Here is a 72,089-nt window from a genome sequence, read left to right as displayed (position 1 = left end):
TCTATCGGGTTACCAGCCCTAAAGGTCTGTATGTGCGGCTGCTGCCAGTGATGACTCAGAAACTGCTGTGTGGTCCCAAGGCCATCCGTGCGAAATTCCTGTGCAAGCAGTGTGTGCTGTGACATCTTTTCGTGCCATGCTCCTTCGTGTCAATCGTGTTCGGTTCCGTAGCCTCTGGAAGTCTGGAGTGAGAGCGGGGGAGGCCTGTGGTGTAGCCTGATCTGGTGGTGCTATGACAGAAACATACCCGTTATGTTTTACAAAATGGATGCTCTCACGGTAATAAGGTAACATCCTTTTTATCCATTTCCCAAGCCCTTCCTCCATCTTGTTTGTAAGCAGATGGGATTGTACATATGGATCAAATCACTAGTTAACTTTTAATCTGCAAAGTGCATTACCCATTCCAAACCCTCTCCAATAAATAAAATTTAACTTAAAACATGAGTGTAAGAAAGCAGCATGCTCAAGTAAGAAGAATGCTTTTTTGGAAGCAAAATAGCTACAGCCATCTCTGAATATATTAGTTCTTACTCAATAAACTCCCACAATTCTGTGTGAAAGTTGCAATTGGTAACCGATACTTTAATTTCAACCAAGATTTTCCACTTTAGCAAGAAGCTCTGCATGTTTTCCAAGCTGTATTACTAAAAGCTTATATTTCAGTGAAAATCTCAGCAGTAATTAAAATGCATAGCTCATTTTGGGTTCATTTTGAATGAGTGAGATTTTTCAACCAACCTGAAGGAAAATAAACCAATTAGGAAGACATGTGGGTAAATGGCATCTCAGGAGCTGGCAAGTAGGAATGTGGATCCTTAGCATTGCCATGGCTTCCGGTAGTTCTCAGAAAGCGCTATTGTCAGGTAGGCAACACTTACCCCCTTAAATGGATTAGTGTCTCTCAACCTAGGGTAAGTCTTACTGTCAACTGTGCCAATTAAAATAAATACAAATGCCCAAGTCCCATCACAGGTGCCTTGTTTTAATTGATGTGTTATTGGGGTCTAGACATTGACATTATTAAAAGTTTTACAGGTGACTGATGTATTGTTAGGATTCAGAACACCTAACTAGATGTACTTATTATGATCAAATTTCCATTTTCCCCATTATGCAGTAAGCAACAAATTATATCTTCTATTTCCCTAGAGTCTGGAAATTATGTCGCCATAATTATGTCACCAGGTAATTTATATGTTGCATGTGGGCTTCTAGAGCATATTGATAGAATAATATAAAATATTTTCATAATGTCTCTCTAAAAATGTCATAGAAATGTTAACATCCTCAAGTATCCTTGAACACTAATGGATGCTTTCTTTCTTAAACTTTCCTCCTCAAGGATCTTGTATTGGATTCTACAATTCAGAATACAAAAAAAAACAAAAACAAAAACCACAAATAAAAAAAATCAGAAAGGGAGAGGCATAAAGTAATTTTCATCAAGTAGATGGTTTTATTGTATAATTAAATTTTTATAACAAGCTTTGGAGTTTAGGGATGGAGCAGGAACCGAGGGAGTAATGAGCAGGAAGGGGAGATGCAGTGGCCTCGCAGAGTGTTCAGAGCTAGTGGAACATGGGAGAAAGCCATTCTGTTGAATAAATAAATAAATTAGTGGATGGATGAATGAACCATAGGCCTGGAGACTTGGACTGACAGGAAAATGTTAGATTATAGAGCTCTGAGATGTCGAGCTAGACCTGTGCCTCCAGGTTGATGTGAGCCAGTGGAAGTGGAACTGGGAAATGTGAAGTTAGAAGGGATGTCGCCTTAATGATGGGTATCTCTATGCATCACAGTGATGGACTGGAAAGGAAGGGTGGGAGACAGGTGCTGAAGTCCTTGGGGAAAATTAAGGAATGTCCCATGTAATGGAACAGAGATGTCTAGAGACATTAATATGGAGCATGACAACGACTTCAAAAGGAGTGGCATTGACCAGTGGCCCAAAGAGGCACATTGCACAGAGGAGGAAGTACCAGAAGCATCACCGTGTAATAGAATAAAAACAGGTTGTTAACTGTAAAGGGCAAGCCATGTATGCTATGTGGGCACTTGCTAAGAAGCTCATATTTGAACTAATGAAGTGAAATAGGTTTATTTCTTTTAACACTGATAAGATTATTCTTTAATTAAGAATAATAAAGATGGCAGCTATTTTAATTAGTGATCTTATGAACTATCAAGCAAAGCAGAGACAGACCAATAAGTAGGTTGACAGCTGTCAGGTGGGGGGGATTGAGGGGCTGGCTTGGGGGAAGGGCAGTAGGATTAAGAAAAATGGGGTGGAAGAAAAAACTCATGGACATGGACAACAGTGTAGGGATTGCTGGGAGGTTGGAGGGAGGTAGAGAAGGGTATAGGGGGGATAAATGGTGATGGAAGGAGACTTGATGGGGTGGTGACCTCACAATACAGTGTGCAGATGATGTGTTATGGAATTGTGCACCTGAAACCTGTATAATTGTTTTGCCCCAATAAATTCAATAAAAAAGTAAAACAAAGAATTTAAAATTAAAAAAAAAATAATTAGAGAAAAATGTAGTTTTCTCTTTTGTATGACATGAATAAAGTCCATCTTTCATAGAAACCTGGAATGACAGCTTTCACAAACCAAAAGTTTCAAGGGAAGGGTGGTTTACACTCAGGAGGGTCATGATGAGAACAGTGGTACGAGGCAGGTGCGAATACAAGATCATGTATGAAGATTGGTCATACTGCCTTTGTAAATAATTCTGGACGTCAAACCTCAGATACAGGGTCATAGGCAAGAGCAACATTTATATTTGTAAGAAGTAAAGCTGTAAACCAGCGTACTTATTATAAACCAGCTTCCTTAAGTAATGCCATTTCCGTTGTTCAAGCAGAGGTCGTCCTCTGGGCTGATAAAGGGAGAGGGCCAAGGAAAGTGCAGCAATTGCATTTTTATAGTCTAATACACTCCTCACTTCCACTTTGACTTTTTTTTTTTCATGCCAAGAGAATCACACTGACATCCATTCACTGAAAACAGAAACCTTTTATTCAGCTGCCTCGCCAGACTCCCAGCTCCTTCTACATCCCCGCAGGCCTGTGCTCATAAGTGCCCTGCTGTTTCACTCCCTGCAGGGGAACCCCTGTCCTACGGAAACTGGATTTCTGTCCAAGCTCTTTGTACCCATCTGTGAAAGTGGGAAAATTATTCTTTCCTTATTCAGGTATAGTAAGAATTAAAGGAGAGAATAGATGCTAGTATTGCTGATCCTACTAGGTTATACTTATTAAGCAAATACTATTGCCAGAAAAGAGTGATAGGTTTGGGAAATAAGTCCCGTGCTCTTCATTCCAAAACCTTCTCTAACTGGACTCAGGCAGACCAGTTGCTTCTAAACCTGCTGGCTAATGATCAATCGCTCGCCTGCACTGTCGGTGTTCAGTGTATGATGGGGTGGAGGCGTGTCACTGCGTAAGCATTGTCTCCGTGAGGTTGTTCACTGTGGCTGTTCTCTGGGCTGTGGCCCAGAATATTATTACTTTTTATTAATGTTGTAGCCATGCCATCGAACATGGGCCCTCCATCCCCAAATTGGTTTGAATAGCAAGACTAATGATACCACATACACACCAAAATGTATGAAAAACTTTATGTAAATAATTACATAATGAGGCTCTATGGAGAGAGCAGGGCAGCCCTGCAGAGCTTGTCTGAATACGGTTTTAAACTAAAATGAAAGGAGACAGCTTGGGGTTTGCGATGGTTGGGGCGTGGGCCTGGGCTGAACGTTGCCACATGGGAGGGGGTTTGTGTGACTTAAATGCTCACCAGTGCTGCATGAGGCTGCACCGAGCCTGCTGTATCCGGTTGGCCAGATGTGGGGCACAAAGGGAAGAGGAGGATGCGAGGCTTTAAGGGTGTTAGCAAACATTCATTGCAACAAGATGCTCACTTTCTGACTAAATCCGTTCCATCCCTTTCCACTACAATCTGACTGTAGCCTATGACTGCGTTTCTGCAGAGCTCCTGCATCTGAGAGTATAATTCCGTAGAAACACTTCATTGTCTAGATTAGCCCTTGGGTCATAGGTCTCCTTGGCATGTATATTTCCATTTGCAACTCAATGGAAGCATTAGCAAAGCTTGTGTTCTCATGGAAGTTTTCAGTGGTGTTTGAGCAGGAGAGAGACGAAATAAAAAGAGCATTAAAAGGTTATGTTTATGACAAGATTCAGGAAAGGAGCGTCTAGTGCTTAGGAGACCGGGTAGAGATCTACTGACAACTTCTGCAAGCCTTGGATGAGTCATATGCTGGTATATTAGGAAGAAAAAGTTTAATGAGCGAGGCCAAGTGACCAAGAGTAACTCTGGTTAGAGTTCACTTCTCTTCAGAAAAACTAGATTTCCTTTTCCCACAGTGATTTAGACTGTGCATTCAAAGTCGTTCTCTCTGAAATGACCAAATAAATATTAAAATAGGAAGCACACTCTGTCAATCCTGTGTGGTGTGGAAGCTTGGCATCCCTGCGGCAGGAATTTGGCAGATTTCCTACAAAATATATTGCTGGTGAGACTGGATAGTAAGAAACAAAGGAACAAAAATGAACTGTCTATAATTAGCACATGTAAAGGGCCGTTTCACCCAGGGTATGCAGGAATGGAAGGAACAGAAGAATATGGTAAATTCTTTCTTTTAGCCCATCTTAGCCCTTTGATGAGAGATGGCAGTAGAAGAAATGTAGAGATGGCAGGATCTAGAAGAAAAAGGTAAATTGTGGAACAGTTGGTGAGGGGGAAATTTCAAAGGCTTTGAGAAGTATGTTATTAGCATTCAAAGTCTTTGGTTCCTTAATTCCTCTCAAACTTTTATTGATGTGAATGAATGTCTAGAAAGGTAGGGATACTGAGAGTGTAGGACCTTAAGGATGATGCCATATGAGTGAGAATCCATGACATTTATTGAAAATGTATGTGAATTCACTGTCCTAATTTTTATTTTATTTCTTCTTTAATTTTCTCTCACCATTGTTTATCCTCCCTATACCCCCTCTCCTTTTGGTGGAAAGCCTGTGTTTTTGCCAGGATATGCATGAATTCCTAGAAGCACAGCCTCATGTGGTCACCTCCAGTCCTGCTTTCCTGTGTCTGTGAATTCTGAACCACGCATCTCTTTCTCTATGCTACAACCCAAAGGAAGAATGTGGAATAATTCCTTGATTTCCTTATAACACATTCACTATGGGACCTTACAGGTAGCAGATTTTAGCAAAGCTTCAATGGAACAGAAAGGGATTAGATGGCAGAAATTGACACCCATGCTTTTAAACATTTTCCTGTTCTAAAATTTTCAGGTGCTGATGCTTCTTGTGAAGTTTCTTTGTAGTACTTGTCCCCTCTCTCTCCATCCTTCTCAGCTGACTTCTCTCACTTCTTTGCTCTCCCACACAGCAAAAAGCCATTTTTTTTTTAGCTAAGCAACTTAGTTATTTACTTGTTTTGACACACTCTATGGACCTCACCTTTTACATTCACAGTATAATTTCAAGGTATTTTGCTAATAAAATGGCTAATAACTTGAGAGGTGTTTATGATCCTCTTAGGAGCAGAAACAACTGAAAGCACCTGTGGTGGGGGTGGGGTGGGCTAGAAGAGGCCAATGGGGGGGAAAGGAGGACATATATAATACTTTCAACAATAAAGATTAAAGTAATAAGTAAATAAAAGAGCATATTTTAAAGATATCTGGCGCAGATTCAAGTCCTTTTAAACAATAGATAGGCTTAGTAGAGGCTCTATCATAGTAAAATCTCTAGACATATCAACATTCTCCTTCTCACTCTGATTTACACTAAAATCTATAAAGTATAACCTGCAAAATCTTTGACTCAATCCATTTCAAATCAGAATTACATATAGATTTCATATTATAAAGAACAGAGGTAAAACCATATTTACTCTACTTACCCCAAGAAACCTAAGAAAAAATGCATTTTCAGTGATATTTGAGAAAACATATGACTTAAGGAATGAAGGGGAAACTCTAAGATGAGGAAATGTAGGTTTATGAAAAGTAGGTTTATGATGAGAACATTGTTAGAAAAATGTGTATTTTTTTCCTGCATAACTTTGGATTAAAGAGGAAATCAAAATTGAAATTCAAAACTAGGTACAAAAATAATAATTCTATAATAACATTTTAGGCATATGGTCAAAGTTGACTAAGGCAAAATCATAGGTTCCAAGTTTGACTGATGATTAAAATATATCAATAGAAGTGATTAAATCAAGAGAAGCAATTTGGGAAGTGGTGTGGTGGAGCATGCTAGGTGTTGCCTAATATTCACTCTCTCCTTTTTTCCAATAATAATAAACCCCTTATTGTTGCAGAGCATAGGTTGCCTAGAGTAAAGTCTACTTATTGCTAACATCTTTGCAGCTAAATGTGACTAGATAGCAGAGGTGGTTCGTGCAGCTTCCAAGAATTTTTTTAAAGGGCATTTTTTATCTTCCTTTCCTGTTCCTTTTAATTGGCTGACATGCAGCCATCATAGCTGGAATTGCAGCAGGCATCTTATCCTGTGAAGTTTTGGGATTGGAAGTCATGCATAGCAGAGGAACAAAGGAGAAGGAAAACAAATTCCTGACCTGGTGCCTTGCCAATCAGTTCTGCAGCCGCAACCTCTGTCAAAAAGAAACAGAGCCAGACTTTTGTTAAAGCAAACAAGACAGATATTATTCAGGTACTGCAGTAAAAGAGGGAGACTTCGATGACAATTGAAATCAAATCCAATCTGGGAAGAAATGACTGGAGTTTTAAGGGGAAAATGAGGAATTAGAGAGAAGGAATGAGGGGTCTTGAACAGAATCAGGAGAGCAGAGAAATTACAGAAGTTGGGGGAGGTTGATTTTTGAGAACTGTTAGGTAAGGTAGGTGTTGGGTCTGTATTTTTGCAGGCTTAGTTGGAACAAACAGTAAGTTCTTTCAGCAGCCTGCAACTTTCCCAGCAGGAACTTAACAGATCTGGCTCAGTCCAGGAACACAGCCGTGAGCTGCTTAAAATCATGCTAGTCTTTGTTCAGGTGTCTAGTGTGGGGGTTTTGTGCTGAGAGTTTGTAGTTCTCATAGGCCAAGAAGAGGGCTCAGGGGAGTGTCATTAAAGTTTCGCCAAAGAGAGAGTGTTACCTCAGACTTTGAATATGAAAATGAAATTAATTTCAAAGTTATTTAATGCTATCTTGTGTTTGTCGAGCTTAAGTATTACTAACTGTAATGAATACAGATTCTTTTCTTTGAAATAGATTATAGTAAACATTGATGATGGAATATATAATAGCAGAGGTCAGGTAGAGAGTTAGTATTTGATGCCAAAGCTTAGAAAACAAATCAGGACAGGAAGACTAACCTGGATGATACTGACAAATCTATGAAGTTGAGTTTCTTAGCAAAGGACAAGAATAAGTGGGGGAAAGAAAACAGCCAAAGATAAACCTAGAGGCATGCCTACTTTTGGTCACATGTCTTAAATTAGTTTTCTAAGATTGGTGATGGGTTTACATTGCTTTATTTAATTATTTATTTTGTATTTATTTATTTTTCTCCTCCGCTTTACTTAGATATAATTGACAATTAAAAAATATATATGTTTAATTTATATAACTTGATAATTTGATATATATAGTGAAGTAATCACAATAAGCTAATTCTATCTATCATCTTATAGTATTCATTTTACTTTTTTTGTGGTGAGAACACTTATAATTTACCCTCTTAGCAAATTTCAATTATACAATACAGTAATGTTAACTACAGTACATTAGATCAATATCTCCCCATGCCCAATTTTGTCCCCATAGCCCTGGTAACCACCATTCTATTCACTTCTACAATCTTTTAATCTCTCAGAAGAGAACTGGTTTATGTGCAAAAGATGTAGAGAATGTCTCATAAACACATTTAAGTGGGAGAATACTATCTTATTTTCTTCTCAAACCAGTGCTTCCTACTTAACAGGTGAAAAGCTCACTTCTTGTTTTTCATTTCCCCCACCCGTTGTTAACTAACTTGAAGATTCTTCAAAGACTCTACTTGCTGTGAAACACTATATTTCCTGGTTCTTTTCATTTCTAAGTGCTTCTAATTACTGTTTTCCATCAATATCATCCACTTGTGCTTATGTGTAAAGTGATCATCCAAAAGGGAAAGTAGTTTTTATTGCAATATAAAAACCCTCATCATTTGGAAAACCTTTGTATTAACATCCTGGGATACTCAAAGGTGAAGCTTTATTTTAACATTACATTGTGTATTCCTCTCAAATATCATATTAAATTTATCTTTTATGGGCATTATTGTAGTCGATGAATTTAACAATATTCAGTTAACCTAAGATTAGCAGTACAGGAAGAAAAAAAACCCTGAATTCAATTTTTAATTGAAACGTATGTCTTCATATGAATTTTCCCCCAAGAGAGTGAAGGAATAATAAGAGTATATATTGAGGATTCTTGGAATAAAACTAACAAATAAACAACAACTCTACAGCAATAGGGTTAACACCTTTTCTAACATCCTTGACTCTTGATACTGTTAATTTCTACAGTGTTCAAAGCCTATCCTCTACTTCAGACAATTAAAACATGACCAACTTGTTGAATGTAAAGAATGGAATTATCAGCCTTTTGAGCAAAATTTGGGATTCTTCTCTATGACTGTCCCCTTACTTGCTTTGTTATGGGTTCACTCAGCGAGATAGACCACCAACTCAGAATTTAAATTGAAGAGCCTTTATTAAGCTGGCCAGCTGACTACAGTTACAGCACCCTGCCGAAGCAGAGGCTGAACTGCAGTGCCAACTTCCATGGCCAGCGACTACAGTTACAGCACCCTGCCAGAGCAGAGGCCGAACTGCAGTGCCGACTACAGGAGTTACATTTTATTATTCAATTCTGTGGAGGCCCAGAGAAAAATGTGTCTTTCAAATTCTGGGCCCCCTAATATGGAAGAAACTCTCTTTATTTATACTTTTTCCAGTCCTTTGTCTCCCAAATTTGGAATGAGACTTCCGGGCCTTCTGAGAAAGAAGGCTTGCATTCTGGGAAGGGGCCATGAGACCATATCTCAAGGCCTGGACTGATGTCAGTACCTTCCTATCTATGTGTTTTAGGAATAGACAGCACAGCATGACCCGTCTGGCCAAAGCGCCAGATATGCAGCCCAGCACAGCTTCATGAAGTCTCTAAAGAGATATACTAAGGAATAAAATAATTTTTTTGACATGAAGTTTAGGAAAGAGATATTGCCCATATGGTTATTGGGCTATTGTCAATAATCCTAAATGTTTCTATTCAGTTTAGTTCAGTCCATTGCAATTGAACCCAACCCAATCCAATCCAATATAATTAAACTCATAGCTTTTGGATATTAACAATATGTTAAAACTATGCTAGACTCTAGAAATACAGATAAGACCCCTGTGTCTGAGTACATTAAAAAGGAACATAAATAAATTCATGGAAGCAAATTGTTGCAATTAATACTGGATATAGGGCAACATGGCAACAAACACAGCAAGCAATTGGCAGGTTTATAGAGAGAATGTGACTTAGGGAAGATACACTGAAGAAATGATGCCTGAGTAAAATTGGATACTTAAAATTATTAATAAGACAGGAGGTGGTAAATCGGGGCAAATATGTGGGAGTATAAAAGAGCATGTTACATTACTATTTTTTACAATTAACAGTTTGTCTACTTTAAAATAAATTACTTTTAAGAGTAAAAAACTAACATGTGGCATTTATAAAAGCTATAAGTATTGAGTATAGCTTAACAGAGAGATAATATGTGGAAGACAGTAGGTGAAGATGTTAAAAAAAGGAGAGAAAAGTCAGATTATTTATTCCATGATAAAGAATTTACCCTAACATAAATACAATTGAGGATTTTGAGTAGGAAAATAACAGTTGAGATTTCTGATTTTAAAATACGCTCCTGATATCGTTGGAGAATTAGGTATTAGGAGAGTGGAAGAGATGAAGTCATGTGGAAAGAGTAGTTAAGAGGTTCGAGCTGCTATCATTGGCTGCATGTAAAGCCCAGAGTGGAGACTGATATTAGTGTAAAGGTGCTCAAAGAATAAAGTTCTGAATTCATGTTATGTCAATAGGAATGGAGAAGGAGAAAAAGATTTGAGACACATTAAAGAGGCAGATTAAGAGAATTGATGGCTGATGGGATGTGGAAAATGAGAGAGGCAATGTCTGGGATGATAATGCTTTGTATTGGAAAAAACACAACATTCATTTCATTATAGAATGCAGTAGAGTGAGCATTGGCCTTTGGAGAATAAAAAATATAGAAATGTAAGAAACTCATGGGCACCATGATTTACTCATATGAGTTCCTTGCAGTATCCTAATTCCATTAAAAAAAGTTAGAGAATTATTGTATCAGGTAATTTATGATGGATTATATTGTGCCATGTGTTCTCTGAATTTTTACAAGAACATATGAAAAATCATGGGATTGTTTAACATAGTTGATCATGGTTTCTAATACATACCTTATGGTTGACATAAACAAATAAATTTTCTTGCAAGAGATTTAACTTTGACATTTATTAGCTTTTAAACACAAATATAAACTCAAAGCATTATATTCATGGTACATGAATTTGCTTTTTTAATGAGATATTATTAAGTGCTTGGCACATGTAAATGACTGGTGGCATTCTAAATATAAGCATAGTAATGAGGACTTGTGGAAAGATTTATAGATGTTTATATTGATGCACCAGTGTTAGAGAGTTTTTCAATGGAATCTAGCAACATATGTTTCTTAAGTCAGCTTCCTTTAACAGATTGGGAAATGGAATTGTATGCAATAAGCTTATTGGGTAGTGCTTTGGGAAGAATACCTGTGATGGACTAAAGGAAGGAACAGTGGGCAGAGCACGAAGTTGGGCTGTGATGCAGACTCAAGAGAATCTTCAGTTGATTCCATGGAGAGCTTTTGAGTTTATCAAAATTTGTAGTAGTCCTGAATTGAAGCAATGGATATGGGTTGCCTGGGGAGGAATTAACCTTGATTGAAGCAGTTCATTTTGTCCATAGGCAATTTCTGGAGAGGACTGAGCTGTGAGGCATATGCAACCAACATGATTGGCAGCTGGAGGAATGAGTGTCTTGGTCCTATATGGGAGATCTGGGTGGCATATCATGACATCCTTAACATTCCATTCTTTGTGCCACTTTGTTTCACGTAATTATCTATATGAAAGGCTAATATGCTAAGTGTCCTTCCCTCTGTCTAGGTAATGACTTCACGTAGCAACACTCGGCTTCCTCTCCCTAGTGACGACTAGCCTCCTTGCCGTTTCTTCAGCCCAGGAAACACTTTACACTGTAACCAAATGTCTGTGAAGCATTTTCCTGTGCCTCATCTCATTTGATCCTCACAGAAGTCCTGGAGTAGGTAGATAGGAGACTCGGTGGAATACTATTTTCTTTTCATTAGCCGGAAAATGGACATTTAGAAAGTTTAGAAACTTGACCCTATTGAAAAGAAGTAAGAAATGGTAGACCTTGAAAATTACTTTAGGTTTTCTCACTGCACAGAATATAGTCAAACACTGCTGCAGTTAAATATTTCACCCTTTGTTCTCCCTTTGTGATCTGCAATAATAATCTGCTTCGTGTTGATATTTACTGCTGAATTGCTGACAATTACCTGAAAGAGAAGTTGGGGTGCTTCACTGGGCTGAGAAAAGTTTAGCTAAATCAGAAAGCAGGTTTAATTAAGCACGTTTGTTCTATATCTATAAAAGGCTAAGTTGACTTGCACATGCGCCATAGATATAAAACTCTCACTGGCACCAATCACACAGGTGTGTTTCAATCTGTCATTGCCGATCGAGAATTTGGTTGACACTTCTATTATAGAGAAAGGGTGAATAGCGATATTAAAATAGTTTTCTAATTAATGTCCTTTCAATGTGCATGAATTCGTGCACCAGGCCACTAGTCCTATCTAATAAAAGAGCAATATGTAAATTAACCATCACTCTGAGACAAAGATGGTGGTGAACATAGTGGCCGGGGTGGGACACTGGCAGCGTCGCCCTGGCGACGCGAGCCCAGCATTCCCACCACAGCTGAGCAGCGGGAGGGGATGAGCCCTGGCCACACGGTGGTAGGGGAGACGCCTCGGGCCAGAGGCCAGGGCAAGGGATGCTGAGCTCGCAGCGACGCAAGCCCAGCGTCCCCACCCCGGCTGCATGGCAGGAGGGGAGGGGCCTTGGGTCGGAGGCTGGGGTGAGGGATGCTGGCATCGTTGCAGGCTGGGCTGAGAGGCTCCCCCACCCCCCATGCACAAATTTTGTGCACTGGGCCTCTAGTGTTATATAATATGCTCACTGCAGCTGGGAACAGGTATTCTAGGGAAACCTAAAAAAAGTTTAGAGGAATGAGCTACAGTCTCCATCACTGTAATTGGTCTTGGGGATATAACTAATACTCATCTTTTATTTCCTCTACAGCTCATCTAGATTCCCTTTACCCTTGGCAATGAAGTTGTGGAGGCTTAAGAGGCTTGCCTAATTGAGTAACCCAGACCTTCATTCCTCTGATCTCCCAGTGCTATAATCTGATTAAACTGCCATATTTGTCTATTCACCATCACAATTAAGCAAGAAAGGGGACCACCTGATAGCCAAATGTGTTCTTCCCTTCCACAATGGGCACGAAAACGCATATCTCCTCTTGATGATTAGGATCAATTACACCTGCCAGGATGGTGACTGCTTTCCTGTGCTGATGGTCTCTTGGCAAAAGGAGCCCGAAGTTATGGCACCTCTAGCTTAAAGTTTATGGGACTTTGCTGTGTCCCTGGTGCAATAATTTCTCTTCTAGGACCCAAAAATTCTAGACCAGGGGTGGGCAAACTTTTTGACTCGAGGGCCACAATGGGTTCTTAAACTGGACCGGAGGGCCGGAACAAAAGCATGGATGGAGTGTTTGTGTGAACTAATATAAATTCAAAGTGAACATCATTACATAAAAGGGTACGGTCTTTTTTTCAATAGTTTTATTTATTTCAAACGGGCTGAATCCGGCCCGTGGGCTGTAGTTTGCCCACGGCTGTTCTAGACTATATAATCCAGAGTTGGAGGATGGAAAGCACAAATTCCCTAAGTAAAACTATAGGAGTGATGGTAAGTGCTGCCTATGGTCCTCAATTCTGGCACCTATATAATCTGTCTTTAGTGAAAACAGCACCACATAATAGTTGATTCAGGGTTAATTGTGCATCCTCTTAGATGTTATCTTGAACTCACAGGTTATCAGCTCCAAAATGTCCCCTCAGCTGAATCTTCTAAAGATTGTTTCCATGCTCAAATAATACCTCATTTTGGGGTGGTGTGGCGCATAATAGAAAAATATGACTCATCCATTCCATGTGATCCAAATTAACTCCCTCTCTTATTAATGGTACTACAGTTCTCTTCTGACTGCATAGTACTTAGGAGTGTATATTTCATTCCATTATTTAGGTATTTGTATATCCATTCCTTAGTATATTGTGTAATATATGACCATAACAACTACTATCATATATTTTACAATATACTAAGGAATGGATACTATGACATACGGTGAAAAGTAAGAAATGTAACAAATAATATTTACTAAAGTAGGAAATGAAGCAACCATTTTTCTGTCATCTACTACATTCAAAGAATGGCTTGTAGGGATTTACATACATGGCACATACTTCTTACAAACAACTTATGTGTTGGGTATCATTGCCTTCTTTTCCTAAAGAAAAACTGAAAGTTTTCTTAGCTAAACAAAGACCCGAAGTCATGGAATCCGTTATTACTAAACTCCCAGGAAGAGACAATGCACAAGCCCACTCAACTCCACCCGCCCTCCCCTCACATACCCTCTCTGAGGAGGAGTGCAGCTCTAAATTCATCAAACCCACTGGCCCACAGTATAAGGAGAAGCTATTGAATTAGTCTGTGCCTTTTCCAAAGAATTGTACTCACCTGGTGTTTTGGCTGAGGTGGGCCCAAAGCAATCTATAGATTCAGCACAATCCCTATTAAAATACCACCAGTATATTTCACAGATCTAGAGCAAGCACTCCAAAATTTAAATAGAACCAAAATAAGAATAGCCACAACAATCTCGGGAAAGAAGAACAAAGGTGGAGGCATCTCGATACAGGATATCAAACTATATTACAAAGCCATTGTAATCAAAACTACCTGGTACTGGCACAAGAACAGGCATATAAATCAATGGAACAGAACAGAAAACCCAGAAATTGACCCATTATAGTCAATTAATGTTCGACAAAAAAGGCAAGAGTATATTATAAAGACTGTCTCTTCAATAAATGGTGCTGTGAAAATTGGACAGGTACATGCAAAAAAAAAAAAAAAATGAAACTAGACCACCAACTTACACCATACACAAGAATACACTAAAAATGGATGACTTAAATATAAATCACAAAACCATAAAAATTCTAAAAGAAAACATAGGCAATAAAATCTCAGACAGCTCAGGTAGCAGAATTTTTACATATACATCTCCTAGGGCAAGAGAAACAAAGGAAAAAATAAACAAATGGGACTACATCAAACTGAAAATCTTCTGCACGGCAAATGATACCATCCTGAAAATGAAAAGGAAACCCACTATATGGGAGAACATATTTGACAATGATACATCTGATAAGGGGTTAATTTCCAAAATATATAAAGAACTCATAAAATGCAACAAAAGGAAGACAAACAATTCAATTAAAAATGGGCAAAGGATCTGAATAGACACTTCCCCAAAGACAACGTACAACAAGAGACATACAAAAAAATGCTCACCATCAGAAATCATCCAAGAGATGCAAATTAAAACCTCAATGAGGTATCACCTCACACCTGCCAGAATGACTAACATCAATAAATCAACAAACAACAAGTGCTGGCAAGGATGTAGGGAAAAGGGAACCCTAGTCCACTGCTGGTTGGAATGCAGACTGGTGCAGCCACTATTGAAAACAGTATGGGGTTTCCTCAAAAAATTAAAAATGGAACTGTGTTTGACCCAGTGATGCCACCCTGAGAATATATCCTGAGAACCCAGAAACACCAATCAAAAAGAATATATGTACCTCTATGTGCATAGCAGCATTATTTACAAATACCTATGATCTGGAAACAGCCTAAGTGCCCATCAGTAGATGAGTGGATACAAAAGCTGTGGTTCATTTACTCAACGGAATGCTATGTGGCTATTTAAAAAAAAAAGGATCTCTTATCCTTTGTGATAGCATGGATGAACCTGGAGATTATTATGCTGAGCAAAATAAGCCAGTTAGAGAAAGACAAGTTTCATATGATCTCACTTATATGTGGAATCTAATGAACAAAATAAACTGGTAAACAAAATAGATCCAGAGCATGGATGCATGGGACAGGCTGACAGAACTGAGAAGGAAGGGGTGGAGGGGCATGGGAAGAGATTAACCAAATAATGTATATGCATAGATGTATAGCCAATGAACACAGAAAGTAGTGTGGTGAAAGCCTGGGTTGCAATGGGCCAGGTGGCGGGGCGGGGGGGGGGGGGGGGGGCGGGGGGGGAGGGGGGGGGGGGGAAAATGGGGAACATATGTAATACTATTTATTTTTTAAAAAGAAATTTTTAAAAAAAAGGAGGATGTGAGGCAAGCGGCTTTAATCTTCCTCAAAGCACAGGAGCAAACTATCCTGTTCTTGCTTGTCCTATCCTGGCTGTCTCACTGTTGAGTTTGTATTATTGGGCTTTTCCCTACATTGCAGGGCAATGTCCCCTATTGGCCTGGGCTTGGAGGTGAAGGCAATTGGACCAGAGTCAGTTCAAGGCAATGCCGGGAGATACAGCTCAGATGAAAAGAGGCTGCAGAGTCCAGCCTAGTTCAGCAGAGTTCTAAATTGCAGTTTGGGGTCAAAGCCAGATAAGTAATACACCGTTCCTTTGTTTTTCTTTGTTTCTATGCATATTTTTTTCTTGGAGATCTAGACAGAAAAAGCCTTATATTGAAAGCAGGATTTAGATATTTTAGGAACTGTTTTCCAAAAACAACACTACATCCTTACTACAGAGGAGAGGTTTAATTGTAACTGATATTTATTTGTAAATATTGTGAGATTTTTCTTTCTGAATACTTATGGAATTATTTTATTTCTTTTGCATCTAATTTATATATATCTATCTATATCTATATCTATATCTATATATCTATATATCTATATATCTATATATCTATATATCTATATATCTATATATCTATATATCTATATATCTATATATCTATATATCTATATATCTATATATCTATATATCTATATATCTATCTATCTATATATCTATCTATCTATCTATCTATATATCTATCTATCTATATATATATATATATATATATATATATATATATATATATACTTTTCCTTTAGATCAGGGAAGTTTTATTTTCTCTAATTTTTTTTCTCAATTTTTACATATTACTTATTTGGTTTATCTCCATCTTTCTCTTTTTTTTCTGTGTGTGTTTGTTGCATTTATTTTAAATGTTTAATTGGAAGAATATCCAGAACTTTTATCCTAATATATAGATTTACTCTTCTGGTTTTCCAGTCTGGGAAGTTGCCTCCATCGTAATAATACAGTAGTTGTGATTTTAATCCCTCTCATGGCTTTCTGGGTTTCACTTTTTATTCTTTACTTTTTGTGATTTTTCTTATCTTTCATAAAAGAAATTTGCTATGGAATTTTGCAATTTGGTTAATAATTCAAATGGGAGCTATCTTAAGGTTCCCCCCCATCCTTAACTTTCATTCAACAGCATCCTTAAAGTCTCTTGCAAAGGTTTTAAGATTGTGTCTATATAAGTCAATATTTCTACTAAACACAAATAACAAGCATGAACATATAGACAATGAGTTCGTTATACCATATTCGTAGCTAGATCAAAATCAATGAAAAACTTGAGATTTTATCATTGCATGCTGTCTAACTAACCTGTAGGACTAATAGCATTTAGGTAGGACTGGTGTGAAAATTTGACACTTGAACTAGGATAATGAATGGATCATATTAATGAAAAGACTCAGAAACATATCCTAAGATGAAAGTTTGAAGGAACTGTCAAAATCTGACATGGCTCCCAGGAAGGTGATTAAGTCTACTATTCTTGTGTTGCCCTAAGAAATAGAAATTCAGATGGTACAATCCAAAAAGTAAATTTAAAAAATCTATAGCATGTCAATCAAGAACAGTATAGTCAGCAGAAGCCGCATGAACATAAGAGATATGTAGGAGAATCCAAGCATGAGCACGGGGGCACGGGAACTGACTCCAATGACCATCAATGCTCCTGCTAATCATGAGCTTCTATGATTCTTCTTTTCCTCTCGTCCTCAGTTGGAGGACCACATTTCATGGGTCTGGTATGGAAAACAAAGATGAAGAGACTTTGAGATACTAAGTTTTGTTTTTTGTTTTTCAAAATTGTGTGCTGATTAAAATATAATTTTATAACCGATGAAGAGTCCATACAAACTCCATACATTAATGTTTATAGATTATTTTATTCATAATTTTCAAAATTTGGAAGCAATAGCTGAATGGATAAAGAACCTTTGGGCCCTGGCCAGTATGACTCAGTTGGTTGGGTGTTATCCCATGCACCAAAAGGTTGCCCATTCACTTTCCTGTCAGGGCAAATGCCCAGGTTGTGGGCTCAATCCACAGTAGGGGGCATGCAGGAGGCAGCCAACTGATGGATTGATGGATTGATTTCTCTCTCACATCGAAGTTTCTCCTTCTCTCTCCATCTCCCTTCCTCTCTCTCTAAAAGTCAATTTTTTTAAATGAAAGAAACTTTGGTACCACCATATAATAGAATGTTATTCAGGGATAAAAAGAAATGAGTTATTGAGCCACAAAATACATGGATGAATCTTAAAAGCATATTACTAAGTAAAAAGAAGCCTACTTGAAAAGATTACATACTTTATGATTTAAACTATATGGCATTCTGGGAAAGGCAAAACTATGGAGATAGGAAAAAGATCAGTGTTTGCCAGAGCAGGGGCAGGGAGAGATGAGGGGTATTGAGGGGCAAAGAAGTGGAGCCCCGGGGATTTTTAGGGCAGTGTAGCTACTCTGTATGATGCAGTGCAGTGATGATGAACACATGTTATTATACATGTAGCAAAGCTCAGAGAATGTAAAACATAAAAGGTGAATCATAATGTAAACTATGGATTTAGTTAATAATGTATAAACATTGGTCCATCAGTTGTAAGAAACGTACTACATCAATGGAAGATGTTGCTAATAGGGGAAACTGAGTGCTGAGATGGAAGGAGTATCCGGGGACTTTCTGCTCTATTTTTCTGTAAACCTAAAAAAGCTCTAAATGTAAAGTCTATTAATTTAAAAATATGTACAGCTACTTAAATATTTCATAAATGGGAGAGGGACCTTTAAAGCAATACAATGCATTATTAAGTGGAAGCTTTGCTTTAAAAATGAAAAGACAAAATACTCTATTATTTTGAATGCTTTTTATTCTTCTCTCTTAACTGAATAGTTATAGGATCAATTTTTACTGGTGATCATTGCTGCTTTTTTAAGGTTCAATCTTATACAAGTTTGTTTTGTGGTCTGCCATATTCAGTACAGTTAGCCAGGATTATATGCTTTTTTATTGAGATGTGTGGTATAGCTGACTTTATCACTTTTTTAAAATATAAGGCCCCAGGGCATTTTTTGTTTTCTTTTCAATTTAGATTTTATTTTTATGTGAGAAATTCTTAATGGATGCAATCTATGTCCAGTCTATTATTTTACACACACACACACACACACACACACACACACACACACACGCATGCATACACACTATATTCACTGGCACATATGCACACATATATTGGCCCTGGAGTCATCCATGAATTACTTAGAAACTGCATTACTGCCTAATAGATGCTCTGTGGGCTTCTTTCAAAAGTATTTTTAATTGTGCACTTGAGTCTCTCTGAGGCACGACTTTCTAAATGCTGGGAATCTGCTTCTCTCACTCCAGCTAACTCATGGGTGGAAGTAGTGATTGGAAATAATTCATTCTTTAAAATTATGCAATGCAATTGGGAGAATTTGTACAGTTGGCAAATTGGTGTTCTTACCTGTTATTTTGTCTTCTCCTATGGTGGCCAACATGGGATACACTATTTTTAACCTTTTGCCTTCGGGTATAGAATCTGATGATATTTAGAATTCAATTCAGCACAAGTCAGATTCAAACCTGAAATTTCTCTGTTTCCTTGGAAACCTAAAAGATAATTTGTTCTAAAATGGGGGCTTGAAGCTTTTGGCATGGGTGTATTGTACCTAACTCTAGGCCCAGGCTTAAAAACTTGGACAAGTCTCTCACTTTTGAGGGTGGTGGGAAGTGCTCTCTCCTGATATCGCTCAGCTGCCCAGAACTCACTGAATTTTCTTTGTAATTTTATAGCTGAATTAAACCTAACACAAACATCAATAGGAAATTGTCTATGTATATAATTTTTCACTTTAGAAGAAGGTGCTATTCCTTGTAAGGATAGCTCAAGGGCTTAATAAATGTAAAAGAAAGTAGGATATTCTTAATATCTTACTTTGTAAGTAAGTGTTCTAGATATTGATTTTGTTTATGTGAGTGTCCTATAACTTTAGAGTCTGTTAGAAGCATGTGGAAGGCTTGTTCCAACAGACTGCTGAGCCCTGCCCTCAAAATGTCTGATTCCCTGTGCCTGGCTGGAGTCTGAGAATTTCTGTTTGGGACAATTTCTCAGGTGTTGTTGATGCTACTAACCCAGGAGCCACATTATGAGAACCACAGGTCCCCATGCACTCTTTCCTCACAAGTGAGACATTTGATTTGAGATTCATTCTTTACTCTGCATCACATTAGTTGGTCTTGGATAAATAACTTAATGCATCTGAACTTTAGTTACCTCTTTCAGTAAATGGTGAAGATAATGCTCTGACCTACAAATAGTCCCTTGGATCTCTTTGGAACATCCGGATAAACTCATTCTTATTTCCTAACAGCAAGAGTTGAGCATATGTTGTGTTTTACAGATCAAAGAAATTTTAGTGATGGATAAGGCTCAGTGCTCTGCATGTAGGAATCCTGGCCTTCCTGAATTGAGAGATAATTGCAGTCCAGTGACGTCTTATTTACACCCTGAATGGCACTGGAGTATATTAGATGGTTATATGATGTACAGTGGCTTTACGGTGGGGGCGATTTGGTGGAGATTAGATCACCTAGCTTAGCACCTACAATAGGGGACCTTCCTTACACCCTTACTTCCTCCGACAGTAGCAGCCTGTGACCCTTTACCAATTTGTGCACCAGGAGAGAACTGAATTTTTTCTCTCCAGGGTAAGCTCTTGTGGTCAACCTATCTTGAATTCACAAAGTACTGAATACTTTGAACAGGATATTGCTCATAGTTCTTTGTTAAAACAAAAGACTTTATTGAGATATAATTCACACACATGTAATTCACTCACTTAAATTACATGTAATTCAGTGGTTTTTGTATATTTGCAGAGTTATGTATGCATCACAATATAAATATAGAGCATTTTCATCAGGTTGAGAAGAAATTCCATAACTCTTAGCAGTCACTCCTTGTTCACCACACTCCCCATCCCAGGAAACCACTAATTTACTTTTCGTCTCTAAAGATCTGCCTATTCTGGACATGTAAAAAATATTTTTATTGATTTTTATTTATTTATTTTTTTAGAGAGAGAGAGGAAGGGAGAGGAACACACAGAGAGAAACATTGATGTGAGAGTGAAACATTGATGGGCTGCCTCCTGCACATTCCACCAGGGATGGAGCCCACAACCCAGTCACGTGCCCTGACCTGGAATCAAACTATCAAACTGGCAACTTTTCAGTGCAAGGGATGACACCCAAGCCATCAGCCCACCAGGGCTATTCTGGACATTTTATATGAATAGAGAAACATACAATATTGGGCTTCCGTCATGGGTTTCCTCTGCTTAGCACAATGTTTTCAATGTTCATTCATGTATAGCAGGTATCTTTATTATTTACTAGAGGCCCGGTGCAAAAAAATTTGTGCACTGGCGGTGGGAGGAGGGGGTGGTTGTCCTTCAGCTCCACTTGTGCCCTCTCACAGTCTGGGACCCCTTAGGAGATAACGACGTGCTGGCTTAGGCCCACTCCCAGGTGGCAGAGGGCAGGCCCAATCCCTAGGTGCAGCCCCTGGTTGGGCTCAGAACAGGGCCAATTGGGGAGTTGGGGCGCCACCCCCTGTCAGGCACAGAGCAGGGCGGATCGGAAGGTTGCCATGCCACCCTCAGTCACGCTCAGGGTAGGGTTGATTGGGGGGTTGGGGCACCGCCCCCTGTCACACTCAAGGCAGGGTCGATGGGGAGGTTGTGGCACCACCCCTGTCACACACAGAGCAGGGCTGATCAGGGGGTTGGGGCGCCTTCCCCTGCCATGAACAGAGCAGGGCGGATAGGGAGGTTGTGGCCCCGCCCCCTGTCACACACAGAGCCGCAGGGCGATCAGGGGGTTTGGGCGCTGCCCACTGTCATGCTGCTCCAGGGGCCAGGAGGCCTCACGGCTCTGCTGATCCCAGTGCTGGGAGGCCTCGTGGCTCCGCTTGACACTGGGGCAGTGAGGCCTCGTGGCTCCGCTGATCCTGGTGCTGGGAGGCATATTACCCTTTTACTATATAGGATAGAGACCTGGTGCATGGGTGGGGGCCAGCTGGTTTGCCCTGAAGGGTGTCCTGGATCAGGTTGGGGGTCCCGCTTGGGTGCCTGGCCAGCCTGGATGAGGTGATGATGGCTGTTTGCAGCTGGTCACACCCCCTTCAGCGTGGGGGTTCCCACTGGGGTGCCTGGCAAGTCTGGGTGAGGAGCTGAGGGCTGTTTTCAGGCTGGCGGGTGACTGAAGCTCCCAACCTCTCCTTTTTTTCTTTTTTTTTTATTCTGGGATTTATTTACCTTCTATGGCTGTCACTGGAACTGAGAGCCAGCTTTAGCTCTGAGGCTCGGCTCCATCTCTGAGACCTCGGCTGCTGATCTGGGTTTGTTTGGCTTCTATAATTGAAACACTATTTCAGCTCCAGCTCCGAGGCCAACTGGCTGAAAGCAGGTTTCTGGGGATTGTTGAGCTTCTATAATTGCAACATTGCTTCTTAGAGTGCAAGCTCAGAGGCTGGCAGCAGCAGGCAGGGAACCTTGGCTTTCTCCGTCACTGGAGCAAGCAAGCCTCCTGTTCACTTCAGCTGCCTGGCTGCCGGCCGCCATCTTGGTTGGCAGTTAATTTGCATATCTCGCTGATTAGCCAATGGGAAGGGTAGTGAAGTTATGGTTAATTACTATGTTTCTCTAGTATTAGATAGGATAATATTCCATTGTACAAATAGACCACATTTCGTTTATCCATTCATCAGTTAATGGGCATTTGAGTTGTTTAAGCAGTTTGGCAATTATGAATACTGCTATGAATTTGAGCGAACACATTTGCGTGCTTTTATTTCTTTTCTAGAAGTGGAATTACTGGGTTATATAGTATTCTACATTTAACATTTTGTAGAACTGCTTTATTTAAAATTCCCACTAGCAATGAATGAGGATTCTAATAATTGTCCTCTTAATGGGTGTGAAGTGGTATCTCATTGTGGTTTGATTTTTATTTCCCTAAAGAATAATGATGTTGAGTGTTATTTCATGTGCTAATAGCCATTTGTATATCTTTTTCAGAGAAATGTCTACTCAAATCCACTGTAAATGTTTGAGTCGTCTTTTCATGATTGAGTTGTAGGAGTTCTTTATACATTCTAGATACAAGTCTCTCTTCAGATAATATGATTTGCAGTTATTTTTCCCATTCTGTGGATTTTCTTTCCACTTTATCGACTTGTCACAGTAGAGCATGGATGCTATTGGTAACAGCACGAGAGGGACAGACATCCACTCCTCAAGACCCCCCATTCTTTGCACCAACTCCCAAGTACCCACACCCCTTCACAGAGTGGGGGCTTCATAAAAAACTGATTTCTTTATTCTTACCAAAGTAATGCATAGTCTTTGGGAAAAAATACAAAAGTATATAGAATGACAGTTGAATTTCTTATCTTGCAACCTGTACCTGAAACCAACTCTGTTTGTATATACAGACATGCCTTATTAACCAGAGAATGACATTTCTTCTATATAGTCTTGTGATTTGGGGATTTAATAATTATCTCATGCATACTTTACATGGCAATAAGTACATCTTATGTATCATTATGTGTTTTGCAATTATTTTTTATCGATGTATATTTTAAGACCTTTTTTGTCACAGAAGTTTAAGTTGTCATATTAATAAGACATAAATGCTTTCAGTGTCATTATAATTTTAAGTCTTCCAAAAATTGATATTATTGGATTTTTGGGGGGCATTACTGTATATATATATATATATATATATATATATATATATATAAACTTTTTTCACTTTTGCCAATTGTTTTTCAGGAAGTTTGACATTTTAAGTTTAAATTGTACAAAATGTTAATATACAAAATCTATTGTCATTTCAGCCACTGGGAATGTCTCACGTTCTGCTATTTTCTTTCAGTCCAATTAGAGTATGTCACAGGATATCTGACCTAGGTTGGGAGTGGAGGGTGGGGCTCTTATCTTGAGACAGTTGAAGTTTGAAGGACAAGCCCCATTTAACTGGCAGTGTTATTCCCAGCATCACAGTGCCAGAATTAATGTGGACTCCCTGTTGCAAGTACATAACAATGTTGAGCAAGAAGAACAACAACAACAATAACAAAACAAAGATGACGGATGTTAAAAGAAAGTTGTGGAATCCCTGTGGCAGAAATAAAGCGGGAGCCTAAACACCTGCCTGTGACTTGCTGCAGCAAGGATCTGCGGAACCATCAGCAGTGCATGGTGTCTGGGGATTTACCACTTACAAGACTGAAACATGTGTCATTGGGTCTTGGCAGTGACAGAGACCTTGAAGGAAGGCTGAATCAACAAAAGGCAAAGTGATAGGGAAGCTTGGCTCTGTCCTGGAACTCTAGGTGACTAGAGACACCGGAATTGAGTCAGAATTGAAATATCAGCAAGCTGCTCGAATCCTCGAGGTGGTGAAACTACTGTGAAATTATTCTAAACAATAACACAAATAACAATGCAAAAAATACACATTCACACACACTTGACAACTGGCAGGAGGAAATTAAAAACCATTGTAGGAACTTTGTCATAATAGAAGGCAATATTAGAGTCCCAGGAGGAGATCACGATTAGAAAGGAGATCAAAATTTAAAATGCCATAATGTGGGTAACTAGAGCCATTTGAAAGGCACAATAAAGTAAATATCTTTAAAGGATTTAATTGATAAAGCAAGGTATTAGAAAAAATGAAAAAATATAAGAATAGGCATATTTTAAAAGAAATCAAATAAAACTTCCAGAAATATAATTATAACCCTTGATATAAAAAGTCAATGAATTTTAGATAGCAGATTGAACACATTTAAAGAGTGACTCAATAAACTGAAAGATAGAATGCAGCTCATAAATGGAGAAAGAAAATAGGAGAGGAATAAAGAAAAGAAAGTGAAGATATCTAAGAATCAATCTAGCAAAGACGTACAAAGCTATCATAGAGAAAACTAAGAATTTTATAAAGTACATAAAAGAAGGCCTATTTTTTGTTAGTCACCAACTGAGGATATTTTTTCCATTGATTTTTAGAGAGAGTAGAAAGGAGAATGGGGGTGGGGAGAGAGAAACATTGATGTGAGAGGGACACATCAATTGGTTACCTTCAGCACATGCTCTGACCAGGACCGGGATGAACCTGCAACCCAGGTACATGTCCTTGACCAGGAATCAAACCACGATGCTTTAGTGCAAGACCAATGCTCTAACCACTTAGCACACCAGTCAGGGCAGAAGGTCTATATTAATAGAGAGATATCTTATTCCATGGATGAAAGACTCAATATCACAAAAGATGTTACATCTCAGGTGCAAACACACATAATTTGTTTCTCACAGAGCTTAACAGAATAATCTTATAGTCAGATAGAGGAGTAACATTAATCAAGTTTTTAGAGCAGAATTATGCCCCGACCTGCGGGACAACAACGGGGGAACGAAGAGACACCCTAGGAGAATGAAACAAACAAGGGACACGAAAGAATGGAGGCAAGACAGTGCTCTGATCAAGCCTCAAACTTTATTCTCACAGTGGCAGGATATATACTGTTTTAGGGACGGGGGGTGGGTAAAGGGGTCTATGGGCAGTAACCTATTACTAGAGATTTATTAGGCTCCTGATGGCTGTGCTTATCAGCGGATATGTGTGATTTAGCAGGCTCCGGATGGCTGTGTGTTTATCAGTGGAGATGTGTGATTTAGCGGCTGTGTGAGGGTAGTTTATCTTTAACTGCTGGCCAGTTTGCAAGACACAGGTGGTTTCTGGTAATTAGGAGTTTCTGGAGGAACCAGAAACTTATAGTTCTTAAGATGGCTTTGTCTAAGCCAATATCTCTAATGGCTCCCAACAGAATTACGTAGGAGACAAGAGTAAATTGGTATATCAGGTATCCAAATATGTTATAAAGCTGTAGTAATCAGGACAGTGTGATATAGGCAAATGAGTGGGTTTATAGGTAAGCAGCCCAGGAGAAAGCCCTTAAGGGGAATTTGGTATATAATAACTCATCCTATCTAATAATAGAGAAACATGGTAATTAACCGTAACTTCGCTACCCTTCCCATTGGCTAATCAGTGAGATATGCAAATTAACTGCCAACCAAGATGGTGGCTGGCAGCCAGGCAGCTGAAGCGAACAGGAGGCTTGTTTGCTCCAGTGATGGAGGAAGCCAAGGTTCCCCACCTGCCGCTGCTGGCCTCTGATCTTGCACTCTAAGAAACAATGTTGTAATTATAGAAGCTAAACAATCCCCATGCTTTCAGCAAGTCAGCCAAGCTGGAGTTGCAATAGTGTTTCAATTATAGAAGGTAAATAAATCCCAGAGACCTGCTTTCAGCAGCTGAGGTCTCAGAGCTGGAGCTGAGTCTCAGAGCTAAAGCCGGCTCTCAGCTCCAGTGACAGCCATAGAAGGTAAATAAATCCCAGAATAAAAAAAAAAGAAAAAAAGGAGAGGTTGGGAGCTTCAGTCACCTGCCAGCCTGAAAATGGCCCTCAGCCCATCACCCAAACTGGCCAGGCACCCCAGTGGGGACCCCCACTCTGAAGGGGGTGCGACCAGCTGCAAACAGCCATCATCCCCTCATCCAGGCTGGCCAGGCACCAAAGCAGGACCCCCACCCTGATCCAGGACACCCTTCAGGTCAAACCAGCCGGCCCCCACCCGTGCACCAGATCTCTATCCTATATAGTAAAAGGGTAATATGCAAACTGACCCTAACAGCAGAACGACTGGGAATGACTGGTCACTATGACACACACTGACCACCAGGGGGCAGATGCTCAATGCAGGAGCTGCCCTCTGGTGGTCAGGGCACTCTCACATGGGAGGAGTTCTGCTCAGCCACAAGCAAAGCTGATGGCTGCCAGTACAGCGGTGGTGGTGGGAGCCTCTCCTACCTCCTCAGCAGCACTAAGGATGTCCGACTGCAGCTTAGGTCTGCTCCCCGCTGGCAAGTGGACATCCCCCTAGGGCTGCCGGGCTGCCAGAGGGATGTCTGATTGCCAGCTTAGGCCCAATCCCCTGGGGAGCGGGCCTAAGCCAGCAGGTGGTCATCCCCTGAGGGGTCCCAGACTGTGAGAGGGCACAGGCCGGGCTGAGGGCTCCCCCCCCCCTCCGAGTGCACAATTTTTGTGCACCAGGCCTCTAGTAGTTTATAAACAGTAAAGTAATGATTGACTACTCTGATGGCTGGCAACTTTCTTCTAACAGATTATAACTAGTTTAGGTATTGCAGGACCATGTAATGTCTGTCATAACTACTCAGCTCTGCTGTTGAAGCATAAAATTAGCCCAATACATTGTGTAAACAAATGCACAGAGCTGAGTTCAGGTCAAACTTTATTTGTAAAACAGGCAGCTGGCCCATTGACCATTGTTTGCCAAACTCTGGTCTGTTTAATAAATTGCTTTTAGATACTTGACTATTTGATTTGGAAAATTATGAGATTAGATCACCTCACCCTGTACATAGACTAGTGCTCTAAATATGAAAAGGAAACCTTTAGAAAGCTTAGATAAAAACATAGTAGAATGTCATGGTAGGATAAGGTTTCTTAGAAAAACACACAAAAAAGTAAAATGTTGATAAATTTGGCATTGCATTTAAAAATTTTCTATGTATCCAAATACATGCATGAGCTGTTTTAAAATTGGCTATGGTTTGGAAGATGGAATTTGCAGCATACATAAACAGCCAAAAATTAGTTAAATAATTGCTTATACAAAAAACTAATTGAAAAGAATATATACACCTGTATGTTCATTGCAATGTTATTCACAAACTATGGAAGCAATCCGAGTGGCCATCAATACACATTAGATAAAAAAGCTATGGTACTTATATACAATAGAATATTACTTGGCCATAAAAAAAACACCAAAATCTTAATATTTGCAAGAGTATGAATGCTCCTAGAGCAGTGGTTCTCAACCTTCCTAAGGCTGCAACCCTTTAATACAGTTCCTCATGTTGTGGTGACCCCCAATTTCATTGTTACAAATTGAACATAATTAAAGCATAGTGATTAATCACAAAAACAATATGTGATTATAGATGTGTTTTCCGATGGTCTTAGGCGACCCCTGTGAAAGGGTCATTTGACCCCCAAAGGGGTCGCGATCCACAGGTTGAGAACCGCTGCCCTAGAGGTTATTATCCTAAGTAAATACTAGCTGTACTGGTTAATAATGGCGGATTTTGTAATAATAAAAAAAAAAACACGATAATTTCAAGAGAAACATCAAAAGTGCTTTATTAGAAGTAATGTCCATCGCTAGATACACATTTCCCCCACCTTTCAGGTAATTTGTGGATACCACCACAATAGAACTTTTTTTGCTTTGAGGCAAACCATTCAGAGACCGAATTTTCCACTTCTTTGTACATTTTGAAGTGCTGCTCAGAAAGTGCGTGTGCCATCGATCGGAACAAGTGGTAATCTGAAGGAGCAAGGTCTGGTGAATATGGAAGGTGGGTTAATACTTCCCGGGCAAGATCCTTTCATGTGTCTTTAACTGGTTTTGAAGTGTGTGATGGTGCGTTATCATGAAGAAAAATTACTTTGCCGTGTCTTCTGGCACATTCTGATCATTTCACAATCAAAGTGTGATTGTTTGTTGTCAGTAGTGATCAGTATTAACAGTTTTACCTGGTTTTAGAAGCTCATAACACACCACACTTTCCTGATCCCACCAAAGGTAGAACATTGTCTTATTTCCTAAGTGATTTGGCCTTGCAGTAGATGTTGATGGTTGACCTGGATCAACCCATGATTTTGTGCATTTGGGATTCTCAAAATAAATCCACTTTTCATTGCCAATCACAATTCGATGCATAAAAGACTTTCTTTTGTACCATCGAAGCAACATTTTACTGATGATTTTTCGGTTTTCCATTTGTCTTTCCTTCAGTTGATGTGGCACCATTTTCCTTCCTTTAAAATCTTTCCCATTGCTTGTAAACGATCGGAAATTGTTTGCTGAGCAACATTTAATCTTCTGCAAATTGTTTTTGAGTTTGACACGCATCTTCATCCAATAATGCTTGTAATTGTTGGTCTTCAAACCTTTTTGGTTGACCTGGAAATCTTTGTCTTTCACATCAAAATCATCACTTGTAAAGCATTTAAACTAGCATTCACAAGTATCTTGAGATGGAGCATGTTCACCATAAGCTTCTCCAAGTATACAATAACTTTTTCTTTAAAATAAAGTAATGAATTAAAACTTCCCACAAATGCTCTTTTTTTTGGCACGAAATTCAACATTTTTAAGCGTAAACATATCTATGATGTTAACATCTTCAGCAAATTTGACATAAGCTTCTAAGTTTTGAAGCTTGCTGTCAATACAACAAAATAGCATACATATCAAATTGCATATATATCAACATATGTGTAACTCCATCTATTGAAAAAAGTTGGCATTATTAACCGGTACACCTAGTAAGTCAGTCAGAGAAAAATAAATACCATATGACTTTACTTATATGTGGGATCTAAAGAACAATATAAACAAACAAACAACAGAAACAGACTCATGGTGGCCAGAGGGGAGGGGGGTTGATGGGCTGGGTAAAAAAAGGTGAAGGAACTGGAAGAACAGATTGGTAATTACCGAATAGCCAGAGGGATATACAGCATAGGAAATATAGTCCATAATATGTAATATTATATATAGTGCCAGGAATACTGGGCACTTTTTAAAGTAGATAAGTGTCTATCCACTATGCTGTACACCTAAAACTAATACAAAATAATATTGAATGTAACTGTAATTGAAAAATAATGTTTTTAAAATAAAAAGTGAAGAAAAAATGCTTAGCGAATACTTACAGATCAATACAACAAACTAGCCAAAAGAAAATTCGAATGGGCAAACAACAGCTTGAGTCCATTTAAGAAGACGAAATGCAAATGACTAATACTCATGAAAATATGGTCAGTCGTGTAATCAGGTAAGTGCAATTTTAAATGTGATGTCCCTTTTCGTAGCCATCAATATCACAGATATGAAGATGTGGAAAGTGAAACATTGCTGCTTTAAGTGTAAGTTCCTACAGCCATGTTTGAAAGCAATTTGCCAGTCTTCAGTAATGCTGAAAATGTGCATACACTAATCTCCATTAATTTTTGCCGGGGTCCAACCCCAGCAGGTCCAGGGGTTCCCAAAGGTGTGGACGGAGTCGGTGAAGAAGGAATGACACGGAGACAGCGTTCAGTTGATCAGCAGCCTAGCCAGGATCTCTAGCCAGGATCTCCAGGCAAGTTCTGGTCTGGATCTCCAGCGAAGTTCTGCTGTTTATTGTCTTGTTACATCCGTATTTATACCAGTTGATTTTAATCCTGTCAATTTCTATTGCAAAGGTTAGGGCGTTTCTTATGTCCATTCCAGGGAGTAAAGATTATGTAGCTTAAGCGTGATTGTTTGTATTAAAGTGATTAACTACCCGCCTGGCACTTAGTTAAGGAGTTTTATCCCCTCCCTGACTTCAGGGAAAAATCCCTACCTGGGGAAACAACCTTTCTCGGAGAGGTGACCTTGGTTAAAACACACAGCGCTAAGAGGAGCAAACATATTAAGAACAGTATGCTATATACGCCAGGTCCCTTGAAACATATGCTGTGCAGATGTTTCTTTCCTGCAGCGACTGTGTCAAGCAGCAAGGATGGACCGGCTTCCGGCAAATTTTCAATATATACTCAGGAGAAACACATACATGCATGCATATGGAGATATACAAGGATTTTACTGCGGCATTGTCAATAGTAGAAATAAAAGGAAAGCAAAACAATAAATATTCATTAACAGAGGAAAGATTAATACTTCTAGTGAGTACATTAATAAGTACATTATTTGCACACATATTGATATTTGTCTATCATAATATAACAGAGTGAAAGCTTGCAGAATTGTAAGTATAATCATAGTATATTTATGTAACATTGGGAAATGCAAAAAGAAATGCAATATATTACTGTTTTAGTCAGAGAGAGAGATAGAGAGAGAGTAAGAGAGAGAGAGATAACAAATGGATAATAAATATATATGGATTTATGGAGTTGGCTGGAAAGGATAACCACAAATTTTAGGATAATGGATGCCTCTTGGAAAGAAAAGAGAAGAATGGAATTGGAAACAGTTTCTATGAACATTAATTGTAACTTTAATATTTTATTTTCTTAGGAGTGACATTAAGCATTTTTGACAATGATACCTTTATTATATGAGTGGTGGCATCATATCTTATTTTTGTACTTATTTCCATACTTGAATAATTTAATAATTTTTAAACGGAAAAGAGAAAAAAGTATCTACATGTGTCTACACTTATGCATATATATTCATGTATATATATGTGTGTGTTTATGCAAATGCACACACACACATACACAGATGAAATGAGTGGTGATGTGATAGAGGTTAAATTATTCAAGCAAAAGTGTGCAAAGGATATAAAGAGACTGAGAAATTTCAAGGCTGCTAGTACAACATAAATATCAGTAGGTAATAGATCAGGCAGACAATTGTTAAGCAACAGAGAATTCCATTGAAGGTTTTAACATATAGGTGAAAAAGAAGGTGGTTTTAATAAATTCTATTTTCAAAGATCCTGCACAATGCAGCATAGACAATGCACCGGGGTCATTCATGAACATTGTGGGTCAACCTCTAAGAGATCTATTCCAGTAGCCCCAAGAAGAAACAATAGCTTCTTATAGCCGTGCAGGGTATAACATCAGCAGGACTTTGAAATAAATTGGGGGAAGAAAATGAAAGTATCAAAATGCTTCAGAATATTTGGCCTATGCTCTGCCATTAGTCAAAGGCTACAGGAGAAAGTGAAGTTCACAATTTGGGTTTGAATATATTCAGTTTAATGTGACCTTGAGACATGGAAATGGAAATGGCAGGTCATCCTGGAGCTCAGGGGAGCAGTTTAGGTTGGAGGTGGAGAATTATGCATATTTTGGTAATTGAAATCATGGACTAATATTGTGTAGTCTAGGCGAGCATACAGTCGGAGGAAAATGGCCCTGATCTTTAACCTGGAAGAAGCTCAATTTCAAATGTCAATGTGACAAAGAGGTGCATGGAAATAAGTCTGAGAAGTTGCCAGGGGGTTAGGACGAAAACCTGGATCCAGACACCTCAGTAATGTAAAAAGAAGACAATGAATGCTGCAAGGAAAAGGTAGTCACTAGGATTGAAAGCTGGTGGGAGGTGAAATATGATGAAATCTAAAAAACACCTTCCTAACTTAGTTACATTGTTACCATAGAAAGAACTGCTTTAGTTTCATAATAGGGACAGATAGGTGGTTTGTCTGAAAATTCAGTGAAGTATGGGTAAATGAAGATACGTGAAGAATATAAACATTTTGAAATGGGTTCATCTGAGAGAAGAGAGAGATGGCTATATCTGGAAATGTCTGTTGGCTCATAATTTCATGTAGTATATTTAAAGGGACATTAAATTGAAAGATAGATGTTGAATATACCAAATAGAAAGGCAAGCATCTTCACGTTCATGAGAATGGGGATTGTAAGCATGGGTAGAGGAATCAGGCTCAGATACAAGGAGGGTAGTTTTTCTTCTGTAAAGGGAGGAAAGAGAGGCAGACATGGTAGCATGTTTCTCAGAGGGAAGGTGGAGAATTCTAATTTGATTTTTTTTAAGTAGCAGTCCAGACATCTGTAGACTATTTGGGATATTTGATGAGCATGGACAAGGCATAAGATAGTTATTGCGGAGAGTGAGAGAGCAGGTCAAAGAAAGAACCAGACTAAGATCGCCAGCCGGTTTGCATGTCCGCTTGAGATCATCAGTTTATGGCAGTAACAATGTGCAATGACCAGTAAAGTTCGCTGCCTTTGGCTCTCAGATTAGGCCCAGAGAACACAGGCAGTGGGGGGAGATGCTGGGCTGTGTTTTTGCTCCAGTAGCGCAGCAACAAGCCAACAGGTGTCTGCACTGGGCACAATGGCCCGGAATCGAAATTGTGTACAAAGGAAGTATGTGAAAGGACTGAGAGAGTGTTTTACCACCGGTGGCTTGCTTTCCTAGGAGAGATAAAAATAAAATGGCCAGATTTATTTTCAAGCACATTTCCTGGTGGTTCATGTTGCATGCTGCTGAGCTCCCTGGTCACAGCGCACCCCGATTCGCTTCTGTGATGAGCAAAGCCACTTGCTGGGGCGGCCCCTCATGCCTCCAGGACTGCCATGCTCCCTGCGCGCTGCCCCTTCTCCATGCCAGGCTCCCAGTCGCTGAGCTACATTCCCCTGGAATTCCCACTGGGTGAGATGAGAGAAGGGGCTCCCACAAGGCAACCCACATGCTGCGGGTGTGTGTGTGGGGGGGGGGTGACTGTCTCCCCTGGGCTCTCTATTCCCACTGGAGGAACTGAGGCTCAGGGGAGATCTCTCTACCTGGGGCTGCCCTGTCCGGAGGAGGAGGGATGAGGGCACCATGTAGCCTCTCCTCCTTCCCTTCTAACGCCTTCTGTCCTGGTCTCTGAGGTGCGGGGGCAACTTCCATCTCACCTCCATGTCTAGCATTCTCTCTGGAGTCTTGTGCTTGAGCAGCTGTAGCTGTTCTTGTGAGGGGGAGCCAAGTCACAAACGACCCAGGTTGCCATCTTGGTGATGATGTCCCTCCCAAGTCTTTTTAAGTCCCAGCACCCACTCTGCCCCGTTCCTGCTTGGTGGTTTCTGAGGGGAAGGTGGATATAATTCTTATCTTTGTCCTTCTCTGGGCAAGGCATCCCCCTCCTCCCCACTGCCTCTGGGTTTGTTCAGGATTTTGACTTTATCTTTGATTTTCTGTCGTTTAAAAATGATTTGCCTAGGTCCGTGGTCGGCAAACTGCGGCTCGCGAGCCACATGCGGCTCTTTGGCCCCTTGAGTGTGGCTCTTCCTAAGCCTTAGGAGTACCCTAATTAAGTTCATAACAATATACCTACCTATATAGTTTAAGTTTAAAAAATTTGGCTCTCAAAAGAAATTTCAATCATTGTACTGTTGATATTTGGCTGACTAATGGGTTTGCCGACCACTGGCCTAGTTGTAGGGGTTATTTTGTTGTTTAATTATTTTTGTATTTATTTTTTGCATTTATCAGTGTTCTCCTAACTTCCCATATCTGTGGTTTAGTGTGTGACATTAATTTGGGGAGATCCTCAGCCATTATTATTTCAAATGTTGTGTCTGCTTCTTTCTCTGTTGCTGCTATCCTCATTACATATATGTCACACCTTTTGTAGTTGGTCCACAAAGTCTTTGGATATTCTGTTCTCTGGTTTGTTTAATTCTAGCTTTTGTTTCCTTTGCTTTTTGGTTTTTGATAAAAACCAATACAAAAACAAAAACCCCACAGACATCGATAGATCCTCTAGCTCAGAGATTCTTCCAGTCAACTAATAAGCCCATTAAAGCCGTTCTGCATCTGTGTTACTGTGTGGTTTATCTCTAGCATTTCTCTTTTGTTCTTTCTTAGGATTTCCATCTCTCTGCTTACATTGCCCATTTGTTTCCGACACCTGCCTGCTTTATCTATTAGAGCCCCTGGCATATTGATCATGGTTGTTTTATATTCCTGGTCAGATAATTCCACCATCCCTGCCATGTCTTTCTCTGAAGCTTGGTCTGTCTCTTCAAATTGTGTTTTTGTTGATTATACCTCAATAAAGCATAAAGCTGAAAAGAAGAAAAGAAATGTATTTTCTGCCTTTGGTATACCTTGTAGTTTTTTTTTTCTTGGTAGCCAGACATGATGTACTACATAAAGGAACTCTTGTAAATAGGCCTTTAGCAATAGGAGGTGTTGGGGTAAGGGAAGTATGCTATAGTTCCATGATTGGGTCTCAGTCAGCCTGTGCCTAGGGACCATGAACTTAACAAATGTGTTTTAGGTGTCTTTTTTCCCCCCCTGATGGGGGACAGGATGACTAGCGTGGGTTGGATTTGGGTAATTTTCTTCCCCAGATCAGTTAGGCTCTAATAAACACCAGCTGGCGGGGCCCTAGCTAACTAGTTTACCCTGAGGTTGAGCCTTGTTAGAAGAACAGAACACGCTGGCGTATTTCAAAGTGATTCGTGTGTCCCTCCCCCGTCAGAAGCCTGGGAGATTTCCCTCTGATATTTACTCTGGGAGTCTGTTTTGCGCTTGGAAGTAAATACCACAATAGTGTGGGACCCTCTCCCCCCGCCACTGCCACGACTGGGTCTCCCTGGAGTTTTAGCCGGCCGAGCTGTGCACACCGAGCCTCCAGAAGTTCGCCAGTTACTGAGCAGTTCTTCCCACTGGTTCCTGTGGTGGTTTCAGCTCCTTAGTCTCGGGTCTGGTGAGCGTGACTCCCTGTGTCCGCCTGTCTCTGCATTCTTGGAGCCAGTGATTTCCCACGCACGCTCCCCGCTTTATGTATCCAAGGAGAGTTACTGATTTCTCAGTCTGTCCCGAGTTTTACCTGTTGTTAGGACAGATGGTGGGCAACTTCCAAGCTCCTTCCACGTGGGACCAGAAGCTCAACAGCTATATCTGTGGTGTCTCAAAACTGTTTTCCATTCTGTGATTTCTCCTTCTGGGTAGCCTTCTCTTGTTATCACACAGAGGCTACATTACGCTAGAAATCTCCACAGACACTAATCAATATATTTATTTGACTGTCTCCCTCAAGTTCTGCATTCCTTCTCTTCCCACTGGGCTGAAACGTTTTGCTTATTCACCTTAGTGCTTCTCTGATATCAAATTTGTTTTTTCTCCAGTTCCCACAGAGTAAGTTTGTTTTTGTTTTTTACGTTCCCAGAGATTTTCAATGGTCTGTTTATATTTTTCGATGGATGACTAAGTTAATCATTTCAGGTATTTGGCCAATGTTTACTCAGTAGCTGAGACTAGCTGTTTCTGCTCTGGGCACCTCCCAGGATGTAGCTGCTGAGTGCAGGTTCCCGCAGGTGAGTGGCTGTATGTGCCCAAAGGCAGCTGTCATTAGGCACGGGCAGCAAGGGGCTTCCTGTGAGAGAACAAACTCTGTAACCCTTCAGTAGAGAGGTTTGTCTATTTCAGTCATGGGTTGGCTGTCTTCTTGCTCCCAATGCCTTTTGCAATTTATGGGGGTATTTTTTTTGTGCATAGAGTTCTGCTGTTACCTCCTGGAATCTGCTTCTCTTCTATATCTGGTCTCAACACCAATACAGGGGTGGACAAAAAGGTTTACAGTTGTAATACAAATACATAATACAATAACCTATACTAATAAAAGGGTAATACGCTAATTAGAACAACATCTTCTGAACATCCTTCCAGATGTCCTTCTGGACAAAGCCATGGTGGCAGGGACTGAGGGAGAGGCAGTTGGGGCGATCAAGCTGTCAGGGGAGAGCAGTTAGGGGCGATCAGGCAGGCAGGCAGAATGGTTAGAGGTGATCAAGCAGGCAGGCAGGTGAGCAGTTAGGAGCCAGCAGTCCTGGAGGGATTGGGCCTAAACTGGCAGTTAGACATCCCCCAAGGGGTCCCAGATTGGAGAGGGTTCAGGCCGGGCTGAGGGACCACCTGCCCCCCCCCCCCCCGCATGAATTTCATGCACCAGGCTTCTAATCTCTATATATAAAAGCCTAAGTGACTGAATGACCGAACAACCAGTTGACTGGTCGCTATGATACGCACTGACCACCAGGGGGCATATGCTTAACGCAGGAGTTGCCCCCTGGTGGTCAGTGTGCTCCCACTGTGGGAGCGCTGCTCAGCTGACCAATGGGCGCCAGACACCGGGCTCATGGCTGGCGAGTGCAGCTGCGACGATGCAAGGATCTCCCACCTCTGTGGCAGCGCTACTGAGCGGAGACGGCAGCGGGGCCAGGATGAGCAGGAGCGGCACCCAGCCCGGGCTCAGGCTCTTCTCTAGCCGCCTGCCACTTTGGTTACTACCACGTCCCCGAGAGGTCCCAGATTACGAGAGGGCGCAGGCCAGGCTGAGGGACCCCACCAGTGCACAAATCTGTGTACCAGGCCTCTAGTTAACAAATAATAATACAACTACTTACAACTATAAATCTACTTCTGCCCCACCCTGTACAAGAAGCAGATTACACTCTGGAGAACTGCTCTCTTAGCTGCAGTGTGGGGCACTGGTTCTTAAAGTGTCGTCCAAGGGCCTCCATTGTTGTCCCCTGGGAGCTTGCTGGAGATGAAAATCCGTGGATTGCTCCAAACCCACTGACTCAGAAAATCTGGGGGTTGAATTTAGAAATCTGCATTTGAACAAATCCTCCAGGCAATTATGATGCACAATAGAGTTTGAGAACCACTGTTCAAAGGGAAAAGATACTCGACCAACTTCTCTGTATCCCTAGGTAGGAGTTGGGATATAAAAGGACTGCCTTGACTGGCTCTGCTCTTCCACTTCCTTAATTAATTACATTGTCAGCAATCTATTCTCCTTTGCCTATTGATGTGAGCTTATCTGTATGTTACGTTGGGAAAACTGGCTTTGATTTCTAGGTCAGCTTCTCTGGTGCTTATTTCTGTTTGAGGTTTTTCTATTACTTTATATATAAATAATTGTATGCCTCATAATAAGGAAAATGAAAATAGTAAATTGATGCATGTATATGTATATATGTATATATGTATATATGTGTTCAGACCCATAAATTTACTATATATTTTTTTCTTTTTACCCCTTATCATAGAGACCTGTAGACCATACTGTGTGGAATGGCAGTTCCCTAAGGCACACATCCATTCTGTCTGTGAGTTCTGTGGGCTCTGCCTTGTACATATTTCTGTTCTCTCCCTTCTTCTGTACTTCCGCTACTGCCATATGTTATAGGGCCCCTTTATCTTTTACTTAAATTATTTCAACAAGCTTCTCAATGTATCTTATGACTTCTAAGCCCTTATCTATGCAAGAATGATGGCAGTGGGTACCTATAAGAAATCCTACCTAATAAAGAGGGAATATGCAAATTGACTGTCACACTGTAACAAGATGGCTGTGCCCAAAGCAGAGGCAGGGATTCTGTAACACAAGATGGCTGCGCCCACAGCAGAGGCCGAGCTCTCATAACGAGAGCTTAACAAGGGTGGGGTAGGCCAGGTCTGAATCTAGCCCAATGGGGGTGGGGCTGGCTGGGTCTGGGTCTCGCACAATTTTGAGGCACATGTGAGTGGTCGGGGACTTGACTCTGGTTCCCATGGCGTGCCCCAGACTCTAACAGGAGGAAGATTTTCATATACATTTTACTAATTTTCTTTCATTTCTGACACTTCTATTATAGAGAAAGGGCAAATAGCAATATTAAAATATTTCCTCTAATTAATTCCTTTTTAATGTGCACGAATTTCGTGCACTGGGTCACTAGTAGAAGGACACAATGAACCTTTCTAAATCTGTTGACTCATTTGTAAAATGGAGATACTACAAGTTAATTATATTAGTTATGGAACCGATACTTGTTATTTAATGAAAAAATACTGGTAAGTTAAATATGTTTTTCACTGTAAGTGGTAATAAAAATATTCTGGGCATCAACAAATAACACTTTTGCATAAATTGACTTTCCTCACTAACACACACTAATTATAATGTATCTGGTCATCTTAGCAACTTTGAATTCTGTTTTCTCAATCCTGAGATCTTATTTATTGTAAGATATACCAGCAATTTAATAATAGCTCTTCAGAAATAAGAAAATAATTATCACACTAACTATATACAGTAAGTGTAAGAAATATTTCAGGGTTAGAACATCAAAATGAGAAGTGTGTAAATATTAAAAAGGAGCTATGTCAGGTGAACAGTAACCATGCCATTTCATGTTAGCAGCCAGGTGACGCACTCAGAGGGTTCTCTGAGCTTTGGATGTGTGTCAGGGGAAGGGGTGTTGGTCTCTCCCAGTCTATGGAAATGAAATCGAGGCTCAGAGGTGCTCAGTAATTTGCCTCTTTTACACATTGCTAAAACAGCATGGAAACTGTCTCAGTGATTTCCAATCCTGGCTGTATTTGGTGCACTACTCTGCTTTTGTAGGTCAAGAAGTATCACCACTTAATCCCAGTAGAGGCATTGAGTACTATTCTCTTATTTAACCAAAGGGCAACTTGGCCTACCTAATAAGTTTAGAAAAACAACTTTCTTCCTTCTTTCTCTAGTGCTACCTGTAGAAATGGCATCACTATTCTTAGGGAATGAAAACAATTCCAGTTTCTCTTTGAGAGTGTTTTTTTAGCTTTTACACAATTTAACAAGCAAGGAAAATCCTCAATAACTTGGTCTACACAGGAAATGTGGAGGTTTCTTTCCCTGCCTAATTGGACGTGAATAAAAGTTACAAAGCTTTCTATAAATCCATGTATTTTCTTTTCACTTTAAACAGAATTCACATGTAAGTACTTTTCTGCTTATTTGCAGAAAGGCCACAGACCTTTTCTGCCTATAGCTAGCTGAGGGTGAATTCCATCTGATGTGAACTACTGGGATTTCTCTTGATATATTCCTTGTAGATCTTTATGTGGTTTCTAAAGTTTTCTTAGCCATTTTTCTCTTTAAAGTAAATTATGGACTACTTCAACTAAAAGTATGTAGTGCATATATTCTTTCGCTAATCCCAATTTTAAATGTGTTGCTTGTCCTTCTGGTGGCAACTCATATTACTACAAATGTGCTAGTTCCTGTTTTTTGCTCCTATCTGAACTCACTGATGATATACACAGAATAACTCCTTAATGAACTATTCTTTTTCTTTTTTTAATATAATTTATTGATTTTTTTACAGAGAGGAAGGGAGAGGGACAGAGACTTAGAAACATCAATGAGAGAGAAACATCTGAGAGAGAAACATTGATCAGCTGCCTCCTGCACACCCCTTTCTGGGGATGTGCCCACAACCAAGGTACATACCTTTGCCCGGAATCGAACCTGGGACCCTCAGTCTGTAGGCTGACTCTCTATCCACTGAGCCAAACCAGTCAGGGCCTTAATGAACTATTCTTAGAGACATCATCAAAGAGTAGTGATAAGAGAGTCTTCTGTGGGCCCTGCCGGTGTGGCTCAGTGGTTGAGCATCAACCTATGAATCAAGAGGTCGATTTGATTCCCAGTCAGGGAACATGCCTGGGTTGCAGGCCAATCCCCAGTGTGGGGTATGCAGGAGGCAGCTGAGCAATGATTCTCTCTCATCATTAATGTTTCTATCTCCCTCTCCCTTCCTCTCTTCAACCAATAATTAAAAATAAAAAATGTCTGTTGTAGAATTGATTGTCTGGGATGCAACTTAATCTGTTATTTAGAACTCCAACTTCTTCACCTTTGTTGTTGAAATAACAACTGAAACTATTACCTGGTATGTATAATGAGAATTAAATGAGGCAATCTGGGTAACTTTAATAAATGCTAGCTTTATCTCAATGCATTTCATAGTAATGTAAAACCTTTTTCCCTAGCCTTTAGCTTCATTTTCCAGTGCACTGGTTAACTATCCATCCTTTCTCTTTAAAAATATAGTTTTACACTAATAATTGGGATTTCCCTTTCCTCCCCTCCTTCTCTCTCTCTCTATTCCTTCCTTCCTTCCTTCCTCCCTCCCTCCCTCCCTCCCTTCCTTCCTTCCTTCCTTCCTTCCTTCCTTCCTTCCTTCCTTCCTTCCTTCCTTCCTTCCTTCCTTCCTTCCTTCCTTCCTTCCTTCCTTTCTCTTCTTTTGTGAGGAAACCAGGAGGGGAAAAAAGGAAGAGGAAATTTTGGGAAATTACAGATATTCAAGGAAAGGATTTCACATGGGAGATGCATATTATCTTCATCTCTATTATCTTACAAACAAAATAAATAAGAATGTTCAGCTCACTGATTCAATCATTGGGAATTTAAAGATCTACCAAGTCAACTATCACTAGAACATTCCTTAGAGTAGGCTTGGGTTTTTCTAGACAGAGCCTAAGTTGGATACATTTAGAAGCAGATGATATTCAGGAATTTGGTATAATATACAGTAAATTTTAAAGATGTTAATCAAACTGTGTTTCTATCAGGGCATTTAAATAATGCTTAGAGTCCCTTCCCTATGTATTTTTGTTCATTGATGTCCCCAGTTTTGTCCTGAATTCTTTGCTGAAAGCAGCTGGAAGGTTTTCACAATATCCAATATTATTCCCCAAACTCCTTCCTAGTTTGCTTATTTATTTACTTATTTATAAAAAGTGGGATTAGATTGTGTAAGGTAGGAGGATTCTTTAATTGTGAAGTGGTCCTGGGGTCTTAGGAGCCACATCATAGATACTTTACCTTGCTGAATCATTCCAATGACTTAAACTAGTAAGAGATCTGTGGAAAGTTGTTTGCCAGCCTTCAAGTTCTTCAATGTCAAAACCATAGGCTGTACAAGATGATTTTTTATGTCTTTTGTGGAATCTACAGAGGAAGTCTTTTGGTCCCACATTTGTTGCTGAGGAAGGATGTTGGGCATATGATCAGCTGCTTCCCAGGTTCTTTATTGAGGAAGTAAAACCATGCAACTAAGTTGATTATTTATACACTAGAGGCCTGGTGCACGAAATTCATGCACTCTCCAGTGGGGGAAGTGGGGGGGCCTCAGCCTGGCCTGCTCCCTCGCACAGTCTGGGAGCCCTCAGGGCATTTCCGACTGACAGCTTAGGCCTGCTCCCATAAGGATGTTAGTCAGACATCCTTCAGTCAAACATCCTTAGTGCTGCCATGGAGGCAGGAGAGGCTACCGCCACCGCTGCTGCACTCGCCAGCCATGAGCTTGGTTCAGGACTTCTGGCTGAGTGACACTCCCCCAGTGGGAGCACACTGTCCACCAGGGGGCAGCTCCTGCATTAAGCTTCTTCCCCCTGGTGGTCAGTGCACATCATAGCAGCTGGTCATTCTGCCATTCAGTTGATTTGCATAATAGTCTTTTATTATATACCAGAGGCCCGGTGCACAAAAATTTGTGCACTTGGCGGGGGGGAACCTCTGCCCAGCCTGCGCCCATTCACAGTCCAGGACCCCTTGGGGGATGTCCACCTGTCAACTTAGGCCCACTCCCTGTGGGATCAGGCCTAAGCTTGCAGTCAGACATTCTTCTGGCAGCCAGGGAGCCCTCGGGGGATGTCCGACTAAAGTCTTAGGCCCCCAAGGGATCGGGTCTAAACTGTTAGTTGGACATTCTTAGTGCTGCCATGGAGGTGTGAGAGGCTCCTGGCACCACCACTATGCTGGCCAGCCATGAGCCAGCTTCTGGCTGAGTGGCATTTCCCATATGGAAGTACACTGACCACCAGGGGGCAGCTCCTGCATTGAGGCCTTGTGCATCATAGCCAACCTTGTGGCCAGTGTGCATCATAGCAACCGGTCATTCTGCCATTCAGTCAATGTGCATATTAGCCTTTTATTATTATTATATAGGATGTCCCTATTTCCCCCTTTTTGCCCCCTCTACTCAGCTCTTGCCCCCCATTTCTCTCTGGCCATCACCATACTGTTGTCTGTGTCCATGGGTTGTGCATATATTTTCTTTGGCTAATCCCTTCTTTAAATTCACTTCTTTAAATTTTTATTTTCAGATAAGTGCTTATAACTGCACTATTATATATTTTCTATTATATCATTTAGAATTAAGATATTTTTAATTGAACCCTTGTAAATTTTAGCACATTTTAATAAATTATGCTAGAGGCATAATTTAGGAGATTTTTCATGTAATGCAGATACATTTCAATTAATATTTTATTTTTAACTTTAATATTTTCATTTGAAATAATCTCATACATGTAAAAAAAACTATAAAATACTACAGCATATTATATGTACCCTTCACCCAATTTCTTAGGTGTTAATAATTTAAACATAACCATTATACAACTAACAAAATTTGGAATATATTTTTCTTATAATCTCTTTAATGTTACTTAATCCATTTACTTTGTTTTTGTTAATCTTCACCCAAGGATATTTTTCCATTTAATTTTAGAGAGAGTGAAGGGAAAGGGAGAGACACATTGATTGGTTGCCTCCTGCACATGCTTTGATAGGGACTGGGGATCAAGCCAGCAACTGAGGTATATGCCCTTGACTGGAATCGAACCTGGGACCCTTCAGTCCACGGGCTAATGCTCTAACCACTGAGCAAAACAGGCTGCAGCTTAATTCATTTACTTTTAATCTATATGTGTCTTTATATTTAAAGTGGGTTTTGTTTTTGATTCACCCTCATAATCTGTCTTGGCTCCTGGGGCTTCTGGGTCCCGCCTGCCTTGCCACCCGGGACCCGCTGATCGGGTCCCGGGTGGCAAGGCGGGGCCAGGCCTGCCCTGGATGGCAGCGCACTGGCGGCTCCTGCTGTCCCGCCCTGCCTGCAGTATGCAAATTAGCTGCCATCTTTGTTGGCAGTTAATTTGCATATCGTGCCAATTAGCCAATGGGAGGCGTAGCAAAGGTATGGCCAATTACCATGTTTGTCTATTATTAGATAGGACTAGGAGCCCAGAGCATGACATTGCACGGTGCTGCCCACCCAACTGCAGTCCTGCCTTGACATCTGAACCTGTCCATGCAGAGCTCCAGCGCACCTGGTCCAGCCCCCAAACCCTCTGGCCTTTTCTGGCTGCTTCAAGCCCCGCCCTCAGTCTCTCAAGTTGCCTCAGGCTCGTCCCACCTTCTCTGGGTGCCTCCCTGCTTCTGTCACGTCTCCAGAGCAATGCGGTGGCTCCGTCCTGTCATGGCATCAGAGGAGAGCATGGAAGCCTCCCGCCTGCTGCTCTGTGCTCCTTCCCCTGGCAGGTGGGCCATGGGGCACTCAGAGTGTGAGCAGTGGGTGACAAAGGATTGGTGAGGGGGGCGCTATGGGCTCTCACCCCTGCCTTCCTTGGCACAGGATGGTCCCGCCTCCTCCGGGTGCCTCCCTGCTTCTGCCCCATCTCCAGAGCAATGCCCCAGCTAATATGCTAATGACCTGGTCATTACCCATTATAGCACATCAACCATTACCATATTAGCTCTTTATTAATATAGAGGACTAGAGGTCTGGTGCACGAAATTCATACATGGGGGGGATGTCCCTCAGCCTGGCCTGCACCCTCTCCAATCTGGGACCCCTTGGGGGATGTCCGACTGCCGATTTAGACCCCATCCCGCAGGCTCCTAACAATCTGGGACCACTGGCTCCTAACTGCTTGTCTGCCTGCCTGCCTGCCTGCCTGATTGCCCCTAACCACTTCTGTCTGCCAGCCTGATCTCCCCCTAACCACTCCCCTGCCAGCCTGATTAACACCTAACTGCTCCCCTGCCAGCCTGATCACCCCCAACTGCCCTTCCCTGCCAGCCTGATTGCCCATAACTGCCCTTCCCTGCCGGCCTGATTGCCCACAACTGCCCTCCCCTGCCAAGACCTGCCTCTTCTGCTGGGCCCTGCCTCTGCTGTGCATGCGGCCATCTTGTGACAGCCATCTTGTAATGGCCATCTTGTGACAACATGAGGGCATGGTACATGAGGGCATGGTGCATGAGGATGTGATGACCACCAGGGCTATTATTAGTATAGACAGCTTCCTGAGTTATCTACATACCTTGAATGAGTAATAATTTTAAATGGCAGCTTAAGAACATCAGTGATATGTGCTAAAATGTAAATCATGGATTTTTCACCAAGCAAAGTTGTAAGAATCAAAGATTCTAAAAAATCTATATTACATTTAAATGAACAAGGAATGGAAAAGGGCAAACCCTATGTTGGAATGAGAATAGGGTGATTTTTGGATCAAATATAAGCCACACAAATTCTCCTCCAGTGCTCCAGCACTCAGAAAGTGAATTGCTCACAAGTAATGCATTAAAGCAGTCTTTCTTTTGGCTATAGAATAACAAAATAGCATAATCATGCCAAATATCCATTTTTATATATAGTTTACAAAATTAGAGTGATATACAAATTTTCCTTTTAACAATCCAGTCATGTAAATATCTTATTTTTTAAATAACTGGATGGATATTTGCACATATTTAGTGACTCACTTCAAATCACACAGCCATTGGTGACAGATGTCAGAAGCCATTATAGCTCTTTTGATTTCCTGAAAAATGCTGTTTTCGTGCTGAATGCTTCATTTAACCCTTGGGGACAGGCCTTTACGTCATTTTCTCCTCTCTAATGTTTTCCCCCACTGGTGCTCTAAAGTGCCTGCTGCTTGGATATGAACGAGGTCGATGTTCACTGGGGAAAGTCCAGTCCTGACTTGGAGATCATTAGGCCAGCTATGCCTTGTTTAAAGAAAAAAAACGTTCACATACTTGTTAAAGTTGGTATGGAAGACTTGATTCAAGAGGCGCTACTCAAATGAGGGTTTTGCAATAAGGTTGAGAGATTGTGTTCAATTCCAATAGCAAAGATAAGTGGGGATTTATAGCGATGGAGCAGAGAGGTGGGGAGTGGGTGGAAAATTACTAAAGAAAAAATATCAGGGTTAAGGGGGATTCTGGCTAAACAGACTTGACAAGATTCATGCTGGAGTCAGGCCAGGGTGATAGTATATTAAGAGAGGTGGATGAGGACTTTGATCAGATAGCCTGGGTGGAGGGGTTTTCAGCTAAACTAAAGCAGCAGGATTCTTGCTAAAACTGGACGAAGCAGGTAGAGGACAGAGCTCAAGGATGGGCCTCCTGATAAGACCTCTGGAGGAGCCTGACTCAGGTTTGGTCAATGAAAGAACCTTGATGTCAGCTTCTTTGATCCGATTTGGAACAAGGAGACTCTCTTCTGTCCCTCATTCTTACAGTCCTTCATCTCAACGCTAGGGAAGATGTGCAAGCCAACGGCAATCTCAGTTCCACCAAGCATTTTAGGTTGCTCTGAGGAGAAATAGCCGTTGCTTCTCTCAGTAGTTAGTTTACCAGTAATCTTTGTTCCGTTGACAACTTTTTAGAGCGATCCAATGCCAGGGAATGGCTTGTTCACTTGGGGGGTGGAGGGGGGGCTGGGGGGACAGGGACCGCAGAACTGAAATATCCAGGAAGACAGTAAATTGTAGATGAAGCTTAATCTGTTCATGCTCCACTTCATACTGATTTTAAAATATATCAGACTTATGCAAAATAAATAAATAAATAAATAAATAAATAAATAAATAAATATTTCTTTGTTGACTTTTCTCATTTTTACAGAAGATTAAAGAGAAAAGAGTTGCCTGCTCTCCTTATATTTCAAGTGGCAGGTATGGGATTGTGATTATAATTCAATTGCATTTAGGTATAAGGGCCCAGTGACTTTTTGTGTTGGTTTCGCTCCAGAACCGTACATTGTCATGATTCTTTGCTCTGGTAGGCAGGTCTCTCACTCCTCTGTAGTCCAGGATGGCTCAAGCTGTTACCAACTCCCCTTGAGAATCAGGTGAGGAGAGGCTGTGTGTGCTGCTCTCACGGATATGGAAACTGTGTCATTAGACAAAGTAAATGTGTCTTGACTTTCTATTTTTTATTGTGAATGCATCGCCTTCCTGCCACTTACCAATTGACAAGTGAAGTTATTCTTTTATTTAACTTGTTTCAAATTTATCAATGTTGAACTTGACCAATTGTTCTAAAATCTTAACTATTAATCCTAGAAGGTCTAGGAACTTTTGTGTTGTTGGGGAGCTTGGTGGCAGGTCCTGTTAAGGATGAATACAATGTTTTCCACCTTAGGTTTAGTGTAAATGGCATCAATATAATTAACAGCTGCAGAGCGTATTTATCCATTTTAGGCCTCTGCCTAAAATAATACGATTTAGTGAAACAAATTAGAATGATTTTATTTCTGTACATCAGGAATCTATTTATGTACTCAATTGTTCATTTATTCAAGAAATTGTAATGGATACCTCATAAATGACAAGCACTGTAATGCTGAGCAAAACAAAAACTAAAAACAACAACAAATCAGACACAGTCCCAGTCCACAAATTGCTTACGGCCCTAGTTCTTTTTTTTCTTATCACCTTTGATGAAAAATAAGACACAATAAACTTTCAATTTAAATTGTTGAATCTAGTTGGTTGTGATAATTATATGAACCTATGAAGCCATCACCACAGTCAAGACATAGAACATTTTCATCATGCCCTAGATTTCTTGACCCCCTTTGCAATGATCCCAATCTTTTATCTTCATCCACAGGCAAGCATTGATCTGCTTTTTGTCACTAGAAATGGATTTGCACTTCATAGAAATGGAATCATATAATATATGCTCTTTTGTATCTGGCTTCTATCACCAAGAATGATAAGTGAAAGGTTCAATTGCATTGGTTCATGTATCAGTAGTCATTTCTTTTATTACTAAGTAGTATTCCATCATATGGCTGCACAACATTTTGTTCATATATTTCTCTGGTGATGAACATATGCGTAGTTTCCAGTTTTTGACTTTTATAAACAAAGCTGTTTGAACTTACCTTTACAAATCTTTGGGTTGATATATGTAAATACTTAGGAAGGAATAATTAAGTTCTATGCCAGGAATATCTTTAACTTTTTAGAAATTGCTGAACCATTTTTTAAAGTGGTTGTGCAATTCTACATGTTTACCAGCAATATTGTGAGCATGTGAAACAGAGTTTATTTTTGTATATTATTTATTAATTACTATATTATTTTCCATATAAAAACCTACTTTTGCTCACCTCTATATGAATTCTAGTTGTTCTGAATCTTCACCAAGGTATTGTCTTTTTAAATTTTAACCATTCTCCTAGTTGTGCAGTCAAATTTATGGTGGTTTAAATTTTCATGTCCCTAAAGACTAATAACAATGAACATATTTACATGTGTTATTTGGCTCCCTTTTATATACCTTCTCCTGTGAAATGTTTGTTTAAATGATCATCCATTAAAAAATCATGTTTCTGTATGATTGTATTTCAAATTTTTTAATTTTATATATGTACATATATATGTACAGTGCATATATATGTATGTATAGTACATGCATATATGTGAATATCTGTATACCTATATCCTATCTAGTAATAGGCAAAGATGCAAATTGACCATACCTTCGCTACACCCACCATTGGCTAATCAGAGCGATATGCAAATTAACTGCCAACAAAGATGGTGGTTAATTTGCATACATAGGCACGAAGTGGTGGAGCAGAGACTGAAGGCAGCTCCGGCTGGAGCGAAGGCCTGGGTCCCAGGTGCCAGAGGAAAACTGATGCTGGCAGCCAGGGGAAGGGAAGGCCTATTGCACTAATCATTTCATGCAAAAGGCCTCTAGTTGATAAATATAGATATATAGATAAATGATATAGATATAGTTATAGGTAGATATAGATATGGATATAGATATAGATGTAGATATAGATATAGATATATAGATATAGATATAGATATAGATATAGATATAGATATAGATATAGATATAGATATAGATATAGATATAGATATAGATATATAGATATAGATATAGATATAGATATGTATAGCTATAGATATACATCCCTGTTTTTAATTTCTGCCATTCTGGCTTGTGCTTGTATATATTCTATGTTGAATTTATTTTGTTTTATTTTGGCTTCTTTTGAAGAAGCCAATTTGGTAAGGTCATTGTATCATTATTTTTTTTTTTATATTTCATGACTTTCATGTCCTAAAACTAGGTTACAAATAATTTTCTCTATCTATCTTTAAAATAATTTTATTATTTTAGTTTTGACATTTAGGTCCACTGATCCATTTCAAGTGCAGTTTTCTATATGGTGTTCAGTGATATTGATGTTTATGTTTTACAGATAACTAGTTATTCCAGTACAAGCCTTGAAATTATGTTGTATAGGTTTGCAATGTTTTCCTTTTAAAAATTGCTTTGGGTATTCTAAATATCATAGATTTCCCTATATATTTTAGAATCAGCTTATTAATTTGTCCAAAAATGCATATTATAATTTGTGATTTGCACTGTTTAGGTATTATACGCCTATTGTTAATTTTTTTCTAAGTAATTATGTTTTAATGCATACTTTCAAGTTTTATTTTTTTCATTGTTAGCTACTTCTGCATAAAATACTATTGATTTATGTACATTAACTTTGTATCCTATGACCTTACAAACTTCACTTTTTTTTAGAGGAAATTGATTATCCTATTATCCTTCACCTTTAATAAAGGAAACGTAGGTTCTTTGTACTTTGATTCTTGCTTACAGATAAAAAGCACATATGGTATCACAGACAAAACTCTGATGCCTAGTCAGCATTTTCCTTTGTCATCTTCATATGCCCCTGGGGTGCACACAATCTAAGTCAGCGGTTCTCCACCTGTGGGTCGCAACCCCTTTGGGGGTCGAACGACCCTTTCAGAGGGGTCGCCTAAGACCATCGGAAAACACATATATAATTACATGATTTTTTTGTGATTAATCACTATGCTTTAATTATGTTCAATTTGTAACAATGAAAATACATCCTGCATATCAGATATTTACATGACGATTCATAACAGTAGCAAAATTATAGTTATGAAGTAGCTATGAAAATAATTTTATGGTTGGGGGTCACCACAACATGAGGAACTGTATTAAAGGGTCGCGGCATTAAGAAGGTTGAGAACCACTGACCTAAACTATGCTTCTGTTTTATGACTTGAACTGTTGTACAATATATGTATCTGTAATTCTTGTATTTTTTTAAAAATGTATCTTTATTGTTGAAAGTATCTCCCTTTTTTCCCCATTGACTCCCTCCACTTCGTCCTCACACCACGTTCCTCACCCAACCTTAACCGTAACTATTGTCTGTGTTCAATTTTAGTAGTTGATTTTAGAGGCTAAAGAGTTTCTGTGTAAAAATAATGCCCTCTGCAAATAGAGACAGTCGTAATTCCTTGTTATCTTCATTGTTTTTATTTTATATTTCATGTTTGTACTGGGTAGTATTTTCTCTTGGCTATGTCTGTAGTTTTTAGTGCTTAGTTATTGCATGTCCATTATTATTTTTTATAAGTATTCTATGTTTTGGTGTTACTGTAAATATATTTAAAATTTTATTCTCCCATTAATTATAGTCATTGAACTCTTTATTCTCTTCCATTGATCCATTTGTCTATTCTCCCAGATATTACATAGTTTTTATTACTGCAACCTTAATAAAAATCTTGAAATGAGTACTTGGAATCCTCTAACTCCTTTCTTTCTTTCTTTCTTTCTTTCTTTCTTTCTTTCTTTCTTTCTTTCTTTCTTTCTTCCTTCCTTCCTTCCTTCCTTCCTTCTTCTTTCTTTCTTTCTTTCTTTCTTTCTTTCTTTCTTTCTTTCTTTCTTTCTTTCTTTCTTTTTTTCTTTCTTTCTTGGTTCACAGCAAAATTGTGACATTTCCCATATACCACCTGCCCCCCAAATATACATAGCCTTTCTCATTATCAACATTTCCCACCAGAGTGATCCATTTGTTACAGTTGATGTCGGCTTATTTGGGTCTTGCCTGAAAGTCTGGAGGGCTAACCAAGTCTCTTCATTTTGAGGTCAAATTCCAAACTTTGTCTCCTTATATTACAAAGCCTCTGATTTTTTTTTTTATGTCTAGCATATCAGGAACAGTTCTTTACTGAGCTCCCTGGAATCTTGCCATGTTCATCTATGAACTTGGTCAAGGACCAGATGTAAATATTCATGTAGATTTTGGGGAAATTTTCTGTATTTTTTTCCCTTCTTGACTCTGTCCTCTAATTCCAGATGACATATGTCAGCTCCTACTTCTGTTTCCTCCATCCAGTAAATTGCAATTTTTCTATTTGAATTAGATTATCATGCTCTTATTTGGTAAAGGCTTTCAAGATACTCATGGTGAATATCTGGTTGTATATCTGGTTCAACCAACCTGCATTGGTTGAGGTACAGCATCCGCAAGTTGCCTTTTATATATTGTCAACCTTTTATATTTTGTTCTAATTGCTTAAGGAAGAAAGGCAATTCTGAAAATAGTAATTCTCTTATGGCCAGAACTAGACATTACCCTGAAATTTTATTCTACTATAAGTTTAAAATAAGTAGCTCATCTAATTGGCTTACATTTTTCTATTTTTGTTGGTTTTAACCTTTAAATATTTAAAATAATTATGTGCATAAACTTCTTTACATATAACTCTAATATCCTATCTAATAAAGAAGTAATATGCAAATTGACCACCATGCTGTCACAAAGATGACAGTGCCCATAGCCACAAGATGGCAGTGTCCAGTCCCCTCAGACCCCCCCAGAGTCCCCAAGTCCTTTCAGCCCCACCAGGGGGGTGGGCAGGTGCATGGTGTGGCCTGATCCACCCCCGCAGCCCCCCAGCCTCCAGGGTGCAAGCAAGCCTCAGATGGCAGCTGCCCAGCTGCCAAGGGCCAGCCCGAGGACAGGAAAGTCTCAGATGGTGGCTGCCCAGCTGCCCAGGGCCACACGAGTCTCAGGTAATCAGGGCTGGCCAAGGCTTGCACTGCTGGCAGTGGCAGCAGCAGGGGTGTGATGGGGGCATCACCTTCCCCTGATCACCGGGTCACCTCCCACCCCTGAGGGCTCCCAGACTGTGAAAGGGGGCAGGCTGGGCTGAGGGACACCCCTTCCAGTGCATGCATTTTCATGCACCAGACCTCTAGTTAATTATAAGTATTTATTAATTATACATTTTAAATATATTTTTCTAGATTGTTTTTGGTGTGTTTTTTAAATTACTTTCTATTGTGGTAAAATTTACTATCTTAATTATTTCTAAGTGTACAGTGCAGTGATTTTAAAATATATTCATATTTAGTGCAAACAATCTTCAGAACTTTTTCTTTAAAACAAAAGCCTAGTCCAGACGGATTCACAGGGGAGTTTTACCAAATATTCAAAGAAGAACTAACACCTATCCTTCTCAAACTATTCCAAAAAGTTTAAGAGGAAGGAACACTTCTAAACTCTTTCTAGAAGGTCAGCATTACCCTAATTCCAAAACCAGATAAAGACACAACAAAGAAAGAGAACTATAGGCCAATATCTCTGATGATGATAGATGCTAAAATCTTCAACAAAATTTTAGTAAGTTGGATCCAACAATACATTAAAGAGATCATATACTCCAACCAAGTGGGATTTATTCCAAGGATGCAAGGCTAGTACAATATGTTCAAGTCAATAAATGTGATACAGCACATAAACAGATTGATGCAGAAAAAGCATTCAAAAAAATCCAATGCCTTTTTTTGATAAAAATTCTCAGCAAAGAAGGATCACACCTCAACATAATAAAAGCCATATGTGACAAACCCACAACCATCATCACACTCAACAGGAAAAAACTAACACCATTTTCCCTTAGAACAGGAAGAAGACAGGGTTCCCTCTTTCACCACTCTTGTTCAACATAGCACTGGAAGTCCTGGCCATCGTGATCAGACACGAAGAAGAAATAAAAGGCATCCAAATTGAAAGGAGGAAGTAAAACCCAATTTTCACAGATGACATGATACTGTACAAAGAAAACTCTGAAGACTCCATAAGAAAACTACTAGACTTAATAAATGAATTCAGAAAAGTAGCAGGATACAAAATTAACACCCCAAAATCCATAGCGTTTTTATACATCAATAGTGAACTCTCAGAGAAACTAAAAAGAAAATTCCATTTACCATGTCAACAAAAAAATTAAGATACTTAGGAATAAACATAACCAAGGAGGTAAAAGACCTGTACTCCAAAAACTACAGGACATTGAAAAAAGAGGTAGAGGAAGATATTAACAAGTAAAAGGATATACCATGTTCATGGATTGGTAGAATCAATATCATTAAAATCTCCAAGCTACCCAAGGCAATCTATAGATTCAATGCAATCCCTAATAAAATGCCAGCAGCATATTTCACAGACCTAGAACAAGCACTCCAAAAATTTATTTAAAGAAACAAAAAAGACCCTGAATTGCTGCAGCAATCTTGAGAAAGAACAAAGTTGGAGGAATCACAATACCAAATATCAAGTTATAGTACAAAGCTACTGTGTTCAAGAACATGCATATAGACCAATGGAACAGAACAGAGATGCCAGAAATCAAACCAAGCCACTATGCTCAATTAATATTTGACAAAGGAGGCCAGAGCATACATTGGAGCAGAGACAGTCTCTTCAATAAATGGTGTTTGGAAAATTGGACAGGTACGTGCAAAAAAAAAAAAAATGAAACTAGACCACCAACTTACACCACACACAAATATGAACTCAAAATGGATAAAAGACTTATATGTAAGATGTGAAACCATAAAAGTCCTAGAAGAAACTATGGGCACCAAAATCTCAGACATCTCTCATAGCAATATGTTTATTAATACATCTCTTAGGACAATGGAAATTAAGGAGAAAATAAACAAATGGGACTACATTAAAACAAAAAGCTTTTGTACTACAAAAGAAACCATCAACAAAATAACAAGAGAGCCCACCACATGGAAGAACATATTTGCCAATGATACATCCAATAGGGTGTTAACCTTCAGAATATATAAGGGACCCATACAACTTAACAAAAGAAAGACAAATAATTCAATTGAAAAATGGGCAAAGTACCTAAATGGACACTTCTCCAAAGTGGACATACAGATGGCCAAGAGATACATAAAAAAAATGCTCAAAATCACTAGTCAGCCAAGAGATGCAAATCAAAAGGACAATGAGTAATCACCTCACACTTGTCAGAATGGCTACCATCAACAAATCAACAAACGACAAGTGTTGGTGAGGTTGTGGAGAAAAGGGAACCCTAGTACACTGTTGGTGGGAATGCAGACTGGTGCAGCCATTATGGAAAACAATATGGAATTTCTTCAAAAAATTAAAAATGGAACTTCCATCTGACCCAGTGATCCCACTTCTAGGAATATATCCTAAGAAACCTGAAACATTCATCAGAAAGGATATATGCACCTCTATGTTCATAGCAGCGCAATTTACAATAGCTAAGATTTGGAAACAGCCTAGTGCCCATCAACAGATGAGCGGATAAACAAAACTGTGGTACATTTACACGATGGAATACTATGCTGCTGTAAAAAAAGGGAGAACTCTTACCATTTGCAGCAGCATGGATGGACCTGGAGAGTATTATGCTGAGCGAAATAAATATCACATAATCTCGCTCATATGTGGAATCTAATGAACAGCATAAACTGATGATCAAAAATAGACCCAGAGACGTAGAAGCATGAACAAACTGTTGAACCTCAGAGCAATGCACAAGAGATCAAATTTCTCCACACCCTCGCCAGCATTTGTAATTTAAGGTGAGTGTATGTGTGTTTTTAAATAACACCTATTAGTTTCTGTTTTCCTAGTGAGTATAAAGTTTTGATTTGTATTTAACTAATGAGCAATGTTATTTGAACATCTTTCATCTTTTAATATATTTTTTGTCATGTTTTCTTTTGCAAACAAATCTACTTTTCTATATGGTTATAGTCATCACTGTTATTATAACTTTGATATATTGACTTACTTAAACTGACACAAAATAACCCTCGCTGGTTTGGCTCAGTAGTTAGACTCGCAGCCATGGGCAAACTACGGCCCGTTTGAAATGAATAAAACTAAAAAAAAAAAAGACCGTACCCTTTTATGGAATGATGTTTACTTTGAATTTATATTAGTTCACACAAACACTCCATCCATGCTTTTGTTCCGGCCCTCCGGTCCAGTTTAAGAACCCATTGTGGCCCTTGAGTCAAAAAGTTTGCCCACCCCTGAAGAGCGTTGGCCCTCAGACTGAAGGGTCACGTGTTTGTGGGTTTGATTCCATCAAGGGCACATACCTCAGTCGCAGGCTCACTGGTGAAGCAACCAATCAGTGTGTCTCTCACATTGATATTTCTCTCTCTGTGTCTCTCCCTCACCCTTCCTTCCACTTTCTCTAAAAATCAATGGAAAAATATCCTCCAGTGAGGATTAACAACAACAACAAAAAGACACAAAGTATTTATTGCATAATAACTTATCTATGTACTGGTAAGTTTGAACAATTATATTTATTTATCATTTGGCTCTTTATAGTCTTCATTTTTTTCAATATTTTCTGTTAATCAATTTCAAAATTATTTTTACTGATATTGAATTTTACATTAAACTTTTAAGTATTTATATATCATTTTAGAATATTGATGGAGTTTCTTTTTGAAAAAAATATTTTTTAATTGATTTTAGACAGGAAGGGAAAGGGAGAGAGAGATAGAAACATCAATGATGAAAGAAAACCATTGATTGGCTGAGCGAATCCCTATTGCACACCTCCTACTGGGGATCCAGCCTGCAACCCGGGCATTTGGCTTGACTGGGGAATTGAACCGTAACTTCCTGGTTCATGGATCAATGCTCAACTGCTGAGCATGCGGGTCGAGCTGGAGTTTCTTTACATAGAGCCATTTCAATGTCTGAAGTGTATAGATTGATTACTTTATATGTTTGATTTATTTCTTTGTTTTCACCTTAATTATTATTTTATTTCTATACTTTTCCTAACATAGATGCATTTTCATCAAAATATTAACTCGACAGACCACCCATATATTTTGCTTTCTTTTTGTTTTCTTTCCCTTAGAAAGATGTTAGTCATAAAACAGATGAATTTTCACCAAAATATTACTTCACTGTTTAGAGATCACACATGCTTGCTTCTTTATTCTCCATACTTTTTTCTTATTTTTTGCTTACACATATTTTCTAATTTTTATATATGTGAGTGTTACTTTTTTAATTCATACATTGCACAATGAAAACCATGATCTTAATAGGAAACTGGCCAAGCTGTTGGACAGGCATTAGGAGAGTAATACGGGAGCACAAACACCCATGGTATTTTATTCTTTAAAGTAGAAATTAAAATAATAGTATATTTTTTATATTGTAGATTAAAAAACTTTTAAATGTTAATATCGAATGTTGGTTTGAATGTACACCATCAGCGTTCAATGCAGATTAATTTGGTGAATTCATTCTGAATGAAAATAAAACAATAAGTATTAAAGCTTTTAAAATATTAAAATTCTGATTTTAGCAATTTCCCATAGGCCATAATAATGGATTATGAAATGATGTACAAATAAATGTATAAAATATAGAATTGCTCATAATACTATAAGACTAGAAACATATTAATGTTCAAATTTTGAGAAATTATGAAATATATGAATTATTCACACAATGAAATATATGTAATTGATTGATAAGAATGATATATATTGTTGTTCAACATGAAAACTACTTGTTTTATTTAAAAAATGATATGTGTACAAAATGTAATTTATAATAAAACCCCATAAGTGTGTATATGCATCTTGAAGTATATATGTGTAAATGTTAATAATGCTTACTTCTGATTGGTGGCATTTTAGGTGACTTTTATTTCACTTTATTTCCTTTTAGAATATCTTTATTTTCTAAATTTTTATAATAATCACACATTAACATGCTATTTTTATTATTAAAAAAATTTAAGAAGTTAGCAATTTAAATATCCAGTTGTATGTATGTGAAAGAGAGAGAGAGCGAGAGAGAGAGAGAAATGGTTTTCTATATAAAATATATTCCTCGCCTGGTTGATTTTTTCATTATTGTATGCTTTCCTTCCTATATCTTATCTGAATATGGTATTAAGGAGCTTACTATGCTGATGCAACCTTGTAAGTTACTTGAGATAATGGCTGCATTGTAAAAGGGCAAAATTATTTCCTTCACTGTGGCAACCCTGCAGATACAGTCAACAGCCTTCAACAGAAGGCTTAATATCCCTGGAGTAAGGCATTGCAGTAAACTTGCACATCCTCCCATAAAATATCATTGGCAAGTATTAGCCATTTGTCTGCAAATGCCAAGCCCTCATTTATCATCCCTCCACAGAAATGATGTTAAAAAGTTAGCACATTTGTTGTTTTATACCTTTCATTTTTTATGACCATTTCTCCATTCTCTATAGAAAAAAAAAAAGTTATATGAGCTGTTGAACTGCTTGTTTTCTTATCTTCCTGTTTCTCTGCTTTCCTGTGCCTGTACACTCTTCATTCGTCTCTATTAGATCTGCAAAAGGCTGGAAATGCCTGTCTGGTGTGAAAGTTCTTGTCAATTATTTAAGGAGGGAAAAGCTCTCCACGACAGAAAGGCATATGGAATTGTTCTGGTTACTTTTCCTCATGTGCTTAGCCAATATTTGTTGCCCCACCACACCATTCAAGGAGACTCAGATTTTCTGAAAAATCAGGGCACAAAAGCTTCCAGCCTAATTAAAACCAGAGGGAAGTGAGCTCTCCCCTGGTTAATGATGGTCTGCATGGAGGAGAAGGTAATGATACATGTTAAACGCTGGCCTTATTCAAAACTAGATTAATTTCAGCAGATCCAGATAGAGAAGCCACTCCCCCGTCCCCCCGCCCCCTGATCGCAGATGTTTTCTCAAACCTAATAATATAACTGTATTCAAGTTTTACTCTTTAGGGTTTACCAACCAATCTCTTTCAGGCACAGCATTTAAGTGCCAAATCCAGAAAGAGGACGGTAACTAGAGCATCACAGGCCTCATCAGCTGAGCTTCCGGGAGGGCATAGGACCCATTTTAGCACCTTGGGGCCCAGGTAGGGAGGGATGCCAGGGAGAGGTGTCATACAAAGAGGACAACTATAAGCCAACAACCAGTAAGTAAACATAGGGGAAAAGTCTCAGGAGACTATTAAGTAGGCAGTGAACTCAAGACTCGGAAGGTGTGAGAGACTGGACAAGTATACTGAGACTCCCAGTCGAAGTCAGAGATCAAGCACTAATGCCCCATAGAATCCATTTAATTCCATATTTTTGCTGAGCTCCTAGTATTCTTTTATTTAAAACCTCTCCCATTCATTAAATTTATTAAAATAATCTGTGAAATACGCATGTAAAATGTAATGGTAAAATTGCTAATAACCCTTCCATCTTAAGATATTTTCCATTGATAAATTTTATTTGTATATGTCAAAGTAAATTTTGAGGTGCACTGTAAATGTGATTTTCATAAGCATTATCCATAACCTACTAATAAATGTATTCACTGGATATATAAAAATATATCACATGGATATGTTTTTATTTTGTTAATAGTTCTCATGCATTTGGGATGTGTTTTCCTTTTTTTTTTTTCTTTCTGATAATATATAGCACTGCCATGAACAGACTTGTGTAAGTACTTTACCTTGAACATATTGCTAAATTATTTTCAAGAGTCATTGTAATGCATTGCAATCTTAAAAATAGGGTATTTGACTAGTGCGTTTTGAATTTTAATGAACATATGAGTCACCTGGGATCTTGTAAAATAAAGGTCCTGAATAAAGTCAGGTATTGGGTGTGGCCTGAGAATCTGACATTCTAGGGTGCTCCTAGGTGATTCAATGCGACAGGTTCAGGGAACACATTTTGAGCTTCAAAGTAGTAGATTACATGGTCAATAAATCCTCATCCACTGTAAATAGTCATTTTTTGAATTTCGGTTATTTTGATCATTGAAAAGGAGTAATAACAGAATATTGATTCTCATATTTCCTTTTTTATTGCTGGTGAGAATAAACAGTTTTGCAAATTCTTGCATTTTTCCTTTCATTGTTGGTCTGTTTATGTCCTTTTGTCATTGCTTAATGACAGAATCTCTGACAAAGACAGAGTTCATTGTTTTATATATTTTAAGGACTTTTATATGTACTTATATTTGACAACTTGCTTTCATCTCTAGGATCATAAAATAACAGATGGATAAATTTGAATATAATAATGTTAAGGAATTCTATTTATCATTTTACTTTTAAAAGTTTACTTTTAGATTATGAATTCTAAAAAGCTATTTTTAAAATATGTAACTTATAAAAGATGAGTTTTGAATATATCAAGAATTCTTAAAACCAGTAAGAAAAATCTAATAGAAAAGTAAGCAAAACAAATAAGCTGTCATTGTTAAGAAGAGAATAACAGGGCTAAACATTTTTTTTAAATGCTACCCTAATTAGAGTCATAAAAATGCCAATCAAGATCCCAGTGAAATTCCATTTTAACAATCAATTTTTTAAATGAAGTCTGGCAGAGACACTGATTAGAAGAGGCTTGGACCAGGACCCCTCACATACTACTGATGGGAACTTAAATGGGTGCAATTGCTTTGGAAACTAATCTACAACTTTCTTGTAATACTGAACTTTCAGATATACACTCAGCAGTTCCATTCTCAGGTATAAATACATGATATAAAAACGCATATGTGTAACAAGGGGTACTTAAGTGTGAATAGTAACAAGAATTCTGGAAGCACACATATCCATGGAAACAAGAAAGAATGACATATATGTATAATGGCATGTTCTTACAATGATATACTAAAAGCATCAAGAAGAATCACAGCCACATACAATAAAATGGATAAAGCCTACCAATGTAATGTTGAGTAAAAAGGAAATTTATAGAAAAAATTTTGCATGATTTCTTTTTTTAAATAACATGCTTTTATTGATTTCAGAGAGAGAAAGGGAGGAGGGAGAGAGAGAGAAACATCAATGACACAGAATCATTGATCACCTGCCTCCTGTACACCCCCAACTGAGGATCGAGCTGAAACCTGGACATGTGAATTGAACTGTGACCTCCTGGTTCACAGGTTGGCACTCCGCCACTGAGCAACACAGGCTGGACTGCATATCTTTTATATATAATTTGCAAACAAGACAATTTCAATAATTTATTATTTAGACATATATATTTGCATGAAGAACAACGAGAAACAAAATATACAGACACAGTTGAGTATAGTTGCTGCCTCTGAGCAAGGAAATAGAGATGCAGTAAGGAAAAAAAACCCAGCAAAATGTTTAAAATATTGACTTCTTAATTTCGGGTTGGAAAAGTGGGGGCGTGTATAAGATGCCCCCCACTTTTCCAACCCAAAATTAAGAAATCAATATTTTAAACATTTTGCTGGTCTTCCTCTTAATATCTTCTTTTTTGGCATCTTAAGGAGTTGTTCTTCCTGTTTTCTCCACTGTCTGATCATATTATACTCAGTGGGAGGAGGTCCAAATTGTCTCTCTGCAGCTCTGTTTCCATGTTCTTTTGCATAGCTGATTGCATTCAGTTTGAGTTTTGCAGAGTAAGACAATTGCTTACCAGTATTTACCTTTTTATTTTTTGACATCTTTATGGGCTCAGAATGCTCTGGTCCCTGTTGCATCTGTGCACTCTCCACCTCCACCTCCAATTACAGCATCAGCTGACATCAGTACCAATAAGGCTTGTGATTGGAGGAAGCCTGTTTGACTAGGTTTGGGCGGCTACTCACCTGCGCGGCTCCCTCCTTGGCTGACTTCCATGTATAAGACGCCCCTTGATTTTCAGTCTAATGATTTTAGAAAAAATATAGTGTCTTATACACTGAAAAACATGGTATATGTAATTTCCCTGGTGTCATTGTAGTTCTTTAATGGTACAGTCTAGTAGACCCCTTTTCCCACTGGTTGATGGTAACAATGAACCATATATCAACCTTGAATATGCATGAGTCTCTTTGTAACCTCCCTACTCTTTTTCTTTTACTATTTGATTATTCCCAAACAAATAAAACACTGCATTTATTACTATATCTTTGTAAAAAACAGTTCATGTATGTTGGGGCAAATCATCCTACCTTGTTGTTTTTCATAATTGTTTTGGCTATGCTTAACCCTTTGCTCTTATACTTACAATGTTCTCCATTAAGTTCTAGCATACATTTTTATTAGATTTCTTAAATTCATTGTGGATTATGTTTTTATAAATAGAATGTTCAATATATTTCTTAATTTATTTTGTATATTGATCTTTTATCTATCACTTCTGCTAAAATTTTTTAATACCTCAGTGTACAGATTATTATATATTTTAGACATTAATGACTATTCCTTTCTTTGCAATTCTTTTACTTCCTCACTGTCTAGAATCTCTAGTGGTATAGTAACATTTCTGTCTTGTTCCTGACTTGTAACATTTTATCCCTACGCAAGTTTGTTTGCTTTATAATTTTCATATATACCACTTATCACATTATGAAAATTCTCCTCTATTCCACATTTCCTAAGAGTTTCATTATGAATGTTTGTTGAATTTTATCAAATGATTTTCTATATGTATTGGCATATTTTTCTTCTCTTATCTGGTAATATATATTTACCTTTGTTCATTGCTTTAACTATTCACAAATACTCACTCTCATTCTCTGTAAAAGTTTTATAAATCTGTGCTCAGTGTCATGTGACTTGCAATTGCTGTGCCAGCTGTGGGAAGATTATATATCCCTTCCTTTGCTCTAGTCTAGGTGAATACTTTGGTTACAGATTGAACAGAGACAGCCTGGAGCAGTGCTGCAGCTGACCTGCAGCCTACACGAAACGAGACATAAAACAAACAGTGCTGCTTTAAGTTGCGGAGGTCCCAAGATCGGGTTGTGCAGCAAAGCTGACCAAAACAGTGTATATGTCTGTTTCATAATAATTGTAGTAGCATCATTTTATAAAGATTTTGTAAATTGAATTTTGATTTTTTAATAAACATTTCCAACATTAGAATTTATTTGTTTCCTCATTGCACTGTAAATTTCACTGCATTGTTTTAATATATGTTGGGTTGTATTATTTCTATGAATTGTAATTTATTTAATTTTATAACTTACTGTAAGGCCAGTTTTTAAACAAGCTCAATATGCTTTTGAAAAGATAATATTTCTTCTGTTTTTCAGAACATGCTAGTTATGTGTATGTGTAGTAACACATATATGCATATATATCAAAACTAGCTTTTTATTATATCACTAGAGGCCCAGTGCATGACATTTGTGCACTGAGGAGTGAGTGTGTGTGTGTGTGTGTGTGTGTGTGTGTGTGTGTGTTGGGGGGGGGTTGGGGGGGTTGTCCCTCAGACCAGCCTGTGCCCTTTCGCAGTCCGGGAGCCCTCGGGGGATGTCCGAGGAAGCCAGCAAACATCCCTAGCACTGCCACTCTCCAGCCATCAACCCAGCTTCTGGCTGAGCGGCGCTCCCTCTGTGGAAGTGTACTGGCCACCAGGGGGCAGCTCCTGTGTTGAGCATCATAGCTACCAGTCTTTCCCCTGTTCAGTCTATTTGCATATTACCCTTTTATTATATAGGATTTTAGACCTCTATTGTCTTAGTTGCTCTTTCTAATTTATCTCTCAGATGTTGAAGGTGAAAAATAAAAGTTCATAATAATAAATAATTATACATTGTACATAATCATAAAGGACCATATCATTTTTAATATAAAACAACTCTAATAGTTTTTAACTTGATTTTAACATTATGACTATGTTTTTTATTTGCAAGTTTCTCCTCTGTCTTTGTTCATTCTTTTCTCTAAACCTTTATATCTTTTGTTTTGGAACATTTTTGTAATTTTTAACACTATCTGCATGTCTTTCTCATTTAAAAGTCTTATTTAATGTCATAAATAAGCATTTATTCTAGCATTTTTATTGTTTCATTTTTTAAGTCCATATTTTCCACTTATACTTTCTTGTTTCATTTGAGTTTGTTCCTTTTCAGTAATAAAAATATTTATAATGCCTCTTTGGCTTTATTTACAGCTATCATTTTCATATATATATATATATATATATATCTTTTTAACTTATATTTCTTTATTGTTAATTTTAGTCAGTGTAAATTTACTCCCAATTCAATTAAAAAATACAATATTAGTGCTCTTAATCTTTTCATTTTCTCTCCCTAAATGCTCATCCTGCCTGGTTATATTGCTATAATCATATATTTTTTCCCTTACCTTTGAATTACATTCATTTGAATAATATGCTTAAACTGTTTGCTCCTTGAAATATCATATTTAGACTATATTATGTGGAATACTCACTATGAAAGATGAGAACTGTGCCTTCACACTTCCCTTAAGTCTCTTACCATTTAAAAATTACATTTATATTTTTACATTATCAAGGCTCATTAAATTTACCTTCTATTCTGTCCTAAAAAGCCTGGAGTTTTCTGGCCTTTTATATTTCAGTTGATATGGTTCTCACTAACTAATGTTTTGTTGCAATTTTGTTTTGTTTCTAGTAATAGCAGCTTCTTTAATTCTAAGTTTTAAAACTTTGTCTTGTCTCCTGGCTAGAATTTATTTATTCATTTTATTGAATCTATTGAGATGACCATATGTGCTTGGCTCCTTTAATGCTTTATATGTTCAATTATATTGATCACCCATTGTTCAGTGAAACCTGTCATTCTTAGCCTGGCCAAAACCACTTGGTTATTTCACGTTACACTTTTAATATGCCATGGATATAAATAGCTAACATTTTATAAAATAGTTTTCATTTGGTCACGAGGGATATTTTTGATGCATTTTTTTCTCTCTAGTTTTGGGATCATGGAATTGATTGGCTCATAAAATGAGTTGGGCAATGTGGGAGACAGAATAATGGGCCCCACCACCACCAAAGGGGTCTATGTTCTAACCCCTGGGACCTATCTTACATGGAAAAAGCACTTTGTAGATGTAAGTAAAGTAAGGGTCTAGGGATGGGTATTATTCTGAATTATCTGGGTGGATCTAATGTAATCATAAAATTTCTGATAAGAGAGAGAAAGGTGAGTCAGAGTCAGAGATGATGTTAAGGAAGAGTCTTGAAGGCAGCAAGAGATAAATCACACCTTTCTTATGTGGGTGAAACAATTGAATGACAGTGGATTTCTCATCAGAAACCACAAATATCAGCAGGAAAAAGAGCCTGTTTTAAGTGCTGAAATAAATCCTATACCCAGCAAATATCCTTCAGTAATAAAGGAAAAACCAAGGAATATTCACATGAAAGACAACTAAGACCTCACCTTAAAGAAGGCTGAGGAAGTTCTCTAAACAGAAAGGAAATGATGAAGCGAGGCATCTTGCAACATTAATAAGGAAGAAAGAGTATGGTAAGCAAAAATATGGGTATATGCAATCAACTTTCCCCTCTCAGATTTTTTAAAATTATGTCTCAATTGTTGAAGCAAACATTATAAAACTGTCTCATGTAATTCTAAATGTAGGGAATATGCAGGACAGGGCAAAGAAGATTTATGGTTGTGAATAACTGAAACACAGGGTTTATTCTTGTATTATTATTAATTTTGTATTATTTTGCATATGAACAATTGCAAACACTTTATATTTGACAATTGTAAAAGGGTAGGGTAAATGGCCTAAAGGGACATTTCATTCAGTCTGGTAAAATAACATCAGTAGACTGATAAGGAGTGTAATATAATGTAAAATCCTTGGTAATTGTTTAAAAAGGTATACAAAAGATACAATAAAAAAGCACTCTGGGTAAATGAAAGGGGAAATTTAAGTATATTCAAATAAGCCACAAGAAGGCAGGGAAAATAAAACAGAAAAACAAATAGAATACACAGAAAATAGAAAGGCAGACTTAAGTCTTAATGTAACAATAATTACATTATCTGTAATTGGTTTAAATATGCCAATTAAAAGACAAAATTTAGTACATGACCCACCTATATGCTTTTACAAGAAACTAATTTCAAATATCTTGATACAGTCAGGTTGAAAGTAAAATGATGAAAAAAGAAAGAACTCTTACCATTTGCAACAGCATGGAGAGCATTATGCTAAGGGAAATAAGCCAGTTGGAAAAAGATAAACATCTGATGAACAAAAATAGGTCCAGAGACATAGAAACATCTAACAGACCATCAAACCTCAGAGGGAAGGTGGAGGGGAGGTGGAGGGGAGGTGGCGGGAGGTGGGGGGGTGGAAAGTAAGAGATCAACCAAAGGACTTGTATGCATGCAGATAAGCATAACCAATGGACACAGACAGTTGGGGGGTGAGGGCATGTGCTGGGGGTGGGAGCGGCTGGGGAGAGGTCAATGGGGGGGAAAAGGAGACATATGCAATACTTTAAACAATGAAGAATTTAAATTTAAAAATGAAAAAAATATATATATTCAAGCATTAATCAAAAGAAAACAATGCTGGTTGTATTAACATCAGATGAAGAATTATTTCAGAGCAAAAAGTATTGTCAGGAGCAGAGCGGGACATTCTATAATGTAACCTTAAGTGTGTAAACACCAAGAAATAGTGACAAAACATGTGAGGCAAAAATAGATAAACTGGAAGGATAAATAAACAAATCTATACTTTAGTTAGATATTGAAACACCCATTTCAGAACAATTAATAGAAAAACTGTAGAGAAAATCAGCAAGGATAAAGAATTCAACACGCCATCAAGCAAAAGCATAACATTTATGTTTATTGCACCTGACAATAGCAGAATACATTCTTTGCATGTGCTGATGGAACAAATGCCAAAATAAACTATATATAGAGACATAAAAACAACAAATAGAAAAAAATTTGAAATGAATAGAATGTGTTTTCAATCATATGGAATCAAAGTAGCAATTAATAACAGAAATAGCAGCTTATACAGTGAGGAGGCAGTGACCGTTGATTCTTCACAGAAGGTGCCTATAATAGTGGAATTTTCTTAAATGATAGGGAATTGGTTAGTGGTTACTTCATATCAATTTTGGGAAACAGTTTAAGTTTTGCTTATGATTTCCAGAAGCCTAAACAAGAAATTGATACTGCTGTAATTAACCATCATATTAACAACAGGAAAGGAGCAAAGGGAAGGTCAAATATTGTAAGCATGGTCATCTGGGCAGATTCACCAGGAAGATGCAGTTTTACACTCCTTAGTCCATTCCTCACAAATCACAGAGGGAAGGGACTGGACTGGGGGAGATAGATGCATGCCCAATAAAATCAGGGTGATGTCAGAAAGGTACTTGTCTGTCCATCACACCTGGGAACAGGTCAATGGACAGAATGGGTGTGGCCAATGCAAGCATGGGAAGATTTGGAATACTGAATTCTCTGAACAAAGGAGTTCGTTCTTTTGGCTCTTTGGGGACTCTTATTATAGGGAGCATGCTCTCTTGGTTCTCCTGCATTCACCCACATGGCTCAGGGCCATGTGGACCCCCCACACACAATGGACTAGTATAGCGGTTCTCAACCTGTGGGTCGAGACCCCTTTGGTGGGACCCTTTCACAGGGGTTGCCTAAGACCATCCTGCATACCAGATATTTACATTATGATTCATAACAGCAGCAACATTATAGTTATGAAGTAGCAACGAAAATAATTCTATGGTTGGGTCACAACATGAAGAACTGTATTTAAAGGGCCAGAAGGTTGAGAACCACTGGACTAGTGGCTTGCAGCTAGCCTGATGCTGAATTGGACCTAGTACAACATGTAATAGACACTCTGAACACTGGGCTTTGCTTTCAACTCTACTGAGACCCAGTTGCACTTCCACTATGATTGGAATGGGACTTGGAAATGCAGGGTGTAATTCCACTCAAATAAAAATCACTCTTCCTCCCATGCAAGTTCAGAAAATTATTTTTCTCAAGATATCTTAAGAACTCCACCCTGTTTTGGAAGCTGAATAAAGGGTACATGGACCTCTGTATTTTTCTTACAACTGCATGTGAATATTCAATTATCGCAAAATAAAATGTTCACTTAACAAAATATAAGAGAGAATATTATGAACAACATTTGTGTAATAAATTTGAAAATTTAGATGAAATTCTCCTGGAAAAACACAACTCATCTAAAATTATCCAAAATTATACACAAAGTGTATAGTATCATAAATCTTTTGAGGAAACAGAATTTAATAAAAATGGTTTCCATAAATTAATCCTCCAGCCCATTTGCGTTCAAGAATGAATTCTTCTAAACTTGTGAGCAATAAATATTCACCAAACTTATATAAACTCCTGATATAGGAAAGTAGGAGCATTGTCTGTATTACTTTCCTAACACTGCCAAAACAAATTACCATATTTTTTCGTGTATAAGGATGCCCTATGTATAAGACACCTCCCACTTTTTCAACCCAAAATTAAGAAATCAATATTTTAAACATAAAAAAGAACACATTTTTATTTAGTAATTACCACAGGTAATGTTTACATACCAGTGCTATGATATTATGCAGCATATCACTTTATTCAGCCTTTGTTGCATCACTGCTCTCTTCTTCATCACTATTAGTTCCAGACATATCAATTTCTTCAACTTTTATTGTATCACTGCTGCATCACTGTCTATACATGTGAGATCATCCTCATAAACTGGTGGCATTTTCTGAGCTAACTTTGTGTTCTCATGGTCAACTCTTCTCTCCTCATGAAATTGAAGCACCATTTTGCCTTCCCTATAAAATCAACAATGTTCATTTCGCTTGCAAACATTCTTGCCTGACATTGAATCAGCTTGGTTGACACACATAAGCCACTCTGGTGCTGCTCCATAATCCAAGTCTTGGGCCTCTGCTCCACGTTTGCCCATTTTACTGGTTTTCCTCTTAAAGCCTTTTTTTGGGCATCTTAAGGAGTTGTTCTTCCTGTTTTCTCCACTGTCTGATCGTACACTCAGTGGGAGAAGATCCAAATTGTCTCTCTGCAGCTCTGTTTCCATGCTCTTTTGCATAGCTGATTACATTCAGTTTGAATTTTGCAGAGTAAGACAATTGCTTACTGGTATTTATCTTTTTATTTTTGACAGCTTAACGGGCTCAGAACGTTCTGGTCTCTGTTGCATCTGCACACTCTCCACCTCCACATCCAATTACAGGATCAGCTGAGCTCAGTATCAATAAGGCTTGTGATTGGAGGAAGCCTGTTTGACAAGATCTGGGCGGCTATGTACCCGCACAGCTCCCTCCTTGGCTGACTTCCATGTATAAGACGCCCCTCGATTTACAGTCTAATGATTTTAGAAAAAAATAGTGTCGTATACATGGAAAAAAACAGAACCTCAAGTTTGGTGGCCTCAAATAACTCCAATCTACCCATTCCAAGTGGTGAAGGCCGTAAGTCCAAAAGTATCAGCAGGGCCACCTCCCCTTTGAAGGCTTCTTCCAGCTTTTAGCTCTAGGTGTTCCTTGATTTGTAGCAGCAGACTCCAATCTCTTCCTCCATTTTTCACATGGCCTTTTCCCCTGTATCTGTGCCTTTCCCTTGTAAGAATAATTGTCACTTAATTTAGGGCCCACACGTTAAATTCAGGATCATTTCATGACAAGACCCTTAACTTGACTACAATAGCAAATAACTTTATTTTTGAAAATAAGGTCAACTTCACTGGTTCCAGGGATTAAGACAGGGACATACCTTTTGGGTCCACCATTCAACAGGGCACATATTTTATGAGGCCAAAAGTACTTTAATATCAATATTTGATAAGAACATTACAAAAAGGTTATAGGCAATTTCTCATAAACATGAATAAAATTTTTCTAAAGAAAATATTAGCAAATGAAATTCAGCATGAATTACAAAAGTATATCACAGAAAATTGTATTTCTTTCAGAAATGAAACATTAGGCTATATTTAAAAAAAAATTAATCATAACATTTGCCATAGTAACAAAAGAAAATAGAAAGAACATATGATCAGCAAAATATCTATTCATTATAAAAACTCTTAGTAACCTATGACTAGAGGGAAATTCCTTGATATAATGATAAATAATTCAATTAACATTTTGAAAACTCTTCCTCTGACCTCACAACTTCTATCAATAATATAGTACAGTTCCTTGCTAGTCTCATAAAACAGAGAATAAGTGGTAGTCCAGCCAGCGTGGCTCAGTGGTTGAGCATCAACCTATGAATCAGGAGGTCACAGTCAGGGCATATGCCCAGTTTGCAGGCTAGATCCTCGGGTATGTGTGTGGGTGGGGGGGGAGGGGGGGATACAGGAGGCAACTGATCAATGATTCTTTCATCATTGATGTTTCTATCTGTCCCTCTCCCTTCCTCTCTGAAATCAATAAAAACATATTTTTTTTTTGAAAAAAGAAAACAAATGGTAAAAGGCATGAAAAGAAAGAAACAAAACTCATTAATTGCAGATGGCATGCATGCAAATAAACAAAATTCAAAAGAATCTACACTTAGGATAATAACTAAGTAAATTCACAAGGTAGCTGGATAAAAGGTCAATGTAAGGAATCAATTTTATTTCAATTTACTAATAATCAACAAACAGAAAATCAAACCTGAGAAATAGTGCCATTTTAAAATAGCATTAAAAATAAAATACCTAGGAAAAGTGTAAATATTTATTTCATTTTTGAAGACTGTAAATGCAATACAGATTTATGACAAAGAACTGTTACCCAAAATATATAAAAAAATGCATGCAAATCACCTTTTTAAAAAAGGTAGTCAAGCCAAAACCGGTTTGGCTCAGTGGATAGAGCGTCGGCCTGCGGACTGAGAGGTCCCAGGTTCGATTCCGGTCAAGGGCATGTACCTGGGTTGCGGGCACCTCCCCAGTGGGAGATGTGCAGGAGGCAGCTGATCGATGTTTCTCTCTCATCGATGTTTCTGACTCTCTATCTCTCTCCCTTCCTCTCTGTAAAAAGTCAATAAAATATATTAAAAAAAAAAAAAAAAAGGTAGTCAGCCAAATGGAGAAAAGAGGCAAACATTGAATGACATTTCACAAGAAGCTACCCAAATGGCTGAGAAACCTACAGGAGGTGGTACCACCTCATTAGTTCTCATAGAAATACAAATCAAGACCACAATGGCACAATGTCTAAATACAATGACTCACACCCAACATTGGTGAGGATTTGGAGCAGCAGTAATTGTCAACAGTGGTGTGTAAGCTTATACAACCACTTCCAAATCTGCTCGACAATATCTATAAAGGCTGGATATGTGCCCATCCCATGATTCAGCATTTCAACTTTGAAGCATTATGTCTAACCATAATGCTAACATATTTATTCAAAATACTGTACAATGATGTTCATAGTGGCATTATTCATAGAAGAGATAAAATAATTTATAACATAATCCTACAAAAAATACTACTTTACAACAAGGAGAAGAATCTAGAAACTTAAATTTGAGCCAAAGAACCTTGGTGTAAAAGATTGCATACTGTAAGATCTCACTTACATAACCATCAAAAACTAATCAATGATGTTAGATATTCAGAGAAACCGTGGTATAAGGATGCTGAGTGGCAGAATCTTTTTTCATCTGAGGTTTAGTTACATCCGCCAAATAGTTTCTGTACATTATATGCATTGTGCTTCATGAAATGTTTTTAATATAAAGTAATAAAGGCTAGAGATAATGTCAGCTTTAGCTGTCAAAAGATTTTGTTTTGTCAAATTTAAGAAAAATGCACATTCTGATAAAAAGAGCATTTTTAAATAAGAGGAAATTATAGACTTTCCAACAAGTTATGATGAAATAATTGGCTATCTCTTTGGAAGAGTATAATTTTGTTGTTCTGAACCTTAAATCATACATTAAAATGAAGTGCAGATGCCTTAAAGTAATAAACAAGAAAAGTTAACCATGTAAGAACTTGGAAAGAATATGAGCAAATCTTGCCATTATTTTGAAGTGAGGGAAGAATTTCTGAGCATAAAAGAAAATTAGGATAACTAAAGTTGAAGAATATACAGATTTAACTATATGTAAATATTTTAATGGTTAATAAATTATCTATAAAATGAAATATTGAATAACTAAAAATTTATAGATCAGCCATAAGCTTAAAAACCTTAATATTAAAAGAGTTCTTATAGTCAATTAGAAATTAATCATATACTAATAATTAAATGGATAAAAAGAATATTGGAAGGAAATCTCTCAAAGAAAAAAAGTTAAAATATTATTAGCATAGCCCTAACCGGTTTGGCTCAGTGGATAGAACGTCAGCCTGTGGACTCAAGGGTCCCAGGTTCGATTCCGGTCAAGGGCATGTACCTTAGTTGTGGGCACATCCCCAGTAGGGAGTGTGCAGGAGGCAGCTGATTGATGTTTCTCTCTCATTGATATTTCTAACTCTCTATCCCTCTCTCTTCCTCTCTGTAAAAATCAATAAAATATATTTAAAAAATATTATTAGCATAGTAAACTTGAGAAATCAAATAAATGCAACTTAATACAAGATATTGCCAATAAACTATCAAACTGCAAAACAGAGATAGAGAAAGAGAAAGGAAAGGAGAAATGGAAATAACATGTCTAGCCTGGCAGGCATGGCCCAATGGTTAAGCATAGACCTATGACCTAGAAGATCACGGTTTGATTCCCAGTCAGGGCACATGCCTGGGTTGCGGGCTCAGTCCCCAGTGTGGGGCTTGCAGGAGGCAGCTAATCAATGATTCTCTCTCATCATCAATGTTTCTATCTCTCTCTCCCTCTCCCTTCCTCTCTGAAATCAATAAAAAAAATATTTTAAAGGAAAAGAAAATAACATGTCCAGCATTGTCATGTGGTTGAAGAAAGGTATGTTTTCTTTCTTTCTTTTGTGTTAATCTTTTTGCTATAAAATAAAGCAGATTAAGAAAAACATACAAATGTCTAACTTAGTGGAATAAGACAGCCTTGTAACCACAATCCAGGCCTGAGAGCAGGACTTCCCAGCCATCTCAATGTACTTTCTTTGATCTCACAGTTTCACACTCACGCTCCTTAAAAGTATCCACAATCCTGACTTCCATAGTAAGCGTATCCTTATGCTTCTTTACAGTTTCATCACTTATTTACAAGGATCTATCCTTATAACTTTTAAGAATCTTTTAATCCACAGACACACAGCCCCTCTTTCCTTTCTTTTCTTTCCTGTGCGTCTGTGATATGTCATTCTGGTGTGCTTTCATTATACACAGAAATGTAATTATCTTTATTATCATCTTCCTTTTAACTTAGTATGAAATTTGACCTCAGTACTTTTCTGTTGCTCATATTTTGTGAAATGAATTATCCCGAACATACATTTATTTATTTAATCCTCACTGAGGATATATATTTGTTTGTTTTTGTTGTTTTAATTTATTTCCTAGCAAGAGGGAGTGTGTGTGTGTGTGTGGGGGGGGAGGGTGGAGGGAGAGAGAGAGAAACATCGATCAGTTGTCTCCTGTACATGCCCCCACCGGGGACCCAACCTGCAAGGGGATCCAACCTGCAGCCTAGGTGTATTCCCTCCTCCAGATTGAACTCACAAACTTTTGATGTACGGCGCAATGCTCCAACCAACTGAGCCACTCGGCCAGGGCTCTCCTGAGCTTGTAGAAGGAAGTGTGGTTCTGGGTAGATTTCTCATTTCAAAGAGCTCCCTCTTCTGGCCTTTTCATATAGACTTCAAAACTGTGGTAGGTTGCTTCCTGAACTTTCTTGGATCTCT

The sequence above is a fragment of the Myotis myotis genome, unplaced genomic scaffold (assembly GCF_014108235.1).
Source record: "Myotis myotis isolate mMyoMyo1 unplaced genomic scaffold, mMyoMyo1.p scaffold_m19_p_15, whole genome shotgun sequence".
Classification (NCBI taxonomy): domain Eukaryota; kingdom Metazoa; phylum Chordata; class Mammalia; order Chiroptera; family Vespertilionidae; genus Myotis; species Myotis myotis.
The sequence above is the reverse complement of the archived record's forward strand: the minus strand, read 5'-3'. Positions refer to the sequence as shown.